Raw genomic sequence first — 71,861 nt, 5'->3', positions numbered from 1 at the left:
GAGAACCGATATATCGGTGATATAGCACCGATATATCGCCGATATTGATAGCTTAGTAATAAACAAAATTATCCTACACACTTAACACAGTAAAGATAATATCTTACATACCTTACATAGTAAGTAACATTATACTACACACTTATAGTTACGTGTTAGTGAAAATGTAATGAACTAATGCATGGTATAATATATGGACCTACACATTACACAATTCGAAATACCACCTACGCATTTTATATATGAACCGACTCAATAAAAAATAATATGTACATAATAAAATTTATGAACTCACACAATAAACTGCTATACAAACATATATTCTGTCACATATAAATTTGAATTCAATAGGTAATTACACTTTCACAAAACCCTCTACACATAAGTGTATGCTTCTAATTTTGTTGTGTAACTGATATATGAACAAATCCTAAAAACAAATATACAACTTACACAACCATAAATTCTATTAAAAAAGGAGTATAAATTTATTAATATGAGAAAAATACAATAGTATTAATTATTTTATGAGCATTAATTATGTATAAGAAAAAGTAACTGTTCAATACATTAATGTATGTTAAATGAGGTCTACACTACAAAAGATATGTCTATCTTTTTTTAATTAAAAACATGTCATAAATATGTGTTTTTAATTAAGAATATGTCATTTATGTTGTAGACCATTGATTAAACACAATCAATGATTAAGATGTATTTATCGCACTTCTCGTTATAATATCATTTCTTGCATGTGTGGGGGGGTGGGGGGGGGGTTGGATCAAATATAAATTAAGTAATTATATATAGAGTGATTACTCTATGATGCAATTACATAATTACTTTACTTGTATATATAATTACTTTACTTGATTCTCATGTTTAGCACGTTAATTTTATTTATGCGTTAATTTTCTCATATATATATATATGATCAGGATCATAAGAGAATTTTTTTTTAGATTGAGAACTATGAGAACCATTTTGAACAACAAAAAACCCAAAAATAAAAAAACACATGAAAATGAAAAAAGTAAAAAAAAACAAAATTCTTATTTTAACATCCTGGTTTCATTAAAAAAAGTCGGTTTAGCAAGTTATATACACACATGTATAATATATACATATATGTACATTTACATAATTCTTTTATACACATGTGTATAATTTTAGATAAATGATACTGTATATATGTGTATATTACGTAACTAGAGATTAAATATTATATACATATGTGTATAATACGACGTTTTTTTATTTTTTTATTTTTTTTAATGAAACCGGAATGAAATATAAGAATTTTTTTTTTTTTACTTTTTAAAAATTTTTGTTATTTTTTTGTTTTATGATTTTTTTAAATATTTTTTTAAAGGTGTTTTTAGTGGTTCAAAATGGTTCTCAAAGTTCTCAATTTGCAAAGAGTTCTCTTAGGATCTTTACCATATATATATATATATATATATATAGGGAGAGGATCATGAGAAAACTTCATTTTATGGAGAGAATTAGAGAACTAATAATGAAGTATTTTTAATTTAATTAAAAAAAATATTTTTAAAATTTTTTTCTTTCATCCTTCTTATATGTTGTTATTCTTCACCACAAATAAAATAAAAATAAAATAAAAAAATTAACGAGTAATGCATATATGCAATACACCGACTTTTTTTATAATGCATATGTGCAATAGTGTGCATTTTGATATTTGATATAGTGTTGAATAGCATATATATAGTTGTTTGTATTGTTTATTTGCAATAGTGTTATATTATATACAAAAATTTATAAAAAAAATCGATATAGTGCATATGTGCATTAGTGTTGTATTACATATATGCGATTATGTGTTTTGCATACAATTATTAGTGTCGTATTTGCATATATTCAATAGTGTGTATTGGATAATGCAATTGTGTTGTATTATATGCAATAAAACACTATTTTATATATACAATAGTCATTAGTGCACATATGCACTACAGTACTACACCGACAAGTTTTTTTTTTTTAGTATCAATGTCATCTTATTAGAATGGGGAAAGAAAAAAAATCACAAAATAAATATTTTTTAAATAGTTAAAAATAATTCTTTACTAGTTCTCTAGTTCTCTCTTTAAGAGTTGTTCTCTCTAGATCTCACCCCTATATATATAGGGTTGGTATCATTTAAGAACTCCAAAAAAGTTAAGAACTGTTAGAAACTTTAAACAACCAAACATTTTTTTAAAATTTTTTATATACTAACAATATTTAAGAGTAGTTTTATCATATTTTATATAAAAAAAATTTATTACATATATAAATAACAAGTTTGCATATGTGTAAAATTTATGTACTAACAAATTTACATAGGTGTAAAACAAAACATAGATATGTATAAAAACTAATTTTCAAAATTGTAATCGTAAATATAGATATAAAAAATGATAAAGCTACACTCAACTAAAGTTAACATACAAAATTTTTTATAAAAAACGTTAGTTTTTAAGGGTTCTTTCAAGTTTTTAAATAATTTAAGGGTTCTGTAATGATACTCATCATATATATATATATATATATATATATAATTTAATAAATTAAAATAATAATGTTTATTAATTTTAGAAATAAAACAACCTTTAATATATATAGAAACTTAAAACAACATATTTATAATAAGATCTATGAAGAAAAGAGTACGTACATATGAGCATGCATCGTATACTAGTAACAATGCAAAGATCTCACACTCCGTGTATACATGATTCATTCACATGCATCACCCCCAAACCATTTCAACACTCACATCTCTAGATCTCTCTTCTTTCTCATATACATACATTATACTAGGCGTAAATCAAACACCCATTAATTAATTACGAGGATGGAGCGATCGTCGTCAAGAAGGGATGCGACCGGGCGCACGTACGACGAGGTGCATAACAACAGCGAGAGCGACAAAGGAAACAAAACGGACACAGGAGAAACGGAAACGGTCGAGCGGATCTTCGAGAGCAAGGAGGTGCCCACGTGGCAGAACCAGCTGACGGTGCGAGCTTTCGTCGTCAGCTTCCTTCTTGGAATCCTCTTCACCTTCATTGTCATGAAGCTCAACCTCACCACCGGAATTATTCCCTCCTTGAACGTCTCCGCGGGGCTCTTAGGCTTCTTTTTCGTCAAGACCTGGACAAAGTTTCTCAATAAGTCCGGTTATTTGAAGCAGCCCTTTACCAGGCAGGAGAATACGGTTATTCAGACGTGCGTCGTCGCCACCTCCGGCATTGCCTTTTCTGGTATGTTCTGTTGTTATGTTGTGATAACTCACCATGACTCTTTCAGTGATATTTTTAAGAATAAAAACCGAGAACGTGCTAGCCCTAGCTAGCTCCCCACGGTACCATACTCAGGGAATGAAGATGACTAGACGGGTAAGTCGCACGTTAGTGATGCAAATAGACGTTCTTTTAAAAAATAAAAATAAAATATAAAACAACCACTTCCGGTTGTAATTAATGAGTCAGATGTTTTTGGCTTAGTTCTCGCAAAGTAAATCACGAGAAACACAAAGACTCATGTTGGTGTAACAAACCAATACGTTTATTTATTAATTAATTATGCACTTAATTAATTAAATTTCTAATTTAAGTTAAATATTTTACAACTTTATTAGGAAACGGTATAATTAAGAAGGTATATATCTCTAGAGATATTGGCCTGACTTGTGTTCATATATATATATAAGTAATAACATATGTTAAATAGAAAGCTTAACCTTTCTTCTTTCTCACAGTTAGACAAGTCATTCTCTAGCTAGCTAGTTGATAAGAAATCGACCATCAAAATTCTCATTTTTTTCTCTTTCAACTATGATTTATAAAACAACATGCATGAGAATTAATGAAACGGACTTTTAATTAATCTGTATAATCAATCAATCAATCAGTCATACTCAGTGTAGTCACACCAACAGCAAAGCTATAAGTTAATTAATCTGTATAAGAAAACAACAAATTAAGGAGATCGTAATCCCCCTCTACTCCTTTATTTAACACACACAAAACATGACTACTAAACCTATTTACATGGCTTGCAACTTTGCAAGGATGACCCGCACCCGCTGCACGTATCATTTGTTCACCTTTTCGAGACTAAGAGAGTGGTATAAATTTATGAGACTGGGTCGATCGAGCTTAGAGTGATATTCCAGAGCGACACATTTTACATTATTTATGTGTATGATAGATAATCATGGTACGATATGTGCAAGTTTATATAGAAATCCTACCTCATGGAGTGATCACAAAACTCATATTTAAGTTTATATATAACATTGCTAATCATATGACTTTGTTCAAAATGCAATATGATGTTAATGATAATCTAGGAAATATTATAAACATTGATCTATAGAAGCTTATAAAGGATGTGTTAATTTTGATGCTAATCATAATACTTGCATAACTTACAGGAGGGTTTGGTAGTTATCTATTTGGCATGAGTGAAGTCATAGCCAAACAGTCAAACAAAGACAACGCGGCCGAGAATATAAAGAACCCTTCTCTGGGTTGGTTGATTGGTTTTCTTTTCGTTGTTAGCTTCCTTGGACTGTTTTCAGTTGTACCACTCCGGAAGGTAAACTAGCGCACAAACGCATTTTTGTTACCAATTGGTTGTACGTCTTAACTAATTATATACATTTTGTAGATAATGATCATCGACTTCAAACTGATTTATCCCAGTGGTACTGCGACTGCCCACCTTATCAACAGTTTCCATACTCCTCAAGTTAGCCAAGTAAGGCTTATGACAATCTAACTAATTAACTCATCGTTGCATCATGCATACAGGTGTTACCTTTCTCAAGAAGTTTGTGAACAACTCAAAATGAGAACCCTTCTCTAATTGTTGAGATTGTGACAAGATAATAAAGTAGAACCAAGTTTTGAATCAAAAAGAATGTATTTTCCATATTGCGAGACCAATAAATGCGTACTTTTTTTAAATACAACTCTGTTTTTAATAAAATTTATATCTAATCGTAAAGAACGACAACGTTTCTCAATAAAGTAGTATAATTCTCACATAATGTCATGGTATATAATTCTTAAAATCGTAATTGTAGGAGACAAGTAAGAACTCTAGGGAAATTCTTCAGCTTCAGCTTCCTATGGGGTTTGTTTCAGTGGTTCTTTACTGCAGGAGAAGGCTGTGGTTTCTCAAGCTTCCCCTCACTTGGTCTTAAGGCATATGAACACAAGTCAGACCAATATCTCTAATATTATCTCACTCAACTTATTAACAAGTTGTTGATATGCATGATTCTTTAACTTATAATGTCAAACACGTACAGGTTTTACTTCGACTTCTCAGCGACTTATGTAGGTGTTGGCATGATCTGCCCGTATCTGATCAATATATCGTTGTTGGTCGGAGCAATTATCTCATGGGGTTTGATGTGGCCGCTCATTGAGCTAAAAAAGGGTGACTGGTACCCTGCAGACCTCGGACCAGGCAGCCTCCATGGCATACAAGGTTACAGGGTAAAGTCCCTTTTAATTTTTTATGGCGCACAACTCTTTTTTGTTTTAGCTTTTTGAAAATGTTAAAATTACAATTGTAGGTGTTCATAGGCATAGCAATGATCCTAGGCGATGGTCTCTACAACTTCTTCAAAGTCCTCGGCCACACATTCTTGGGCTTATACCGCCAAGTCAAAAACAAAGCCGACACCCAAATCCCAGTCACCCGCAACTCCTCACCTCAACTAGCAACATTATCATTCGACGACCAACGCCGCACGCAGCTCTTCCTTAAAGACCAGATCTCCATCTGGATCGCGGTTGCCGGCTACCTCGCCATCGCCACCCTCTCCATCTTCACACTCCCGCGCATCTTCCCGCAACTCAAACAATACCACATTGCCGTTATTTACCTGCTCGCCCCCTCCCTCGCCTTTTGCAACGCCTACGGCTGCGGCCTAACCGACTGGTCCTTAGCCTCCACCTACGGTAAACTCGCCATTTTCGTAATTGGCGCCTGGGCAGGGGGCGACAACGGCGGGGTTCTCGCCGGCCTGGCCGCATGCGGAGTCATGATGAATATTGTCTCCACCGCCTCCGATTTAATGCAGGATTTTAAAACCGGGTATATGACGTTAGCTAGCCCGCAGTCCCTGTTCGTTAGCCAGATGATCGGGACCGCCATGGGGTGCGTCATCTCGCCTTGCGTGTTTTGGCTTTTCTATAACGCGTTCAAAAACTTTGGGGTCCCGGGGTCCACGTACCCCGCGCCCTACGCGCTTATCTACCGCAACATGGCCATTTTGGGAGTGGAGGGGTTCGCGGCCTTCCCGAAACATTGTCTTGCTTTGTGTTACGCGTTTTTCGCGCTGGCAATTGTGATAAACGGGATTCGGGATTTGGTCGGGAAGAACAAGGCGAAGTTTATCCCGATCCCGTTTTACATAGGAGGGTATTTTGCGATCTATATGTGTGTGGGGAGCTTGATTTTGTTTGTTTGGTCGAAGGTGAATAAGCCGAAGGCGACGGCGTTTGGGCCTGCGGTTGCTTCGGGTTTGATATGTGGCGATGGGATATGGACATTGCCGAGTTCGATACTTGCTTTGGTGGGAGTGAGACCGCCGATTTGCATGAAGTTTTTGTCTCGGGTGGTTAACATGAAGGTTGATGAATTTTTAGGGTCATCTTAATTTATAACTTAAGTGGTATGGTAAGGTAATTTTGTGTGTTTTGGTTAGGTTTGGTTTGGTAAGTTTAATGTGTCTGTTTTCTATTCATGGAGTTAAGAAATAGGTAAGTGGAAGTTGGTATTAGCTATAAATAAGTATTATTGTTTTTTTCTGCACAATGTTTTTGATATATATTAATGTTATTGTTCGTAGCAATATTGTTGTCTTAATTGTTTGGTTGAAAATGAGCTATTTAAAACGATAAAGTTTGAGGCTTATACGCCTGTCTTGAATATTGTTATTGTTTGGATCCAAGTCATGTTTGATTTGTAAAAGGCTTAGTTAATTTTCAAGTCCATAATCGGTAACAACTTGAATGGGATAATTACACCCGAAACACTTTTATTAATCAAGCTCCAAAAACTTGATTACACAAAGTAAATCATAACTTGGTAAATGATAAGCTTGCTACTAATCCACCTTAACCATCTTTTCGTGTGCCCCAAGTTTCGGTGTCTCAATTGTAACCAAGGTACATGTGGGCCAAATTCAGTAGTTAGCCAACAAATTTCAATTGTTTTGTATCACAATAACAGAAATTCTTAGAAGGTGTTTTTGAATGCCAACATAGCATATGGTCCACCAAAATATACTCTCTCTTCTATGTTTTCTTTTCTCTCTCTTACATGTACTCTCACAAACATGTTTTCAAAGATTCTTCCACAAGAATCTATCCACACTTTCTCTCATCCACATCATCTTCTCTCTCTTCTAAAAACATTTAAGAATTTCCTATTGGAGATGGGCTAATAAAGAGCATCAACAACTCTATGCAATATCAAAAACGTTATAAACCGTCACTTTTATGTGAAACTATACCAACAATAATTCCTCTTTGAGCATACACGAAAACTAATTGAGAGAATGTAACAATGACAAGGATTTTCCTTCCTTATTTTAAAATGGTTACAAAAAGCGACAAGGAGGGGAATTGAATCCGAGATCCCTTGCTTGAAAACATATGAGCTATCCATTGAAACTAGATCTATTCCATACTCGTATGGGTCCATCTAATAATATATTTATGTGTACACTCCAGATATATTATATATTTTGTCTATTAAAATTTTGAAACTCAGCAATTTTAGTAAACCTCGTAGCAATGTATGTAGATCGCCCCTATACGTACATATACATACATATGAGAGTGCGAGTTACCATGCGAACCCTTTAGAGCCCCTGCTAGTTAAAAACCACTTCATGCTTTTTTCCAAAAAAAAGGAATCTACAATTTGCAATCTAAGTTACAAGTAACTTAAATAGTTTATTATGCTGTTAATAGTCTAGTGATAGACAAATTAAGTCTTTTAAAAACCTAAAAATCCTGATTTTAAATACTGTGAAATACTAAAATTTTGCTATAAAAAAAGAAAAAAAAAATAGTTTGTTCACATAAGACTGAGGGTAGTGGGGGGTGGTGGGTGAGGGTGGGCGCGACCGCCTACGTGGCTCGCAAACACCGCTACACCCCTCCGGTGAGCGAGGGCGCGGCCGGCTGGCGTGGCTGTGGTCGCGGCACAATATAGCCGTTGGAGGTGTGTTGACTGGTCAACATTACCGTTGGCCAGTTTAAATAAATTTTTTTTAACCTATAAATACAAATCCACACTTTCTATAAAAACTCAAACCATACATTCTCTCTATCAAAACTTCTATTTATATATTTATAAATGGCATCGTCGTCATCGTCTTCATCTTCCTATTCTACCGAAGAAGACGAACTCATTTGTCAAGCGGTTCAAACGACGATAAGCCTTTTGAGAGATCAAAATCGCCCCCGAGCCCCATTGTTCCGCCAACCGCGTATTCGTGATCGAAAGACCGCTAACGAAACTTTGATACGTCACTATTTTAGTCCCAATCCCACATATGGTGAGGATAGTTTTAGAACCCGTTTTCGAATGACTAGACGATTATTCATGCGTCTAGCAAATGACTTGTCGGAGCACTTTGAGTATTTTCAACAAAGGGATAACGCTAGAGGTAAGCCCGGGTTCACGGCTACTCAAAAAATTACCGCCGCTCTTCGACAACTAGCGTATGGTGTTGGATCGGACATGTTGGATGAGTATCTACAAATGGCTAAAAAGACCGGACGCGATGCGCTTAACCATTTTTGTAGAGGTATATATTTTTTTACGTTTGTTTATATATTTTTCAAATATTTACATAACTTATATAAGTTTAATAATTATATTTAGGGATCATATCGCTATACAAGCGGAGATACTTACGTAGACCAACAATGTATGATATCCAACGCATATACGAGGTGCACGGTGAAAACCATGGTTTCCCCAGGATGCTCGGTAGCCTTGATTGTATGCATGTTGGTTGGGCTATGTGTCCCACTGCTTGGCGAGGTCAATTCCATCGAGGTGATCGCCCCGGCCCTACTATCATACTTGAGGCGGCGGGCGTCACGGATCTTTGGATTTGGCATGCGTTCTTTGGGGTTGCCGGGTCTAATAATGACCTCAATGTTATCGATCAGTCACCGATAATCGATGACCTTATCGACGGGGTAGAACCTCCTCAAGCTTTTTTGCAAATGGAGAACATTTCAAATACGGGTACTACCTCGTTGATGGTATTTACAACGAATGGGGATACTTTTTCAAGCTTACGCGGCTCCAGTTTCTGACAAACGAAAGTACTTCACGAATAAACAAGAATCGGCAAGGAAAGATATTGAAAGGGCGTTTGGAGTCCTAAAGAAAAGATGGGCAATGTTGGCGAATCCAATAAGATTTTGGACAAGTGAGAAGATAACGGAAGTCGTCATCACGTGTATAATCCTACATAACATGATACTAGAAGACGAGGGTAAAGCTATTTGTCAAAACTACCAAGGTGATATTCCAAGACAAGAATCGACGATCACCAATGAACAACGACTCGCCAACATAAATATCATCAAGAGCCGTGAGTTACATGGCAACGTTCGGCATGAGTTGGTCGAGCATTTGTGGGATAGAAGACCCGATGATCTTGTATTAGACTAGTATCAACGTAATGTTTTATATTATTATTAATGTAATGTTTTATATTATTATTTAATGTATTATTTAAAATAATTAAATAAATAAAAAACTGGATCAAGCCTCTGCTTACATGGACCACTACACCCTCTGGGGCTTGGTTGAGGGGCTTGATCCATGGTCATGTCATCGCCTATGTATTGGATTTTGCTTGGCTCACCTGAAACTCAACCAAGCCCCTTTACCCTTAGTCTAAACACATGAAAAGTTGTAATAGCGTGTATTAATCAGCTTTAGTTAAAAAGTTAGAATAAAGAAGTAAACAAAAAATAAGACAAAAAAACAAGAAAGAAGGATGGATGAATAAATAAAGAAATAAATATCGGGATATGTAGCTTTCCTTTTCGTATGGAGTGAGACTACAACGGCTGGCTGGCTGACTGTATGTATGATGGGATGGTAGTCATGGCAGGCAGGCAGGCATTACTCCTAAGAAACCGTGTCCACCATTTAAAGCCACCTTCCACCATTAACATTAACAAGTAAGAAAAGAAGATGAAAGATCTTGCGGAGCAGGAGCTGAAGCTTCTAGAAGCTCAGCACCCGACCCATTTCCAGTATCTGAAGCTCCAGCTCAAAGAGTTCATACATCTGCTTGATGAAGGAGACCAACAACAACAACCATTATTCAATCACAAGCAGCATTCATCTATTGTCACTCAAGGTTTATATTATTTATTTATTTGTTACATTTTAACATCAATCATGACTCAGAGTCCAGTCAACCTCAGACTCGGTTCGGTTTCAACTTTTCAGTTGAAGGAAATTTAATAAACCCGTTTCAACTTAACACTCACTCAATAGTTCCAAATATATACTATACAATAACTTCTTTTTACGTCCTTATCGCTTATGAAAAGTTAAAAATAAAAAAGAAAAATTGTGTTTGAGATTGCTTACTAGGTGGAAGGATAAGTTTTAGCTATACTAATATATATATATAAGTCATAAGGAGGTAAAAATAAAGAATCCCGAACACCCCCTAAAGTAAAATATTTATAATTCAACTGATTTATTAAAGCAAAACCGAGATGAGCTATCCTTGGCTCGGTTTCGAAACCTTGCTGAAAAGTTGTCGGTGTTTAAAAGGAAATTTAATAAACACGATTAAAGGTTAGTGATAGTGATAAAGTAAATTTAAAGGCAAACCAACCTTGCTCGGTTTCAAACCTGGTTGGAGTGTTAATATAATAATATCCATCAAAATATTAGATTATGAATTTGGTTGATAGAATCATCATCAAGCCGGAAGAGACAGAGGGAGGATGAAGAATGCAAATGCAAACCCAAAACGAAAAGACCAAGGAAAGGAGAAGGGATACGTGATGATGCGATTCACAAGGCGGAAGTCTGTCTTCGTAAGATTCAGACCTTGAAGTCTTTGTTCTTCTCCTCTAATCACTAATTACTGTTATCTAATGATCACACACATGACATGAATGTGGATTTTGGAAACAAAAACTTATTATTATGTATTCAAGGGTGATTATTTAGTTGTCTATTCTGAATTTTGATGGTCATTTCAAGTTTCTTGGTGTTGGAGCATTCTCAGCCTATTTCTTATGTTCGTGTGAGGGGATTTTGTAAATTATATGGTACGGTTATGAGTGGTTCTGAGTAGAGGAGAGATAAAATGTTATATGGAAATGTTAAATTTAGGGTTTCACTGTTCATACCGTATAATATTTTAATATTTTCTAATTTTAAGTGGTTGTGAGTAAAAGAAAGAAAAAAGATAATGATAAATGTATAAAAAATATTATGTAATTAAACTAATGTAATTATATAATATATATTATATAGATATTTGATAGGGAATGGACTAAGAATGCTCTTAAGGATTGAGCCTTATAATTCTAATCCTATATATAACAAATGAATTATTGTAAAAGAGTGTCTCATGTCTCTTTCATTAATTTCAAGTTTGAGTTTCACTTCTGACTTGTGTTTGTTCAACATAATAGTAATAATAGTATGAGTTGTTTTTTAACAGACAACAAATTTTTATTAAAACCGAACCACACAGAAAAAAAATATGGTAAGAAGCTAACCAAGCAGGGTACAATTAAGACCCCCTGTTGGGATTCGCATACCTAGAGATGTTCAACGAAACCGGTTCCTGGAACCGAACCGGACCCGAACCGGTTCCTACCCGTTTTTTGTAAGAACCGGACCCTATCTGATTCAACCCGATGATCCGTGACCGGTTCTTGCATTTCTGAGTGGGGGCGGGTAGGAACCGGAACCGGTTCTGGAACCGAACCATCCGGAACCGGTTCCTAACCGGTTCTAGCCGTTGGATCGAATATAGCCGTTGGAAATCGTTTTTTTTGGCCGTTTTTTTGACCGTTGGGGTCAAAAATAGCCGTTTTTTTGGCTCCCCCAAGCACCCCACTACTAGTATAAATAGGTATTTGGTGTCATGGGTTCATCACAACACTCAAAACGTAAACCCGAACGCAAAAAAATACAAAAAAACGCTATTACAACGTTTTGATGTAAGGCCCCGAACCCGGTAGCCCTACTTTAACGTCGGATTTACTCATAAACACAGTTCTTGCAATCAGAGTTAATTAAAACTTTCGCGGAAACGTTTACTTGAAGCATTAGTTACAAAACATTCAATCTCTTCTCTGATACTATAAAACAAGTCATTATTTTTAAAACATCTTTTCTTCCATCTTAAGATGCCAGCCGTTCAATCCATGCCATGTGCCATCCTCATGCTAGTTCTTTGGTCTGATCACCTGCGTGTATACTAAAAGTCAGCTACGCTGAGTGAGTTCTAGTTAATCAAGCAACTTATCATACAACCACTACATGCATCATATACGTATCCGAAGACACGTAGTCCACTATCTAATCTGCTTACCTTACCACTTAGCCTCTTATATACACCTACCACCTTACCACGTTGCCACTTTTATAACGTATAACGTTATGCCACTTTGCCACTTTGCCACTTTAATAACGTTTAACGTTATGCAACTTTGCCACTTTGCCACTTTAATGACGTAGTCACGTATAGGCTTACCCTACCACGTACTATCGTCATGCCACTATCACTCTTACTACCCCCTTGCCACTTCTAACACGCTCTACCTCTACTTATCTACAAAATGCTTCATATCATTTACATAATAAGCAAGTCACATCATAGCATACATAACACTAATAACCACTTGGCAATCACTGTCCTTGGCGATGCGTGCAATATCCGAAGATCGTTCACGCACCAACAAGTATTATATAATAGCTACCTCGTATAACATCTATAGCATACACTTACCACTTAAGGTAAGTGTATTCACACTTCACATCGAGTATGCACACAGCCCCGAAAACATAACAAGGAAATGGGGCTAGAAACTCACCTGAACTCTGCCTCTTCCTCCGATAGTTGTAAATCCCTTCTTTAACTGAGCTCGGCTGACTGTATAAGTTACACGTATCAATACTCGCCTGATCTAATCTGGCGGCTTAGTATTAGCTTACTTTTACTTATCGCTTATAATTTATTTTCTAATCGAACTCGACTTTAGGCGAAGTTAAACCTTAGGCGAACTTAACTTTAGGCGAAGTTAAACCTTAGGCGAACTTAGCTTTAGGCGAAGTTAACCCTTAGGCGAACTTAGCTTTAGGCGAAGTTAACCCTTAGGCGAACTTAGCTTTTAGGCGAAGTTGTCATCAGGCGAACTTAGCTTTTTAGGCGAAGTTGTCATCAGGCGAACTTAGCTTTTAGGCGAAGTTGTCATCAGGCGAACTTAGCTTGCAGGCGAAGTTCATCAGGCGAACTTAGCTTGCAAACGAAGTTGTCGGCTGCAGCTACTGTTCGTCCTTAATCATCTTCGTTTCTTAACCAAATAATTCAATTTAGGTATCCACGTAATCGTCTGACCAGCGCCTACAAACCCCAACCATCAAATCGGCCTAACATCGATGTTTAAAGGGTGCGATTTAGGCATATAGGTTACGGGTTCTTTTAGGTTAACAATTAACCTATCAAATGCTAATCAATTCCAGTAATATATGTTGTTTTAGGTTCGTTTATAACAAACTAACACAGATCTATGATTTCCCAAATCAAACCGAACCTATACGAACGATTTCTAACTATAAACGTACCTTGAACGAGTCGAACTACGAACCCGATTAAGCCTTGATGTTGTTTTGGTCCGTCACGACGTTCCAGCACCAACAAGCTCGGGTTTTCGCCTTCGGATCTTGGTTCGGGTTATAAGATGGTGTTGTGTGTGTTTTGGTGGTGTATGGAATATGTGAGAATGAGGATTAAATGTGATTAATGGTACTTATATTTAGGGATCATGGGCTTAAGCCCATGGACTCTCCTTCCTTCTTTCATAACCCAAGTCCATAACCCATATCCATTACCCAACACTAGCCCGACCCATACCAACTCCTACTCTATTTATTTATTTCCCGATAACCCGAGTAAACTTTCCCTCTATTATTAAGTAATACAATTAATATTATTTTGGAAATTTCGGGATGTCGTCATACTCTTAAACGTTATTGTTTAAGATTGTGGAAGAAAGCCAAAGAGGTACTAATTGCATATTTTGAAAATATAAATACGGGAATAAACTTAACTAGTGATGTTTGGTCGGCTCCACATGGTCTACCCGAATCTTATCTTTGTGTCACCGCTCATTGGGTAGACCCGTCATCGTGGGAAATGATGAAACGCACCATTGCTTTCGAACTCTTTGAGTATCCACATACGGGAGATAATTTGTTTGAAATTTTAGATTATGTTATAAAAACTTATAAACTAGAAAATAAAATATTTTCAATGGCATTTGATAACGCGTCGAATAATACATCGGCGGTTGATAAATTAAAATTAAAATATACGCCGATTTGCAATGGTGTATTTTTTCACTCAAGGTGGGTTGCACATATCATTAATTTAATCGTGCAAGACGGACTTGCTTCGGATGAGGTTACATCGGTTATAAACGATTTTAAACTAATGATACATGAAGTTTTTAAGAAAAGTAAAAAAAAACAAATGGAATATAGAAAATTTTGTAAAGATACGGGAAGAAAAGCTTTGGGAGCTAACTGGGATGTACCTCATCGATGGAATTCCACTTGCATAATGTTTCAAAGTGCTTTGAAACAAAGAGAAACTTTACAAATGTTTCATTCTAGTCTTGCCGAGAATGATTTGGCAATCCCCTTTTCAAATGAGAAATGGGAAATTATCAATGACTTATCGACTTTTCTTGAAGTTTTTAAAACATCAACTACGAAACTATCGGGAACGTATTATCCGACAATTCCCTTGGTTCTGTCGGAGTTATTTTTAATCATTAACAATCTTAAAGAATTTGAAAATAAAAGTCCAATGTTTTCAAACATCACATTACCAATGAAGTTTAAATTAAAAAAATACTTTCTTGAATTGCCACCGGTTTTTACTTGCGCCGCCGCTTGTAACCCAATGTTAAATGTTACGGGGGTTGAATGTGTGATAGACGAAATTTTTTCAGCCTTAGATATGCATGAAGTTGACCCAAACTTAACAGAGGCAAAAAATGATTTTAACTTGAATTTTAAATTTATGTATGACTTTTATTTAAATAAATATGGGTCAAACATACACATGCCTATGCCGGGGGGGTCTTCATCAAGTTCAAGTGCTACTAGAGTACGAGATCCCATGATTAGCCTTATAAACACCGTTCGCAACGTAACGGCTAAAAAACAAAGGGGTAACACCCCTTCAAGCGAACTAGGAAGGTATAGTGCAAATGATTACTCTACCGGTTTATCCGAAGAGGAATATGGCACTTTTGATGTTTTGGCTTGGTGGAAGGTAAAGGAAACCGAGTTTCCTATTCTTGCCACCATGGCCCGTATTTACTAACCGTCCAAGCTTCTACGGTAGCTTCGGAATCCGCTTTTTCTCTTAGTGGCAGGGTAATATCGGTGAGAAGAACAAGACTAAATTCGGAGTCGGTGGAGATGTGCATTTGCTTAAAGGATCACTTGGACTCAATCGATCGTATTCAACACGTAACCACTCTCGAAGATGAAACACCACTTGATGTTCGAGTGCACGACGAACAAGAAGGCATTTCTACAAGTAATTCCGAGGAAGAAGTCGCCGCTCAATAATTACGACGAACAAGAAGGCTTTTCTAGAAATAATATGTCACAACTTTATATTTATAAGTTTAATGTTTTGTTAGTTTGTTTTTGAAGATTTTAAAACATGTAACCTTTTTTTTTGAACTTCTTAAAGTAAATAAAATGAATTTTATGTTAATTGTTTTGTTTATTTTTCATGCTATACAAATACAAATCGTAGTTTAGAATCCAAATCGCAAACGAAAATCGAAAAAAAAAAACTAAATGCACTTTTATTGCAAATCCAATGAACAAGTTTACATTGTACAATGGTTACATATTTAACTGATGATGTTCCAACTGATGTGTCACTGATTCATATTTTGCATCAGTGACAACAAACTCTGCAACTGATGAATGTTCCCACTGATAAGTATTCCTCATCAGTGGCAACCTTCAGTAGTTGTCATCAGTGGCAGCTTTCCCACTGATTCAACTGATGACTGTTCCCACTGATGAGTATTCCTCATCAGTGGCAGCTTTCCCACTGATGAGTATTCCTCATCAGTGGCAGTCTTCAGTAGTTGTGATCAGTGGCAACCTTCAGTAGTTGTCATCAGTGGCAACCTTCAGTAGTTATCATCAGTGGCAACCTTCAGTAGTTGTCAACTTGTTATCAGTGGCAACCTTCAGTAGTTGTCTTCAGTAGCAACCTTCAGTAGTTGTCTTCAGTGGCAACCTTCAGTAGTTGTCTTCAGTGGCAAACATCTTCAGTAGTTGTCTTTTCTTCATCAGTTAATTGTTTATTTTTATGTTAATTGTTTTTTTTATTTTTCATGTTATACAAATACGAATCGTAGTTTAGAATCCAAATCGCAAACGAAAAACGAAAAACAAAAAAAATTTTTACACTGTAACCGGTTGGAACCGGTTACGGTACAGGAACCGGATTAGGAACCGGTAAGAACCGATTAGATAGGTTAGGGGTCCGAGGGTGGGAGAACCGGTTCGGTTCCCTAATCGGTTCGAGCCTGGAACCGGTTTAAAAGGGGGTTTTGAATATAGGAACCGGTTCCGGTTCCTAGTCCCAAACCGTTTTGAACATGCCTATGCATACCTAGTCCAAATTGAAAGACCTTCAAGTCTCCAATATTAACGATTTTATCTTTTATGTATTGGGGATCTAAAGAAAATCCACAAATTTTATTTCTTCAATCACGCTACTTCAGTTAACCAGTTTACTATTAAAAACCATCTCATTTACTGCCCTCCATAAAACCCAGATAGTGATTGCCTTCCGGGATGAAAACAATGAGATTTTGAACATGCGTAGTAGAACATGTGTACTAAAAGCAAAAAAATACGATACCTTGCACCATTGAGAGATGATTTACCAAATGGGTTGTGCAAAACCACAACACAAGACAAAAAGATGCTTTACCAATTCCACCATATCACCACAAATTTTTTGTGAACACAACGCCGAACCAACGTACACATTCCGTTGTCAAGAACTATAACCTTATTAAAATATTATTTATTTAAAACGTGGCAATGTGGCATACTTGTTAAGATATTAAATTATTTTGGAAACAAAATTATTTAATTATTTACTGAAGAAACACTAACCGGACCCCGGACAGATTACTGGTAACCTGGGGGTTGGATAGCTGTTTCCCACGAGGGGTTAGACCCTTGGAAGATGGTTCTTCTGATAACCTGCAAAACAGACACCGTGAGCTCGTCACTGAGAAGGGGGGGGGTTCCTCCTTGTGACCACCCTCCGGCGTGAGAATCAGACTAGATTGCTCTTTAAATATAAAAGTATATTAAGAGATTGCTAGAGCAGATATCAGGTATATTATGATGATATAAGATAATGTAATGTGTTTAGATGATCATACCATTTGGGGTATTTATAGCCGAAGGTAGGTTTCCAAGGAGGTATGGCCAGCTGCAACAGTGTTCCTGTTCATCAACAGTAGCCTACGCACGTGCCTTGCTGGTAGTTGGTGAGTAGGCAGCGGCTGATAGTGACCAGGCCTGCTGTATACTATTCCCTTTCCACCAACTGCCGGCTACGCACGTGGTATGACAGTAGTTGGTGAGTAGGCAGCGGCTAATAGTGATACAGTACAGGAGCATGCTGCTCGCCATACTGTATCAGTGAGCTGTCGTATCTCTGATCAGATCTTTCGCCCATACCTCGTCAGGTACAGTAAAAGATCCTTCAGTATACAGACTGGCTTATTTGGGCGGGAGTATTCCCCCTCCCGCCTCTGTGCGGGATTGCTCCCGGCTTTGCTCATTCCTTCAGGTGACACTGTGATCGAGAGCTAAGTGCCTTGTGCGTGTAGCCATGCTGCGCGGGTGGCCTTCCCTAATGGCTTGTATCCGAGGCTGCGGGGACAGGCGGAGTCCTTCACCATTGGGAGGCTTTTCCTGCGGGACCAGCTTGCGTACTGCGCGTAAGGACGTCACGTCTCTGAGCATGGTTGGTCCTGCAGATCCAGTTGGTCTCTGCGCAGACGTCCCTGTTTAAGGTGAGTCTTGCGGGTCCAACTGGGCTCTGCTGGGACCTACCTCTTCAAGTCCCCCCAGTCCAATGTTCTTCTCATGCGTGTTTAATAAAGTGAGGTGAACTTTTGGACTTAAGCAAAGGGTTTTGAAAAGGGTTTTGTAAGGTTTTCCATGGGGATTCTTTCCGCGGAAGTCCTTGTCACTTGCAGAAATGCCCGAGTTTCTTGCTTGGTCTTTGGGTATGATGCGGGTAGGTCTGTAACCTCCTCGCAAGTCAGGAGCATTGAGTCCCAGTTGTATGTATTTTCCATGAGGTTTTGGTAGTTTTGAACATAGTGATCAATTATGTTAAAACCACCAATTCCATTCTGGAGCTTTAAACAACGTAGTTCTCGACGTTCCTGCTATGCGGGGATGTTATTTCCGTTTCCGCAAGCATTGCCCAGAAGATCCTTCCTGGTTTCAATTCCCAGCGGAGCGCTAGGTATGTGAAGGGTTTTGCCTTAACACTGTACCAGCGCTCGTCTTACGGTTACTTTACTTCCAAGGTATTCCTGGCGTCAATTCCCTGCGGGTGCTAGGTATGTGAAGGGTTTTGCCTTAACACTGTACCCGCATCCGTCTTTCGGTTACTTGTTCACCAAGGTTTACTTGGCGTCAATTCCCTGCGGGTGCTAGGTATGTGAAGGGTTTTGCCTTTACACTGTACCCGCATCCGTCTTACGGTTACTTGTTTGCCAAGGGGTAAGGGGTATTTTCCCGCTTAATATTTTCGAATTTTGAATTTTGAAATTCGAAGAGTTGGTGAAAAGATAAGAACAGTCCAAACCTCTGAAACGTCGTGCGACGGTTTCTTCTGACTGTCAGGACGTGCAGGAAGTTATGGTGACGTGACAGAAATGGTCATTCCAGTCGCTTTTTCTGGCGCGTGGGCACGATTTTTCGGGCGCGTGGCCGCGAAATTACTGGCACGCGTCCTGTCAACAGCTGTTGCCAGCTTGCTTTTTGCCACGTGTCATAGTTTCATTGCACCTTCGATTTCTCTCTCCTCCGCATTAAATTCACCGCATTAATTGCGATTACTATATAAAGGGGGAGAGGGTTATTTGTAATCCATACTTTTCACTCTTCTCTTCATCTTTAAGGCGATTTCCGGCGAATACTCCTTTATTCAATCGAGCATTCTCTCGAAATCGTTCTTTTCTTCCTCTGCAAGATGTCTTCTCGTGATGCTGAAGCTATAGCTGACGACAGGGGTACTGCTGGCGAGTGCCAGTGTGCTCTGCCCGGCGATCAGTACCGGTATGTTGTCAGGAAGTTCATGCTCGATCATCTCGAGCCTGAGTTTCCTGAATCCCACCAGACCGTGTACGATGCCCCCAGAGGCAAGATCGGGGTTTATGCTGCATTTTTTGTCTATGGGAATCTTAGATTCCCATTGACAAAATTTGTTTACCGTGTCCTTGAGAGGCACGGTGTTCATTTGACCGAGCTGCACCCCATGGCGATCGCCAAGATTCGCCATTTTGAGTGGGTGTGCCGGATTTTGGGCATCGAGCCCCATGTGGACCGCCTGATGACCTTCTATACCTGGAGGTGCATCCAGGGGTGGTACACCTTGACGACCCGTATTAAGGGTCTGAAGATTTGCGACACCGAGCGCAGTCTTCGCGCGTGGAAGCAGGAATTCTTCTACATTTCTGCCCGCGCCATCCCCCTTGCCATGAAGTTTAAAAATGGCCAAGCGATACCGAGCCTTCACGCCCCCAACTACCAGGAGGCGGAATGGTTTTCGAAGATATCCCGGATCCAATCTCCGGTTTACCGGTTTGCGGAGTCCGGGATGGTCATGTTAGGGATGAGCCGGGGGTGGAAGGATGCGTCTCAGGTTCCCATCCTTCTCGAATACGGTTTGAACTCTATTCCCTATGGTATGTCTTGTCTTTCTTTTTTATACGCGTTTGTCTTCTAACTGTTTATTCTTTCAGAGGGAAATGATTTGGAGTCGCTTCTGTACCCGCGGGAAACCGACGGTCCTGCGCGGATGGGTACTCGTGCTCTGGACGAGGGCGAGTTGCCCATCCTGGAGCAAACGGCGGATCGGTTTGTGGAGGTCTATCCGCTGGGCCACGAGATCCTGAGCCACCGGCGGCCAGGTAAGGCGATATTCTTTCCTCAATCCCTCAATGATGTACCCGCTGCTGGAATTCCTGACCCGTCTTCTTCTGAGGAATCCTCAGATGCTCCTCCGTTGGTGCGGAAGAAGAAGGCTGCTGCCGGCGTGAAGGGGAAGGAGAAGGCCTCCACAGCTGATCCAGTGGTTCTATCTGACTCGGAGTCAGATAGTGAAGAAGTGGCGGGGAAGCCCGGTGGTGAGAAGACCACTGCTCCGGAGGCTACGACCGTTACCTCCGGAGAACCAACGAAGACGACGGTGACCGGTACCAAGAGGCCGGCTCCATCGGGTTCTTCCCCGCCCGTCCGTACGTTCAGGGTCAAGAAAACCCGTAAGTACAATCATAATGTCTGTAGATTTATCACTTCATAAATTTATCCAACACTCTCCTCTTTGTGCAGGCGTGGATGTTGACGCATTTCGGGGTGAAGCGCAGAGGAGTACCCTTCCGCCAATGACGGTAGGCTTGGTCAGCCTACCTGAGGCGTCGACCCAGGTGACCGCGCCTGCTTCCGCTGGTTCAGTTGCTCCTGAGCAGACTGTTCCAGCTGAGATGACGTCCCCGCCGGCCGTGAGTGCGATTTTTACAGCATCCTTCACAGAGCCGGCGGTTACTGCTGCTGCTGACTACGAGGCGGCGACCACGGAGGCGACCACAACGGCGACCACGGCGGCTGCCACCATGCCCGCGCCACCGGCACCGATGGCCGGATCATCAGGTACGCGCGGGGCTTCCCGCCGATCTTTGCCACCTTCCCGTCTGCCTGACCTGTTGGATGGATTTCCTTTAGGTTCAGGTGATGGGTTTGGCGGCTATCGGCCTGTCATTGACCCTACAGGTGCGTGGGGTTCCTTTCTTTTTCCCTTATGTTTTTTTATTATCTTTTCCTTACTGCTTTTGTTTCTTTTGCAGTGTCGGATTCCAATGAAGTGTATGTTCCACGATGGAACATCCGCCGAGGAACAACCCTTCGCACACCTGTGGAGTGCGTGGACTGGGCTCGCCACGCTGCTCCCCCGGGTGCGTTGGGGGAAGCCATGGTTAGCTACCAGGAGGGTAGGCTAACCAATGAGCTTCGGGTTCTCCAGGCCCGGATGCAGCCGCGCGTCGAGCTGCTTTGTCGTGAAAACGACAAGTTGAAAGCAGCTCGCGCCAAGGACGTATCTGAGGCGCGTGCTCTTCGGGAGGAGAACCAACAGCTGGCGGCAGCTGCCGCCGACAAGGAGAAGGCCTTCAAGGCCCTCGAGGTTGAAGTTCAGGCGCGACTCGAGGCCCGTTCCAAGGCTGCCCAAGCTGTGAATGAACAGCTTCGGCTGGCCAGGGAGACTGCGCGAAACGCAACTGAGAGGGCTGCCAAGGCTGAAGCCGTTGCTGAGCCTTTGCGTGTGGAGAATGAGGAGCTCAAGGCCAAATTAGAGGCTCTCCAACGCGCTCATGATGCCTTGGCAATGGAAGATGCCAAGAAACTCCAGGAAATCCTGGACCAGAGGGGGGTGCTTGACCACACCGAGCGGAAACTTAAGGGCGTCGAAGAGGCTGCCGCAAAGGAAGTTTTACTTGCCAACCTTAACAAGAGCGAAGCCGAACGCGCCCATAACGAAGCTCAAGCTGCCCTCCAATGGCTTCTTCGAGAAGCGTTGCCTCAGGTATGTTTAGTTTTATCTTCACGCTTTTCTTTTGTAAGAAAAGGTTCTAATACTTGTGTTTTCTTTGTAGGTTGTGCGTCGGGTCTTTTCAGAGACCTCTTACGATGATGCTATGACCGCAGCCCTCAACGCTTCTCATGAGGATGGGGAAAAGGCCGGCTTCCTGATTGGTCTAGGGTTTGTTGAGAAAGGCGTCCCGCCTTCCAACTTCCCTTTGTTCGATGTGGATACCGAAGCCATTTATGACCAAGCATTGAACCAATACGCCGCCTTCCCGCATCCAGTGGTGGAAAAGGTGGACGAAGTAGCTGCTGCTGATGATGGGTTAGCTGTCCTCAAAGCGTTCCTCGAACCACCCCGTTCTTCTGACGGAGCGGGTCCAAGTGGAAGCGGCCCTGAAGCTTGATCCTGAAGATCCCTTCCCATTGCTAAGATAGACTTGTATAGTTTTATTCTTTTAGGCGGGTAGTTACCCGGCCATTCTTGTAATATATTCTTGAAATATTAATCTTTTTGCGTATAAGATTGTTATTTCCTTCTTTGGGTTCCTTGCTTTATAAACTTATGACTTGCATACTTAGTTTAAATTAGCAATTTTCCAAGTGTTTAGAATAAGAACCTTTGAACGTGGTTGATAATGGGTTAAAGTTCCGCTCCCTCCTTCGTGATTGTGCGGGTAGAACCGTCACTTGCACTTGGTAGGATGGCTAAACTTTAACCTTCATCTGACCTGCGTGTAGGTTTTCCTTTTCGAAATTTCTAAGGCATTAAGATAAGTTAACCTTTGAACGTGGTTGATAATGGATTAAAGTTTTCGCTTCCTCTTTCGTGATTGTGCGGGTAAAACCGTCACTTGCACTTAGTAGGATGGCAAAACTTTACCCTTATCTGACCTGCGTGTAGGTTTTCTTCACCTTTTGAGGATAAGTTAACCTTTGAACGTGGTTGATAATGGATTAAAGTTTTCGCTTCCTCTTTCGTGATTGTGCGGGTAAAACCGTCACTTGCACTTAGTAGGATGGCAAAACTTTACCCTTATCTGACCTGCGTGTAGGTTTTCTTCACCTTTTGAGGATAAGTTAACCTTTGAACGTGGTTGATAACAGGAAGTCTTGCTTCCTCTTTCGTGATTGTGCGGGTAGAACCGTCACTTGCACTTAGTAGGATGGCAAAACTTTACCCTTATCTGACCTGCGTGTAGGTTTTCCTTATCCTTTTTAAGAATTTTGTTTTGAACCGTTCGACGCGCGGTTGTCGATAGGTTAGTGTTCGGTTTCCTTTCATGATTCATGCGTATAGACCGGCACTTTCATTTAATGGGATAATTGAACTCTTCCCCTTCAACTGACCTGCGTGAAGGTTTGTCAAGTTATTGGGTTCGTGCGGGTAGGACCGCCTTCCCACGCAACGACTTCACGTAATGTGAACGTCGTCACCAGTGTTGCATAGTTTAACCGTTCGACGCGCGGTTGTTGATAGGTTATTATTCAGTTTCCTTTAATGATTCATGCGGATAGACCGGCACTTTCATTTTTGGGTGCTGAACTTTTTCCCAAACTGACATGCGTGAAGGTTTGTCACGTTATTGGGTTCGTGCGGGTAGGACCGCCTTCCCATGCAATGACTTCACGTAATTATGCGGTGAAAACCGGCATATTAGTGTTCAGAAAAGTATAAATGTAAAATCATCAGCTTCGATGTTCTTAAAGAGAATCATTTCCATTAGAAGTGGCTCTTGGCCTTTTCTTTACAAATTGGAATTGATTTACATGCAGACTGTGTAAATGAGCTCCCTTCCATGTTGGGATGGGAGTGCCATCGAGCCGATACGCACCTGGTTCGGGATCTCGTTCTTTACGCAGCATGTAGTCTCGATTTTGAAGCTGGAATTGATTCGTGTTTTCCCCAGCTGAGGTTCTATACGCACCCGCCTGCTCAGCCTTTATTGTGCCACGAGGTGCGCGAGCGTCCCATCTCTGACAAATGCTTCGACCATGTCCTTTACGTCTATGCATTCTTCAGTGTTGTGGCCTTTTGTCTTGTGGAAGTCACAGTATTTGCTCCGATCAGCATCGTGACGATGTCGGATTATTGGAGGCTTTGGCCATGGGAGCTCTTCAGTGGCGAATATCTCAGTGACGCTTTTGGTGAGTGGCGTCCATCTGGAGTTCCGGTGCGACTGTACATTATCCCTTCCGCCCACTCGATGTTGCAAGCCGGATGAGGTGTCAAAGTTTACCCTTGACTGCCAAATGCCTAGCTTCCGTTTTTTATTTAGTCTGGCGGTGAGGACGTTGTCTTCTCTCGTCTTCTGAGTGTAGAGGTTTGTGCTCTGTGGGAGATCTCTACCCAGTTGCTTCTCTGTTTCCGCATAGCGTTTTGCTGCTGTCATGATGCCATCCCATGTGGATGGCATGCCATCTTTACCCGTTAGGGTGCGGATGAGCTCTGGGTCATGTGCGCCCTGGATGAAGGCAGCGCGAACAAGATCTTCGCTGATATTGCCCAAACTTAGCTTCTTTGAGTTGAAGCGAGTGATGAAGTTTGGCAGAGATTCATCTTCCTCTCGTATGCATTTGAGGATTGTCCATTGCTCCTCGGTATACTTCCGTTGCTGGCTGAAGTGTTGGCTAAACTTCTGTTGGAAGTCTGCCCAGTCGTAGATGTGGTTGACCGGTAGACGATCAAACCAAGCTCTAGTAGCCCCAACAAGCGTCATTTGGAACATGTAGCACCACGTGGGTTCCGTCCAATTGCTGACGGTTGCCCCCGCTATGAACCTGTTCAAATGATCGTCTGGATCAGATAAACCGTCATATGTGCCTATGTTAGGCATTTGTTTGGCACTCTTTGGGGCGATTGCTTCCGCAATGTCCCTTGCAAACTTGGACATTCCTGCATTTGCAACGTTTGGTCTGAACGTTTTGGAGAAGTCTCGTGGACTTCCACCTGTGCTTTTTGGTTTGAAGGCTTGTCCAAAATGCCTTTTCGGTTGGGATTCCGTTTCCTTACGCTTCCCTTTTGCCCTATGGCGAGGGTTCGCGTCGGAGTCGGATTCCTCCGAGTCATCCTCCCAGTACTCGAATTCGTCGGCCTGTTGCACGGAACGCAAGCGTTCGTCCAACTCAGCCTGGAATTCCTTTTGTCGTGCCTCCGCCCATGCCTTAACTTCATCGAGAGTCTGGCGGGGGAGTCTTCGTTTCTCAAACTGGGTATCGGTGGATCCCAGTAGGCGATCATTTACTGCACTTGCCCCAGCTTTGGTAAGTGGGGTAGTGTTCGTAAAATTTACTTCACTTGCCCCGGCTTCGGTAGCCGGGGTAGTGTTCGTAAAAACTGTGTTGCCGGTATTCCCCTTAGTAGCTGGGGTTGTGGTTACCGGAATTTCTCTAACCATCTTTGTAGAAGTTTGAAAAAACTGGAGAAAATTGTAGTTCTAGCTTTATGCACGGATGGCGCCAATGAAGAAACACTAACCGGACCCCGGACAGATTACTGGTAACCTGGGGGTTGGATAGCTGTTTCCCACGAGGGGTTAGACCCTTGGAAGATGGTTCTTCTGATAACCTGCAAAACAGACACCGTGAGCTCGTCACTGAGAAGGGGGGGGGTTCCTCCTTGTGACCACCCTCCGGCGTGAGAATCAGACTAGATTGCTCTTTAAATATAAAAGTATATTAAGAGATTGCTAGAGCAGATATCAGGTATATTATGATGATATAAGATAATGTAATGTGTTTAGATGATCATACCATTTGGGGTATTTATAGCCGAAGGTAGGTTTCCAAGGAGGTATGGCCAGCTGCAACAGTGTTCCTGTTCATCAACAGTAGCCTACGCACGTGCCTTGCTGGTAGTTGATGAGTAGGCAGCGGCTGATAGTGACCAGGCCTGCTGTATACTATTCCCTTTCCACCAACAGCCGGCTACGCACGTGGTATGACAGTAGTTGGTGAGTAGGCAGCGGCTAATAGTGATACAGTACAGGAGCATGCTGCTCGTCATACTGTATCAGTGAGCTGTCGTATCTCTGATCAGATCTTTCGCCCATACCTCGTCAGGTACAGTAAAAGATCCTTCAGTATACAGACTGGCTTATTTGGGCGGGAGTATTCCCCCTCCCGCCTCTGTGCGGGATTGCTCCCGGCTTTGCTCATTCCTTCAGGTGACACTGTGATCGAGAGCTAAGTGCCTTGTGCGTGTAGCCATGCTGCGCGGGTGGCCTTCCCTAATGGCTTGTATCCGAGGCTGCGGGGACAGGCGGAGTCCTTCACCATTGGGAGGCTTTTCCTGCGGGACCAGCTTGCGTACTGCGCGTAAGGACGTCACGTCTCTGAGCATGGTTGGTCCTGCGGATCCAGTTGGTCTCTGCGCAGACGTCCCTGTTTAAGGTGAGTCTTGCGGGTCCAACTGGGCTCTGCTGGGACCTACCTCTTCATTTACCAAAGACATTTATATTCACTATTCATGTAAATTTTCCTTTGGCAAATTGAAGATTTTCCCAACTAAACTTGATAAAGACATTACCTAAGACCTACAATGTCACAAATAATATTAAACAATTTAGCTATTTTGTCAATTGAAAAATATGTCAAAAAAATTGATTACGAATATTTTATTAAATAATTTACATCTAATAAGTTAAGAAAATAATAAATTTAATCTAAACATATTTATACACACATAAAGTATAACTAAAATTTTAGTAACCTCTTCGACACTAAGAAGTCACTGTAACAAAAAAAAAATAATAAAAAAATAAAATAACTATTCTAGGGCTCCCCCCTCCTAACTGAGACAAGTTTCCATGTATTTCCCTTTTTAATTTATGTTACTTTCAGCACATAATTTTGAGTGTTGGTATCTCTATTAGTTACGAAATTAACGGTCTCGCCAGAATTTCGTTTTGTTACCTGACGTACAGAATCTGAATTCGCGTACCTAATTCGCCGGTTCATCGATCCAATCTAACAAATTTGGTATTCCAATTGAACTTTAGGCATCTTATAGATTAGCCCTTGAACTTTAGGCATCTTACAGATTATCCCTTGAACTTTTTGAAGTTGACAGTTTAGCCCCTAAACTTTCAATTAAAGATAGTTTAGCCCCTAAACTTTCATACATCTATTTGTGTTTCAAGAAGCAATTACTTTATCTATCATTTGGTCCTTATAAGACTTATTACAATAACTATAGTTTTAAAATGCTTCATTTGATATAATGTCAGAAGTAGTGAAGCATTGATCCCGGATTCAGTTGTAAACACATCGTAATAAGTTTGGATGACATTTTAATCAAAACAAAACATAATGGAAATGGAAGACTTGGACTAAACATCTGTGAAAACCAGATCAGAGATCTACTGAGAATTCGTCTCAATTAGGCGCTTGTAGACTAGGAGGGCAAAGCTAAAATGTCAGTTAAAAGTTGAAAGATCAAATGCTAAACTATCAACACCTGAATGTTCAAACGCTCAACTGTTACACTTTGAAAGCTTAGGGGCTAAACTGTCAATAACTGTAAATTGTGTCAATAGATAAAAGTTCAAGGGCAAAACTGTCAACAACAGAAAAGACAAAGGCTAAATTGTCAAAAAGTAAAAATTGACAGGCTAAACTGTCAATAGCAAAGTTAAACAGCTAAACTATCAGTGTTAGAAAGTTTAACGACAAAAATGTCAATAACCAAAAGCTCAAGAGCTAAACTGTCAACATCCTAAAGATCAAGAGCTAAAATGTCTAAAGTCAAAAGTTTAAGGGCTAAACAGCCAATAAGGGAAAGCTCAAGGACCAACTGTCAATGATCGAATGTTCAAGGGCTAAAGTGTCAGTATCAAAAAGTTCAAGGTCTAGCTCTTGGTTTTTTGTATAACGACAGCGTAGCCCTTTTAACTTTTAAAAATTGGCATTTTAGCCCTTGAACTTTAATGTATGGACAATTTAGCCCTTTAATCGAAGAGCTAAATGTTGGTGGGAGATAGTATATTATCTCTGACGAGGGGTTCAAAAAAAAGAATAATATTCGGGAAGGATGAATCGCTCCCAAAAAGGAATCTATTGACTCCAACGGTTAAAATCCAAATTTAAAACACTTATACAGTTATTAATTGCAAAACTTTAACACAAATCCGCAGCTTCAAACTAAATCATAAAATGTTGTCCGCTGTGGCTCAATATTCGGTGCCTTTTCTCTTTTGATTCGATGCCGAGATGCTTGTTTGGGGTTGACCAAAAACTGACCTGCATCCCAATACACACAAGCCAATAATAAACATACATGCATACATCAGCCACAAACTAATAGTAATATGGATGAGAATACATATGCAAAAACTCACCCACAAGTTGAACATTTCTTGTGATGCTTGCAGAAAATAGACAGACAAACAGAGCAAATGTATCCCATGTCGATTGTGTTTTTGTGACAAAAACACCTGTCATATAATTATAATTATTATATGGTCAAATACGAGCTCAAAATATTGATGTTGTAAATTATATATGAAAAGCCACTTACGAAGCACGGAAATCAACACCTACGGGCTTAGGCAGTTGCAAGAAGCTGCGTGAATGTAAATCTGTTGCAAATACCGTCTGCATGAAAAGAAAAACTGGTTGTTTTGAAAAAAAAAAGTATCAAGTTGGTTCAGGTCAAAAATTGTTCTAACCAAAATAGGCTTCGGTTGTAAATTGTAAAGGGTCATTTTAGAAGAAGTAACAACTTGGTTCGGGTCAAAACTTGTTCTGACCAAGATGGGTTCGGGTTCAAACGGGTCATTTTTTAAAAGGCACCAACTTGGTTCGATTCAAAATGTGTTCTAACCAAAATTTGCTCGGGTTGAAATGGGTCGTTTTTTATAAGTATCAACTTCGTTCAGGTCAAACTTGTTCCGGCCAAAATAGGCTCGGGTTGAAACGGGTCATTTTGAAAAGTACCAATTTTGTTCGGTCATAACTTGTTCTGACCAAAATGGGCTTGGGTTGAAACACGTTTTGAAAAAGGTTCAGGTCAAAACTTGTTCGAACCAAAATGGGCTTGTGTTGAAACAGGTCGTTTTGAAAAAGTATCAACTTGGTTCAGGTCAAAAGGTGTTCTGACCAAAATGAGCTCGGGTTGAAACGGATCGTTTCAGAAAAAGTATCAACTTGGTTCGGGCCAAAACTTGATGTGACCCAAACGGGCCCGGTATGAAACGGGGCATTTTGAAAAAGTGTCAACTTAAATCGGGTCAAAACTCGTTGCTGACCGAGACGTGATCGGTTGGAAACTAGTCGCTTTAAAAAAGTATCAACTTAGTTCAAGTCAAACCTTGTTCTGGCCAAAAATGGGCTCAGGTTTAAACGGGTCGTTTTGAAAACATATCAACTTGGTTCAGGTCAAAGCTTGTTCTGACCAAAACGGGATCTATTGAAATGGGTCGTTTTGAAAAAGTATCCACTTGGTTCAGATCAAAACTTGAAAACTTGTTTAACGGTCTCGGGTCAGGTTCTGACCAAAACATGTCGAAATGAAAGTATCAACTTGGTTTGGGTCAAAACATGTTCTGACAGCACGGGATCAGGTGAAACAAGTCATTTTAGAAAACAGTATCAACTTGGTTCAGGTGAAAACTTGTTATGACCAAAACGGGCTCAGATTGAAATGAGTCATACCGTTAGATACTGAAACAATCCATCAAGCTGTTGTGGCTTCAGATACACACCTCCGGTTATATAAGAAGCCTGCAAATACACGTATTATAAACAATAATATATACACTAGAAACATGTCAACATTAAACTATGAACGCATGCGGTACCTGTTGTAAAAATGCCGAATGATGTGACCCGATAACACAAGAATCTATAGGTACCTATTAATAAACGCCGGTTCACAAGTGTCCGTTAATATCACTTACAAAATATATAAATACAATATATATATACCATTGATCTCTGAGCAGAAAAAATTGAATTCATGATAGCAACATATTGTCCCGGTCCATCTTGTGATCCATGCATACACAAAATCTGCAATCACTCATAAAAATTTAATAAAATACAAATGAAAATTAAATTCTTGATGGCAACAATTTAGATTTTGTAAATGCACAAACGATTACCCGAGGTTGTGGATGAAGTGACCCGGAACGAAATACTCTTTGTATGTCTGATAATATTAATGTTATTATAAACAATTTAATCACACAGTAAACCATAAATATAAAATATAATAAGTGTAAATAAATGAAAGGATACAACAGAGTGCCATTGAAAGAGATCCAGAAAGCAAGGAAGACCCGATCCCATCAAATGAGTCATTATTACTAAGTTCTTCGTCTTTCAGCACAAACTCCTCCAGTTTCTGCAACAGGGTCTCGACTCTGTGGTTTGTTGGGCCCGATGAAGAATCGTATATGTAAGCACACGAGTTTAAGCCAGTAGCTATCACCATAACTTGATTGGGTTGGTTTAGAAGAAGAATTGAATTTAAGAATGAAATGACCTAGAATTAACCATTAAATATTTAGCAACGCGTTAAATAATTGATATAGATAGTGTATGTGAAATAAACTATATTTACTTGAGATAGGAAGTTGGAGAACGATAAAGGGGCAGCGGTTGAGCTCCAGAATAATGGGTTTGTGTCAATTAATACCATTAGCAGGCTGACATCATCTGTGATTGAGTTTAAAAATCAAAATTAAAATAAAAAAGATAGATTGATGAATGGAGATGATGATAAAAATTATAATAATAATGCTTTTGAATATATAAATGGATAAATTTACCTGTGTATTGCTTTGATGAAACCGGTGTCATACTTGGTTTATTTTCTGGTTGATCTAACTGAAAACCAGTTAACAAGAATCACAAAGAGAAGATGGAATTTGGGTGTGTGCAAAATCCGATGATTTCTTTAACCGGTTTTATTGAAGTGATAGACAAGACCCAAAAGGTTGTGTTGGTTAACTGATGAAACATTTTCTTTACCCAATAATTTCATAATTTTGTGATGGTAACGTGTATTCATAAAATACATGTGCTTCTGCACATACATGCTGTTAGCAAAAATATTGGCTGTTCGAAGCTCACTGTTAATAAATTAGACATGTACCTACGCAACTCACTGTCATGGCCATTGTTCCCTTGAACCAAATGTACAAATATTAAATTATTAGAGAGCATAGCCTCTGTGAGCTGTACTCATGCTTTAAATACAGTTGGAGTTGTACTCATACTTTAAAACGATGTATCCACAGGTGGAGTGCATACAACAAATTTGGTTATGGAGGTTAATCGTAAGCAAGAACATTCGTTGAAATGTTGCACTAGGAAAACAATGGTTTTACTTTTCAGGTATTTTACTTTGACACTCGGAAACTTAGTACATTGTTGACAATATGATTTGGGTGGTTTCGGTTGGACCTAATTGTGAGGTATAGAACCGAAGCAATTGGGATTATAGAATAGAAGTGTATAACCATAGTTTGAAGGAAACTAAATATCTTGAGATGGGAACATCATGTGGGCGGGGTTTAGTGTTGTTAACCTAAACATCATGTATTGTTTGTGAAATGGTTGAAGAAAGCAAAAGCCACTACAGTAATCAAAATGATATGACAGACAATACACACGAGTACGCAGGTAATAAACATACCTTAAATGACCAATTTGCCAACCACCCGGAAGCAAAACCTAACTAATCAAAAGGACCTTGGAATTAATCACCAGAAAACAAAAATAATAATAAAGCAGACAGACAGACAGACATGACATTGTTTGTTTCCGCTTACCGGATTCAACTACGATGATTGTGGGCTGTGGTGGTGCTGGTGGTGGGTGCTTCACACATCAAGAAGATGAAGACGGTTATAATAACAAATCAAAACAAAAAAAAACACCGGTCGACTAATAGTTAATTTTTTAATTTATACTAGGTAAGAATTTTATTTTTTTTTTCTTAAAATATATTTTCATTTAACTAAAAAAAATCATGTTATAACAGAGAGACAGGTAAGCGAGCAACAAGCTGCGTCGCCGCCTCCTTTTGAATGGCAAAACCGATCCTACGGAAAACAAAGTTATCGTTCTTCGGCGTCGTTGAGTTACTGTGTACGACCCGCTGAACTCTTTTTAAAAACGTAACAGCATCGGGGGCGAGAGACTCAAATGTATCAAAAGTAAAAGGGATAAAGGCATGTTGATTCTCAACACATGCCTTCTCTTGCTTAGTAATTTTTCATGCTTCTGTCTTTACTCTTTAGCACTGTCTGCCCAGCAACAATCCCGGTGTCTCTAAGTCCGACAAGAGTGGACACCCCAGTAAGGTCCACACAAGCATGGCAAGAATAACCATATGGTAAGAAATCGCATATTAATGGCAAGAATAACCATTTAATTGTCGATGAAGAAGAAGCTTACCGATTAAAATGACCGACAACAGATGGATATTGAGCGACCAAGAGGGACTGCTATAAAAACCCATAGAACATCACATGTTAAATTCATTTTTTTTAATATTTGTTATTAAATTTTAGGGGCATTTTAGTTTACACATGAAATGACCATTTTGCCTATCACATGGCCCATTTTACCATTTAACTAGGTGACGTTAGTCAAAATAACGAAAATCAAATAAAAATGCTCTGTAAAGAATACTGTCCGAAAGCAAACTTTTTAAAGGTTTGATTTGTAAATCAGCTATGTTTAAAGAACAAAATTTGTAATTCTGCCTATACAAAATTATATTTGAAAAATTATACCAAAATAGTTATAAATACATAAAAATTAATTAATAAATTATAAATAAACGAGCCGAACTTGAGCTTAAAAAAGTATACATGAGCCAAATTCGAGCTCTGTGTAAATTAAACTAGGCGAGCTTGTTCGCGCTTAGGGCTGACATATCGTGTATACCCGTACACGATAAGACATGAACACGAAACATGTATACATGTACATGACATGAAAACTTATCGTGTACATGTATCCCAAACCTGAACACGAACATGTTAATACCATGTATACACGATAAGACACGAACTTGCCAAAGAAGATGAGAAGGGTTCGGGCGTTCGGTGACCGGTGGCGCCGCTGCAACGACGATGAGACCGAACTGTTAGAGAGGTAGACCAGAGAAGCGAAGGGTTGCAACTACCGGATATGTGGAGGGAAACCACTAGTCTACCGGGGATCCGAAAATGGAGAATCAGAGAAGGGTTTGTGCGTTTATACTTGATGTTGGACTGGAATGATGTGCGTCATGTTCAATTGTTTGATATTAAAATTTAGGGTTAACTTTTTTTTTTCTTTTTTTTTTAACTTTGAATTAGATAAGGCTAATTTCATGTAAACTATTTAAGGTATATATTATATTACGTTATTATATATTTTATTTATTAAAAAATATAATTAGGTATTAACAGATGCATGTTAAACACGAAAATTAATAAGTAAGGGGTGGTTGGAATTCCTTATTTTACCTCCTTATATTTAAGGCATAAGGTATAAGTTACAATGTTGTAACTTATACATACACTCACAAAACCAAACTTTCCCAAACACATTATAACTTATAACCCATAAGTTACTAGCTAAGTGCCCGCGCAATGCATCGGGGTGTGCACGCAACTCGACATTGAACGTATAGTATGTGCCAGTACATACGTCATTTGATGACAGTGTGCACGTAGCCCGAAATTTGACATGTAACTCGTGAAAAGCCAGTTGCGTGTAATCGAAGATTGAACACGCGTAACCGGCCCGGAATGCACATTACTGACATTAAAACATGCTTAACCAACACCACAGGTGTAATTCATAACGATTAATGGTGTAGGGCGCTATGTTGAGCGCAACACGCGTTTATCGGCCCCGGTACATGTAAACAACGACATTTGCGTAACCGGTGACGAAAATCAAGAAGCAAACCCGAAATATACAGTAATTTCAAATAAATCACTTTTGTAAACCAACCCGTTTTGGCCCTAAACCCGTTCTGACTCGACATTGGTCTGACCTGCCCCTATCTACTCGAACCCGAACCAAATTAACCATTTTTTTGTATCGAATTGTTATGACCCTAATCCACTTTTACAAATGACCCAAGCTCATCCGACTCGACCTATTACCAGTTCTACACGGTAATCGCGTAACATGTTAAATTTTTAAAACTAAAAAATTATAGCAATATCACACTCAAATTAAAGAGAACAAAATACTCGTTTTTATGATGTAGTTATTTTAAGAAAAATATTAACGTGTGGAAAGATATGGCCGTTAAAAAGTCGAGGGGTAGTTGGTTTTGAATTAGGGGGCATATGTGTAACTATTATATAATTTACAAAAAAAGTAGTTAAGTTGAGGGACCAAAATTATAAGTATATTTTTTAGGAATGAAATTAATTACCTTTAATTTTTATATTTTTAATGCATTGTGTGTTGTACATAAAGCATTGAGTTTAGTATCTCTTAAAATTTGTAAGAGCTCCCTATATATAATATAGATAAGTTATAAGGAGCAAAAATAAGGAATCCCAAACCGCCCCTAAATTTATTTGTATCATTTTATATAGACGAAATTTGTAAGAGCATTCTCAGCCTATTCCCTATATTTGTGTGAGGGGGTTTTGTAAATTATGTGGTATGGTTATGAGTGGTTGTGAGTAGAGGAGAGAGAAAATGTTATATGGGAAAGTTAAATTTGGGGTTTCATCGTTCATATTGTATAATATTTTAATATTTTTTAAAAGTGGTTGTGAGTGAAAGAGAGAGAAAAAATAATGATAAATGTATAAAAAATATTATTTAATTAAACAGGAGAAGATTTTTAGTGTAATAATAATTAGTTCTTCGTCTTCTTCTTCTTCTTCTCCCAAAAGCAGCGTGCAGAAACAATCAATCTTAGAATCTGGTTTCCGGCGGAATAAGAATAAGAAGAAGATGGTGTGGGGCCTGTATCCGGTCGACCCTCTTCCAGGTTAATCTTTCTTTCGTCCAACAAACAACAACTTAGCAGTGATATGATAGACCTAATTATGTGGGGGTTACATTCTTTTGCATTTGCAGGCGAAGACACCTATTATTTCTTTACCAAAGGAACTTATAAGGTTGGAAGAAAAGGTAATCTATTCTAATCTCAATCCTTTCCTATATATGTATGTAAAACCATTATCACAATTCACAAACACACAAGTCCTTACAATTATTCTTTCTTCTATGTATAATATACAGGATGTGATGTCATTGTTAATAAAGACAAAGGAGTCTCTCGGGTTCATGCACAAATACTCATTCATCAAATGATTTCAAACCAGAAGAACATTTCATCTCATATTACCATCAAAGACTGCTCAAAATACGGAACCTTTATTCAAAAGCCAACCGGGGGCTCAAAACAAAAAGTTCATGAATTCCCGGATAAACAGACGGTATTGGAGGATGAAGATCTTGTTTCATTTGGAACCGGTAACGCTACTTACAGGTATACAATGTGTCATTATATATTTCCCACTATTTCTATGTTTTCTTATGTTTTTGTCATACCCACAGGTTTAGTTATGCCCCTCTCGTGTTTTTTATTTGTGGGTTAGAGCCTGCCCGGTCAAAAGAGATTAAAGAGAAGATATCATCCATAGGTAGTAGGGTTGTGCAATATTATTATTATCATTGTCATTATTTTTTGTTAATTTACTTATTATTATTATTGTTGTTGTTGTTGTTTGTTATTTGGTGGTTGCTCAAAATAAGCTCGCTTGAAACTGGCTCGTTTCTAAGCGAGCCAATCCAAGTCGGCTTGGTTTGTATACGAGCCGAGCCTGAGCCAAGATAAGCTCATCTTGTTAGGCTCGTGTAGTTGGAATGCTGGCCCGCTTGTTAGGCTTGTTGGCTCGCTTGTTAGGCTTGTTTAGTTGGCCTGTTGGCTCGGTCTTGGCTTGTTTGACGTTTGAGTCAAATCCCAAATTTTAAACGAGCCTAACAAAAGTATAAAAAAATTTAATGCACAAGAATAATAAGATTAGTAGTTTTACAATTATGCATTATGCGTACATTAAAAATATATATATATATATATTTTTCTTTTTATACGTGTGTGTGCGTATCAGTATGTGTAAAAATATAAAAGTTATTATTTTTTAAATAAACGAGCTGGCTCAACAAGCGACGACCCGGCTCGGCTCGGTTTGTAAATGATCTCCAGCGCAACCTGGCTAGGCTCGATTACAACTGTAGGCAGTGGAGGGGGTGTTTTCGGGTATTATGTTTGATACGAAACCTCCTAAATGAAAAAAGTATATTTGATGAGCAATACTACAAAATGGTGTGTAGGTGCCTCTATGAATAATAAATGGAGCTCAAAGTGCACACATGTTGTTGTTGATGATACTGCATCATTGAACGCTGATATAGTTGATGCTGTAATGTCCAAAACACATTTTGTTAGTTATAAATGGATAGAGGTAGTAACTTACAATACTTAATTTTTATGTTAATTATAAGTATGTAGTTGCTTGTATACTGTTTTTAACCCTTTTCCATGGTTTTTAGTTACTTGCAGATAAACGTATTGGCACTAACATCCCGAATTGCAATTCGTAAGTACAACTTATATTGACTTTTGAAAGTCGGTCAAAGTCTATTTTTGATCAAAATAACCTCCTAAGTTGTTTTATTCAAAGATCTTCATTATTATAGTAATAATAGTGTTTTTTCAATCATGAGTAATGCGATAACGCTTTACTTATTTATAAAAATAAAATTCAAAATTAAAAAAATGTTTTTGAGTTAACCCAACCCAACCCAACCCAACTAAATGACCCGTTTCAGCCTGAACCCATTTTGACTCGTTAGCAAATGTGCAGCTATGCGCCTACCTTGAAGTTGCAAGGGGTCTCTGTTAAAGTTGCTGAGCCTGAGTCTCGAGAAAATTGTTTAAGCGGATACACTTTTCTTCTGGAGTCATCAGACAAGGTAAGCTTTTTAAAATACACACACAATACATATACATATGCGTATACATATACCTATACATATAGACATACATTTTCTTTTCAAAACTTCCAAATATTTAAGAGCTTCTAAAACTTTTAACAAAGATTCATTTGGTTTATTTACTGTATATATTTAATATCATTTGAGGTAGTTTTTTCATTTATTATATGTAACTTTATGATTGCATACATGTAAATTTATAATTGTAAATACATGTAGTTTGGTTATTACATATATGTAACTTGTGATTGCATATATGTAATCACAAAATTGCATTAATAAATGACAAAACTACTCTCAAGTAATATTAAATATACAAAATAAACAAGTAAAATGATTGTTTGTTAGGAGCTCTTGAAGTTGAATCTTTTGGGCTTCTGAAGAGATCCGAACTCTATGTATATATAACACATACGCACACATACACAATATATATGAGTTCTTTACTATGTTTTACAGTATAAAGTTAAGAAAAAGTTGCAGTCATTAATTGAAGCCTTTGGCGCAAAAGTTATTCCTGTTGGAGAATTCGTTCTACAGAGTCAGGTTCCATCTCTTCATTTTAATCTCTTTAATTATATATATATTATATAAGTGCTTTATTGCATGTTAGATTAATTTATAATTATTTTTAGGGTGTGGAAGATGATGAAAATAATCGCTTTGTACATGTCATCTCTGAAGATGATTCTGTTTGCTATCATGATCTTAGTTCTTTACCTAAAGTGAGTGAAATTAACTTAATATGTTCTGTTCTATCGGGTCATCTGGATGTGGCTGTTCTTGTATCGCCACCTGGTAAGATTTTGTATTTACTTATTTAAAGAGAGAGTTGTTTACACGAATGGTCTTTATGGTTTACTCATATTGAAAGTTTAGTCTCTGACACTGGAAAACGACATGTATGGTCCCTACTGGTCGCTCAAACGTAACATAAATGATCCCTGGAGTGGATGGATGTTAATTTTCTGTTAATTTTTTTACAAAAGGGCATTTTGGTCATTGATTAAAAACTTAACAGAAAACTTAGCGTTCATCCACTTCAAGATCCATCTGTGTTACGTCTAAGTGAACAGTAGTAGGCTTCTAAATTAACAAACAATCGGGCACGGACAGCTAAACAAACAATGGTTTTCTTGTTTGTGTTCGTCTACTAACAGTATAACCAGGGGCGGATCTACGTATTCGATTGCGGGCTTACGGGAACCCACTGAGTTTCGGATTTTATATAGAATGCCTATATAAAATATAAAAGTGAACCCATATGTAAATTGTGAGTGAACCCATAGACAAAGTGGTACTATGGTGTAGTGGTAAACCCCTTACATTCTTAGTTAATATGACTACCTGGGTTCGTTCCCTCCTACAGCAGGTTGGGTTATTTTTGTTCTTTTTTCTATAAGCAGTTAATTAGATGCAACTCTCTCTCTCTCTCTATATATATATATATATATTTTTTTTCTTTTTTCTACAAACTGGTTACTTAATTAGATGCAGCCCTTTATATATTCTACTTTGAAGAACTTAGTCTATGCATATGATTTTTCTGAATGCAACTTAAATCATTGAATTCCATATTATAATTGAAGTCAATATAATTTCATCATAAGCTGTATATACCCTGCTAAAGTAAATTATGATCCTTTACACTTTTTAATTAATAATTGGTGCGCTGCAAAGCCAAGTAGTTATGAATACTAAGAGATATTATGTGTTTTTTTTTAATTTGTAATAAGGATGTTTGCTTTTTGTTATTGTGTATTTTTGTTATGTGGTAACCCTTAACCGACCCAACCCGAATTGTCGAACCGATCCGAACCGTCGAACTAACCCAAACAGGGAACCCACTGGAAAAAAATTCCTAGATCCGCCATCGAGTATAATGAATGGTTCCGACCGTAAACAAACGGACATAAGTCAACATAGATGAACAAACATAACTGAGCTAAAACCAATTAAAAGAAAATTTGAACAATGTGTTGGGCCTAAAAAGTTATTAAACCTAGACTAAAATGTAATGGGCCTAAAAGTTTAATTATATTAATAAGCGTAAACGAACAAACTTAAACAAACGTTAAATTACGAGCGTAAACGAATTTAAATGAACAAATGTAAACGCACGCTCACGAACATAAATGAATAAAAACTTTTGTTTATGTTCGTTTGTTTATTAAATAAACGAACTTCCCACCAAACGGTTCAGTTAGGGTATGTTTGGTTGGAAGTAATGGAATAAAGAGGGAATGGAATGAGAGAAGGAATGGAATAAACAAGGGAATGAAATGGATCATTACCATTCCTTTGTCTTGTTTGGTTAACCTATTGGAATGAAATGAATAATTACTTTATGTTGTTTGGTATTCAAAATAAATTGTAGGAATGAAATAGAAAGAATAAAAATATTCCTATTCCAAAATATATTATTTTTACTAAAAAAAAAAACTGAAATGACGACGGTGGTGGTGGTAGCTCCGGCGACAAAAATGGTGGTGGTGGTGATCAGGCGGGGTGGTTTTGGTGGTGGGGGTGGCGGTGGTAGCATTGGTAGTGATGGCGATGGTAGGGCGGTGGCGGCGCAGGTGGTTCTCAGGCAGCGACAGTGGTGGTGGTGGCGATGGTGACGGTGGCGGTCAGGTGGTGGTGGTGGTGATGGTAGTGGTGGTGGTTGTTTTTAGGTGGTGGTGGTGTTGAGAAAGTAGGGTGAGGGAGGAATGGAATGAAAAAAAAAGAAGGGGGGTGGGAAGGAATGGTTTTGATGGAATGGGATTCCATGTGTAATGGATGATTCCATTCCATTGAACAACCAAACACCACTTTCTTCATTCCCATGTAATGAATCATTCCATTCCCCCTGTTATTACTGCATACCAAACGCTACCTTAATGTTCACTTCATCTACAGGCCTAAAAAGTAGGGATCACCAATGTAATTTCTCAGGGGCAGGGGCTAAACTTGCAATGTAGCTAAACCACAGGGACCATTTAACTCTAAAAAATTAACTTATTTGTTTATATTAAATGGTTTTATCAATTTATCACATGTAATTTAATATCAAGTTGCAGTGGTTGTCAATTCTACATGCTCAACAGATGAAACAATTGTAGCAGATTCCGAACCAGAAGTTGAAATCACATCCGTTTATACAAAAGTTGATATCGACAAAATAGAATCTGTTGAAGATGTAAAGGAAATAATATCTATTCGTAGTGCAGAATCTATTAATGAAGTGGAGGCAGAGTCAGCAAAAGTCAATGTTGACCAAAGAACAATCACAGATGATATTAGTGCAAAGTCGAAAGATGATCAACAAAACGATGATGGAATGTTGACCCGAGAACATAAGATTGATGATCATGAAGATAGTGAAATGGGAACTTCAGATGTGATTTTCAGCCAAGATTTGATCATCCGAAATGCAAAATTGACAGATAATCAAGTTTTGAACTATAAACGATTCAAGAAGGTAAGTTATAAATAAATAATGTGTTAATTATGATCATAAAAGTTATATTATTACAATAATAGTCTAAATATTTGAGTAGAAGCGATTTAAGAGGTTGTATGCATTTAAAAGACTCTTTGACCTTCAGCATAAAAAGTCAACCCAAGTCAAACTGTTAAACAGTAAAGGGGGTTGAAATTGTCAACCCTAATTGTCCTTGTACAAAAATTGCAGATGGCAGACAAATCAGGAAACGGTTTCCATAATCTTGTACCTTTCTCAAAGCATCCTTACAAGTATGATGACATCTCTAATCCTGCTTTTATTTGTTATATTATTATCTTTATTAATTGTTATTACTATTTGATTTTGTTGCAGAGGGTCTGAATATGAGGATGATGGAGTTGCAGAATCTTTGATGGAAGAAAAGAAACGTAAACAGCGAGAGGCTGTTGCAGAAGATCTATTTAATAATGCAAGGGTATGATTATATTTGTGTCAATCCATATTTTAATTTTATAGCTAAGTAATTAACAAATGTTAATAGATGCATTTGTGATTTCTGAATAATGTTTTAGGCTAAGCAACGAGGAGCAGCGGGTTTCGTATCGGGGCTTTTTAAAGGAAGATGATGCAATTGTATTACAAATTTATGCTTTATTATGTGTAATTAGCATCTTGAATTGCAAACTTAAACCAATTTAGGCAATATAATGATCCTTGTTTGTGGAAATGGTTATTTTATTTTTTTTGAATATTCACATATATTAATTTCATATCATTTCTTTATCAATCTCTCCAAACAGCAATTTCATACCTCAATCTTTCGTCCAACGAGCACAGGCGTTAAAAAAACCAACGTTTAAAGCTGCGACAATGAGTCAAGTTCGCAAGAATTTCTATAATTTGATCCATTTCAGGCACTATTTAGCCAACGTTTTGTCAGTATCATTTTCATTCACAATTTGATCCATTTCATCCGTCTTTTACTTTTAGAAGTTATAGAATGTTGAAGAGAACTATTTCCATGGTTTTACTTTTAGAAGTTATAGAATGTTGAAGAGAACTATTTCCATGGTTTAGTGATGAAATAATAAATCTAAAGTGATAATGATATGGAAGACAGAGTGAGAGAGAGTTGGAATGTTAGATAGTTTGGCACGTAGGAATAGAAGACATAATGAAACAAATTAACAAACCATTACAAAGGAATAAAAAAATGTGTTTGGTTGATCAATTTTCATGAAATCCTCATTAACATATCTAGTTCATTCCCCCCCCCCCCTAAAACACATAAATTCATTTTATCCATCACCGTTGTTTTTTTTTTCTTTTTTCTTTTTTTTTTCATTTCATCCCTTTTTCACACTATATCATCTCCAACACCCCACCACCACCACCACCACCACCACCACCCACACACCACCATCTACCAACGCCGCCCACCACCGTTCCCGACCATCACCACCACTGCCCGTCGCCCACCACCACCCGTCATCGCCCACCACCACCACCCGCCACCTGCCACCACCGCTTGCCATTACCACCCATCGCCACCAACCATCACTCCTAGCTCCCGCCCATCGCCACTGCTGCTCGCCACCAACATTATTGCTAGCAGCCCACCACAGCCACCCACCGCCACTCACCACCATTTTATTTTATATTTTTTCTTACCTACCATTTTATTTTTATATTTGTTCTTACCTACCAAACAACAGAAAGTAATTATTCATTTTCCACATGGTAACTAAACATCTTAATGAAATGAGAATGATGCATTCAAGTACCTCATCCATTCTATTTCGTCACCCATTTCATTACCTCATACCAAACAGACCCTTAGCCCTTAGGGATGAATGATAGGAAAAACTACACGCACCACCCTTACCAAGTATTCACAAAGATAGATGACCACATATTATTAAGTGTTCCTGAGATGTACCAACAAAAACACATAACACTTCTTCTAGGTAATCTTTTGATCTTAATCTTAATCTTGATAATGAAAGATTGAAAAAGGCTCTAAAGATCACTTTGAGAGGAAATAAAGTTTCAAATGTTTATATGAGAATATGTTAGCTTTAGTGTTGAAAAATATTTAGTTAGAATGAAAAATCAACTTTTAAAAAATGACAAGATGTTTCACGCCATATCTTATGGCAACACTTAACAAGACTTTCAAAATTTCAGTCATTTCTTGACATTTTTTCAAACCGATTGAGAATTGTTTTCTTAGAAAACATGAAAAGTTGGTTACTTTTTTTTATAAGTGATGATGTTTTTAAGATGAAAACTATGGTTGTGTCTTTGGCCTAAATGTATATTTTAAGCTTTTAAACCTTTAAAAAAAAGAATCGTAAAGGAAAGATTATTCCAAACCAATTTTTTTTTATATAATATTCTCTCACACAATTATAAAAACTCAGAAACCTTTATACACTTGATATATGTTTTATGAAACTTATTTGATTTCACAGTTTTATAAAAACTTACCTGATTTCATAAAGCGTGTTAGGAATTCTTATAGCTATCATCACATTCCAAGTTTTTCAGCTTATATACTAATCATTGTGTTGACAAATATTATCCATGTATGCTTTTTTTTAACAAGCAACACTTTTAATCATATAGGACAAAATTTCAACTTTCAGGACTTGAACTCGTAACTTCCATAACAAAAAAAATTATTTAATAATTACTAAATATCTACAATACCTCTCAATAATAACCCCCCCCCCCCCCCCCCCCAAAAAAAAAAAAAAAAAAGAGCTCCTAAACCAAAACTAATGTCAAGTACTTATTTAAAATGACGCAAAATAGGATTCAAAAGTTTAAATCCATCGAATGAAGTAATGTGTAACTTAAATATATATATATATATATATATAAAAAGCTATTCAAATTAATAAAGACAAAATGGCAAAACACGTCCTTTATGTTTGAACGTTTTTTCAATGGTAGTCCTTTAGCAAACTTAATGTCAGAGAACATACTTGATGTTTCAAATCCCTATCACGTTACGTCCTTTGACACTAACTCCGTTAACTTTTCTCGTTACATCTGATAATATGTATTAAGGATAAGGCTAATTTTGTAAATTCACATATATATATTTAATAATTGAATAAAACAAATATCATATTTACAATAAATACTCTCTCTCTCTCTCTCTCCTCTCTCTCACATCTTCACACATCCGATCATCATCCTCATTAATCTGTTTACACCCACCATCATCTCCATCTCTATCCATCATCATCTTTGTCTACACCCACCATCTACAACCACACACCACTCTGAAACACCACAGTCACCGCCTTAGTGAGTTTTTGAAATCCTCAATATTGCTTAGATCTGGTGGCGCTGTCGTCAACAACCGCCGCCACCAACGCCGCCGACAACCACCACTGTTCATCGCCACATGTTATCTCTTTTCACCGGAGTCAACACGACTGCCCACAATGACCACCAACTCTACAATACCCGATTAATATAAGCCGGAGCTTACCACTCCACCTGCAACTTCCGATTAAAACCTTATAAATTATTATCAAATTCGCTTCAAAATTATACTCCATACGATAGGGCTTTTCTTCATAATGCAAAGCCGAGTAGATTTATGTTTTACTTACATTAAATTGGTGTCCGATTGATACTAGAGGAGCTTCAATCGGACTTCGTTAAACTATTTTTTCCGGTGGGTTCAGCGGCCCAACGTTGGTGGTGGTAGTTTGGTGATCGTAGTGGTAGTTGCGGTTTCGGAGATTGTTAGGTTGTTTAGTGGTGGTGGTGGGTGGTGGTGATGAATTGCAGAAAAGTAAGGGAGTGAGAGAGAGAAAAGAGAATAAATAAATATCTTAAGTCGGAGAAGTTTGGGTATGGGGATAAAAGGTGGGTGATGTTAACGGCGACGGTGGTGGCGGCGTGAGACTGTGAGAGTGATGGGGTGTGAATGCTTTGTTGAAAGCATATACATAATGGTGGTGGCCGGAGTTGGCGGTAGTGGTCGGAGTGGATGAGATGGTGGTGGCCGGAGTGATGGGTGGTGGTTGGTGTTTGGTGTTTGGTTATGGTGTAGATGGTGGGTTATGATTATTTGGGGAAGAAGATGATGGTTAAAAAGAAAAAAACTTTTCTTTATTTAAAGACCAAGACTTTTAGTCAATTACACAAGTAACCCCTGAGGGTGTAAAAAGACTAAATTGCCCTCACATGAGGTGCACATGACTTGATTTAACGATAAAAACTAACCCTCGTTAGTGAAAAGGACGAACTGTGCAACGTTTTTTTAACATAAAGGATGTTTTCTGCTATTACGTTTGCTAAATGACGTCTATTGAAAAACCGTGCAAACATAAAGGACCTGTTTTGCCATTTTGTCATTAATAAAAGTATGCGTAATTTTTTAAGACTAAGTCAATAAATCCCGACACGTCAATCTGAAATTAAAAGTGTAAAAGAGGCACCGGTCTTCAAAAGGTAGATAACCCAAAAATACATCTATAATATATCCTTCACGGGTTGTACCTAAAACCCTTGACACATTACCATGTTGTATATTTGTGGATTGCACTTGTACCCGATGCAGTGTTTACATGGCATAAAATATCAGGCAACAGAGGAAGTTTAAATGTAAACACTATGCCAAACGGTGTATAAAAATATATGCCAAGAAAGTGATTGTTCAACCAATTCATATACAAAGTCAAATAAGGAAGCTTTAACTCCTTACACTTTCACTAACTACAAAACTCATCCATATATTATGCATTTCGACGTGTTTAGACAGATAGATTTCGCGTTTGCGTATAAAATGATTCATCAAAATAGTTTCTACCATTCTTATAAAACATTTGTTGTTACAAAAGGTTTTAATTCTCATTTGACTAAAAATACAAGTAATAAGTTAAAAACTAGAATTTAAACATAAATAAATCACGTTCTGATTTCATTTTAACTCACTTTGTTAAGTCTAGGGGACACGAGCGCTATGATGCGTATAAGTTATTAGGTCTTGTTATCAAACATACCATGTATAACTTTGGTAGACTTAATTTTTCTATTGAAACATGCCTCAAGTTAATTTTCACATGCTCTAGACAATCGTTTTGTGATAAGAAAACAAAACGGTTTTGTCAAAAAAAAAAAAAAAAAAAAATTGTTCTAAGTAAGATTTGTACAAAATCCAAAGTAGAAGGACTGTTTTGCAACTTTTAGTTCCATATGACTTTATCTAGTCTTTTATTTTTCCTAGTCTTATATAACACAACAACTTCCTTCATTAAAGAAGAAAAAAAGTGTTATACTTTACTACTTGCTTCTTCAGCCAAAGCACCAAAACATATAAAACCACACAGTGTCCGTTCATCACAACCATCATTTCATTCAAATGGCAGACCACCAGAGAATCCACCCGGTCACACCCGACCTCGAGTCACAAAACAAACCCACTGCGCCATTGGTCCCCCGAGGCTCTTCCCGGTCCGAAAACGGTCACCCGACCGAACCACACCCGCCTTTCCAACTCACCATCCCGGTCCAATACTCCAAACCACCCAAAAGGAAAAACTGGTGCGGTCGGTGCCTATGTTGCACCTTTTGTACAATAATCATACTTGTGCTTATTATAGGCGTGTTAGCAGCAGTAGTGTACTTCGGGTTTGACCCGAAATTACCAAAATACTCGGTCGACGGGATGACGATCACCCGGTTTGATCTCAACACTGACAACTCAATATCTGCTCAATTCAATGTCAATATTACCGCGAGAAACCCGAACACGAAGATTGGAATATCATACGAAGGCGGGTCAAAGTTGACCGTGATCTACATGGGTACAATTCTTTGTGAAGGATCATGGCCCAAATTCTATCAGGGTCATAGAAACACGACTGTGTTAGATATCCCGCTAACGGGCCAGACCCAAGATGCTAGTGGGCTTTTGAGCTCGTTACAGGCCCAACAACAGACCGGAACTGTTCCTTTGGTTCTCAGAGCAAAGGTCCCGGTGAGGATTAAGCTCGGTGAGTTGAAGTTACCGAAGTTTAAGCCCGTGGTGAGGTGTCGGGTGAATGTGAACACTTTATCGGCTGATAATGTTATCAGGATTAGGGATAGTAGTTGTAGTTTTAGGTTTAAGTTATGATCTTTTGGAATTATTTTGGTGTTTGGGAGGGCTGTGTTATCATTATTATGTTGTTATGTTTGTTTTGGTTATTTGTTGATTCGATATTGAAGAGAAAGAGGAGGATCGTAGATCGGTTTTTCCTCCCTTCTCTATATTGTTTATGATATATGTTTTGAGATAATAAAGATGCTTATTTGTTTAAGCGGTCGACATTGACTCGTTTTATAGAAGTAGTAGATCTGATTTTGTCAATCAAGACCGAACCGCTTAAAAGTATACTGTTGTAATCTGAGCATATTAAATTCATGCTTTATACATACCAAACTAATTAACTATTAACATAATCTATCACTTTTTGCAGTAGTCTTGGACGAGTTGTCAAAGTCGATTCAGGGGACTCTCCCGTGGTGCATGATGTTCGCAGACGATATTGTGTTACTTGCTGAGAAAAAACAAGATCTAAACATGAGGCTTGAGGAGTGGCGAACAACCTTAGAGACAAAAGGTTTAAAGATTAGCCGATCTAAGACGGAGTACCTCCACTGTGATTTTGGTGGGATAAACGACAATGAAGACGCACAGATCACAATTGAAGGGCAGGTGGTCCCGCAGGTAACGAAGTTCAAGTATTTAGGATCATTTGTACAGAGCGATGGGGAATTAGACAGTGATGTGACCCACCGAGTTCAGGTAGGATGGTGTAGATGGAAAGCAGCCACAGGTATATTGTGCGACAAGAGTTTCCCGACTAAACTAAAGGGAAAATTCTATAGGGTGGCAGTTAGACCTGCAATGCTATATGGAACAGATTGTTGGGCCATCAAGAAGGCATAAGTGCGGAAGATGGAGGTAGCAGAAATGAGAATGCTACGTTGGATGTGTGGGCACACAAGGCTAGACCGAATAAGAAACGTTGTGTTTCGCGAGAGATTAGGGGTGGCGAACATAGCAGACAAGATAAGAGAGTGGAGATTGAGATGGTTTGGACATGTAAAGAGAAGACAGACGACGAATCCTGTTAGATCCGTAGAAAACATTACTATAGAGGGGAGGAGGGGTAGAGGACGACCGAAATTGACTTGGGATGAGAGGATTAGGCATGATTTGATAGACCTAAACCTCTCCGAGGACATGGTTGAGGATAGGAATTCGTGGAGAGGTAGAATTAAAGTTAAGGATTTTTAGAGAGAATTGAATACATTAGGGCTTAGATTTAACTTATTTATGTCACATACCTTGGGTTCTACCAATAACTAAAAAGTGTAGCATGCCTGAATCTAACTGGGGTTCGCGGTATTTCCCTTACATATATTATTATTATTATAATTATTATTAGCTTTTATATAGCTGTTAAACTGTGATCTTATTATTAATATTATTATAATTAGTAGTAGTTTTTATATAACTGTTAAACTTTGATTTCCTTTATTTTGCTTTATACACATGTACTTAGAGCCAATGGTCTCTCTGAAAACCACCTCTTTATTCCTTTGGATAGAGGTACGGTGTGCCTACATCCCACCCTCCCCAGACCCTACTTATAGCTTTGCTGTCGGTGGGATTTTACTGGGCATGATTGATTGATTGATATCACTTTGCAGACTAATTCAATTTGTAGCATCAGCAATGGCAGGTTCAATGTATCCAATATGTAAAGGGATTGGTAACTATAGTTTACAGGATTAGTTGAATAACTACTGCACACATAACACATTCAATTACGCATGCACGTAATTTTATTTTAAACTATACCATAAAATTGATGTTTTTAAAGGTTTAGTTCACCGAATTGAATTTGTGACTACAACAGCGCGCCCAATACCTGCATATAACTACAGTGCATGTCACCGAAGTACCTCGGTTTTAAAAAAGTGCAAGGTCCTAGGAGTTGCTCAATGTACAAACTCTGCTTTAAAGTACACGTTCTTACACTAGTTATGATTGTCTTCTTAGAATAACCGTTAAATCTAAGGGGGTGTTTGGGTGAGCTTTTAAAACTTGCTCATTTGCTTGTTAAAAAGCAAAATGTGTTTGGCAAAGCTACTCCAAAAGCGTCAAAAGAAATTTTACAAGCTCCCCAAACCCCCCCTAAACCAGTCATACATACCGAATATATCAACTATTACGATTATCTATAACTTTGTGATTAAGTAAAGTTTCGATAACTATAGTTGATAGGATTAGTTGAGCAACTACTACTACACAGCTATATGCATGTCTATATATGTGTGTACATATAGTTTATGTATACACCTTCTCTGTTCCTAAGAATGTAAAACCAACAAGATAAGATAGTAAGACAAAAAGATCATCACATGAATGCTTAAACATTCTTGGAACATCAATAGTTCTAGAAGATAAGGTCCACTTTCAACCAAAAGCTAAATGAATCCACCTCAAGGCATATAGCAAAAACATAAGAATTCAAGCCCATGAATCTAACACTGGTTTCTTAATCAAATCATTTACTCTCTTTGACAAAACATAATTGCACTTAAGCAGCATACCATATTTATAACTCCTTAGTGAATAACAGGCTTCAGAGGTTGAGCTCTCACTTCTGACAAATCCAGACCCGCATCAAGTTCCTCATCGAGTTCCCCAATAATGCATCTGAAGATAATAATATAATTGATTAGTCTGTCACAAAACTAGAAATTCTAATATAAATGAACAAATGTTAACCCATTTAAAGAAACATACATGTTATCACCCCTAATGATGTAAAGACCCAACACATGTTGTTGAACTCCTTCCTGCAAACAAAATGTGACCAATATTAGTCAGATTATAAAACAAATACAAAAAATTTTCAATTGGGCATTAAAGATTAAGCTAAAAATAATCAGGGCTGTCTTTGAGGCATGGCAGGGTAGTCGACGGCCACAGGCCCGACACCCCGCTAGGCCCGAAAATTTTTTTTTTCAAAAAAAAAATATATGTATTTTTATCAAAAACATGTGTATAATTAATGTTTCAACACAATTACATAACCACTAGCTTGGTCTAATGGTAAAGGGGTATGACATCTAACCAAAAGGTTGTGATTTCTAGTCTTATTTGAGACAATTTTAATTTTATTTTTATACAAAAGTTTTTTACACAACTTAAATCATAATCAAATAAGCCAATTTATAATTAAATTGTTTAAACCCAACAAAATGTTTCTTTTATTTAAGGCCCAAAAAAAAAGTTCGCCTTTGGTCCAAAATTTTTTTCGTCTTTTCAGAGCCAGCCCTGAAAATAATATCAGTTTAAAAAGAAAAAATGATGTGTGAACGAACCTTGGTGGAATAAACTCTTTCATGAGATTCATCCAGAATTATATTTGTTGCCTGATCAAAACCTTTTAGAATTCCCTGAATACAAAAATTGAAATTTAATCAAGATTCAAGAAATTAAGGTACATTATTGATTAAAGAATAATAATAAACTCACAACTATGTTTCGTCCGTCATTTGTGATGACTGAAATGAGTTCTGCAGGGAAATGAATCATTAGCATTAGAAGAAACAATTCACATGAAAGGAATAATGTTAAAACATTGTACTTACGATCAACAACGGATTCAAGACCCGGGCCACCTAGCATTTCTGCAACACCACAAAAAATAACTGGTGATGAAAACAAAAGAAAAACAAATATCATACTGGTAGTTTCATCAAACTAATTAATAAATCATATTAAAACGACTACTGAGGAGCCAAAGTGAAGGTAGAAAGGAGTGGAGGTTGTAAGACAAAACAAGCAGGTTAAAGAAAGGGATGGCGGTCAGCCCTAAACACAATCCAATGTTAAAGAAACCAGGGCTTAGATAATAAAGGCTAAACACAAACAAAGTCATTTCATTGGGGACTTTCATCAAACAGGTGGTGTGCATAAGGGGATAATTTCACACCAAAGCATCAATATCTTTTATTTTAAATGAATTACCTCCTTTAATTTGTGGAAGAAAACCCAGAAAGAAAGAAGCCTTCGTATTTGGTACTATGGACAACTACAGCATTTGTCGAATGAATGAATGAATATTTATTATTAGTAAAAATTGCTTAGGGTCTGGTCTGTGAATGAATGATATAGGAAACAATGTTTTTGTTTTCACTAATTGGCCCCTAATCTTTTGGTTAATTATAAAAAACGGAAAAAAAAAGTCCATACTTGTTTAACTCATTTAATTAAACAAATTAACTTGTCAATCGGTTTAAAGATAACAAAACACATATACTTTACAAGAGATTGATCGATCAACCCCGTTACAACCCTAAGTTCTTCAACTGAATTATTATATTAATTATGAAAAATACTGTCCATAACAATGTTACTATTGTGTTCTTTTAAATTTAAAGTTTAATTCATTTTTATTACATACGTATCACATTTCATTACGCTACTTTTCTTCCCTTCGACTATTGGTAAGTTCCTTTTCTCCTTTAGAGTATTAGTAGTAGTAACTAGGTTAGTACTTGTGTAATACACGGGATTATAATAAAATAGACAGAATTACAAATTTTGTCATTTAAACACATGCGATTTATGGATCAGGTCATTTAAAAAGTTTACTTACAGGTGGTGTCATTTACATAACATGTTTGTTTGATTTTCGTCCTTTTAACTAACTGTCATCCAAAAACTCAGTTAGATATTATCATGGGCCAAACATGTGAGGGCATAATTGTAATTACACATTTATTTAATTTACTTTTTTAGAAAAAAAAAACTATTAAATTGATGTGGGTCCCACCATTTAACTCAACATCATAGATCTTCATCTTCATTTCTTCTTCCAACTTTCAACCACCACAGCCACCGTCCCCGCCGCCCCTCCGTCACCACCATCTCAGAAAACCGTTAGCTCAGGCCTCTCCGAGTGATGAGTGGTAATCCCTCTATTAATCTATCTAAATCCACACTCTTCCTTTGCTCCGAAGAGGGTGGTCTTTTTTCAGTTGTGGAATGGTTCTACGGTAATACCATCTATCTCTACCACCACTGTGGGTTTCTCCTATCAACTAGGACCTGCAAATCATTTGAGTCTTGTCTCTAATAGTTCAGATCTACAAGTCTTCAACAAATAACACCTACTGTTACTTGTCATCCTTTCCATCATCCTATCTGTTCACTTTCCCCTCCAAAAGCCTAACTCCGTCGGAATATTCCGAATCGGTTTATCCGGTTTAGGGTTTAGGGCCTGCAAATCATTTGAGTCTTGTCTCTAATAGTTCAGATCTACAAGTCTTCAACAAATAACACCTACTGTTACTTGTCATCCTTTTCATCATCCTATCTGTTCACTTTCCCCTCCAAAAGCCTAACTCCGTCGGAATATTCCGAATCGGTTTATCCGGTGAGTTCTTCCACGAGAATGACTCCTTCAAGCGACGACGTAGTTTTCCATCCGTTCTCCGACGAGGCTTTGTTCGTTTTAACCTCGCCGTCGGCGTGGATCTGAACCAGTAACGGTGTTTGTGTGAGGTTTTTGACGATATCCGTTACGGATTTATGCATCCACTCGGTGATTTGGATTAGTTGTGACATAGTGGCGATGGAGGTGATGGTTGTGTCGTGGGTGAGTCTTGGTGGTAGTGAATGTCCAGAGGAGACATGATGGGGATGAAAGTGTGAGACCCACATTAATTTTATTGTAACTATATTATTAATCTTTTTATATTACATTTATATATTAATTATAAAAACAGGTGAAAATTACAATTATGCTCTCACATGTTTGGCACATGATAATATTTAACTGAGTTTTCGGATGACGGTTAATCAAAAGGACGAAAATCAAACAAACATGTTATGTAAAGGACACCACCTGTAAGTAAACTTTTTAAATGACCTGATCCATAAATCGTATATGTTTAAAGGACAAAATTTGTAATTCTGTCAATAAAATAAAATAACAAAAAAGAATAGTATATATAATTACAAAATGTGAAACATGAAAAAAAATAAAAATACTATCACAAGTCACTTAACTTATTTTTTCTTCTTATTTGTTGCAATTGAAATTTTAGATGCATTTTAACCTTTGATTTAACCATTCTAAACTGAGACAAAGAGTTTTATCATCAAAATTTGGAAAAAAACTCAACTTGTTTTTCTTCTTTTTTGTTGCAATTTAAATTTTGAATACATTTTAACAATTGATTTAACCATTCTAAATTGAGACATAGACTCTTTTATCATCCAAATTAGGAAAGTTGTTTGTTAATAACTTGCCTAATTCTAAATTTTGACTCTTAACAAATTAACCTTGTGTCTTAATAAACTTCAACATTAGTATTAATTTTATAAAATTAAATATTAGTATTTTGTAGTAATTAACAAACATTTTTACAAATTTTTTTAATCTAAAAACACCAACAAAATCTTGTAAAAAAGACCCAGTTCAACAAAATCATATAATAAAAAACTGAAATTAATAAAAGATCATATTTTAAGTTAATTGCCAAAATGCACACATTCTAAAGAATTGTCTAAATGCTAATTGTCAATTGAAATAGTTAGAAAAAAATATTTAACAACTATATAACAATTGTTGTAGTGATCAAAATTGCATAAAACTCATAAATAGTACTCTTTGTTAATGAAAGACATGATTATCAGCTTATATTTAGCATTCAAACATCTAGAAATCTAAAAAAGCATGAACAAAGAATTATGAAAAGAGAAGCAAGCATACTACCACTTTACACCTCAATATAATTAAGCAAAACAAAGGTCATAGCTCATATCACCACTCATGCTGCAACCAAAATTAATAAGGTACAACCAAAATACAATGCACATACCAAATTATAACTCATCGTCTATCATAAAGATGACAGAATATGTATAAGTTTTTACATTTTCTGTTGCCCTTGCAACAATCCAAGAAGCATGTCTGCACACAATAAACAACAAAAAATAATGACAACGGAATATACAATACGTATGCAAGAAAGCTTAAATCTTTAATTTATGTAGCTATAAATTCATATTCAAATATAATTGAAAGGATTTTAAAAGGGGGAACCGAATTTTAAATCCTTACATGCTGTGACTATGTTATAGTAATGTTACATTAAATAAATATTAGAGCGACTTAATTTTTGAAATATCGGTAATATGGATATAATCAATACACATGACATTAGTTATGTTCGAATATATAAGACACCATAAAGCTCGATATGTTACATAAATCGGGGAATTATGTACGTTATGTTATGTTTAGTGTTACGTTATTATAATACCACGATAAAAAAATATTAAGGATATTCCCATTCACAACCAAACCTATCTCTCTCCTCCACCTACACAACCCAACAAAAACAATTTTTCACTCTCATTCACAATTCAACCAATCTAACTTTAAATTCAATAAAATATATACTGTGATAAGTTTTATTGTATTGAAAATATAATGGAAAATTAAAAAAAAAATATTGTGTACTCTTTTCTATAAAAGCTAATAAAAGGATTATAATTAATTGTTTTATTTAAAAACTAATACTTATTTGAAGACGGACCATTCTAAGTGTTCATATATCTTCATTATTTATTTCAAATATACTAAAAACGTTATTAATAAAAATTGATAATGAATATCAAGCTACGTAAATATTATATGCTCTTTTTTATTTGGAAAAACTTATGAATTAAAATATTACAATAAAATAGCTATTTTTTTTAAAGTTTGAATAAGATATTTTGAAAATTTTAATTTCATAAGTATTATTTAAAAAAATATACAATGAACCTAATATAGTGCTTTGTGACAAAACAACTAAAGAAATAATAAAAAAATGGCCAATCAAGGTTGGTGGAACGACTTAGATTGGCTTTGGTTGGTTAGGCTATTGAATTTCATTTTTTTTTTCAGAAAAGAGCCGACCGACTCCTCATCAAAAGCCACCGATGGAAGTGGTTTAATAATCATCTTTAAGTTCCCAAAACAATCTTTTGTTTTGTAAACAAAACTTAATTACTCAAAATACTCTTTAAGTTTTTCTAAGCATGCGTGTTGAAGAGAATAGATGTTTTTGATAAGAATATGATTTTTTAAAATAATAATGAAAAAAAAGTTAGATAATGTCATGTGGCAATTTGAAGAATTTTGGTGAAAACTAAATGGATGATTTTGTAGAAACTCCACTATTTTATTATATAGGTAGATAATACAATATAACCTTATGATTCATTTTAGAGTTTAATAAACCATATACTTTATAAGTCCCTTAATTTATCAATTATTATTATTATTATTTATTTTTTTTTTGAGAAAATATTGATCCTTTTATATATAACACAAACCGAACTACATCTGGATAATGGGTAAGCGAGCAACAAGCTGCGCCGCTATCCCCTTTTGAATCGCAAAGCTTATTCTACTAAATATAAATCCTTGGTTCCTCGGGCTCTGCGAGTCACTGTGGACCACCTTCTGCACCCGCTCTAAGAAGCGAACCGCCTCGGGAGCTAGGGATCCAAAAGTGTCGAAGGCAAATGGAATGAAGCCACTGTCTCTCAGCCCCACCAACGATGTCTCATGCTTAGCAACCTTCCTAGACTCCGTTCTCAAAACCGCCTGTCCCGGTACGAAGCCACTGTCTCTCAGCCCCACCAACGGGGACACCCCAGTGAGGTCAACACACGCATGCTTACCCCCTGCCCAGCCAAACACAAGAACATCCGCAGGACGCAGGGTAGATCTTCCCTCACGCGGATCAGTCAAAAAGTTAACAGGTGCCTCTTTTTTGGCTGAGATCCCGGCACGTCTAAGCACATCCCATAACACATCTCTAACCCAGTCATGACGATAAAGCTATTGCTATGTATTTAATTAGAACATAAGACATGTATTTAATTAGGAAACCTGGGAACAAAGCTATTGCTAGGATTAGTTAATCATGGGATTATATACATAAGACGTAGGGATCAAATATGAGAACATTTGGTAAACCAAATCACAAGTTGAAAACCATAGGCACCGCAAGCCAAATTCGGCAGGCACCTCTGGCCTCTCCCCTTTGTGTGACGCAGGGAGATGCCGAGACCAATAGGTGTCCAAGCAACAAACCAAAGTGGTTTGGTTTGGGCGTTTTGGCGTGTGGACTAGCATCCTTCAATCGTTGAATCGTTGTGGACTAAATCTCTAGTTCGTCATATTCCATCACCAATAACTTGATTTGCTATGAACTGGTTTTGAGATAAGATTATTGCAACTGGAGTACTGGACTCATAATGGGCATTTTTGAAATATTCGATTGTCTTTTCTGCCGTTTAATTATTTTATAACTGATGCTTGAAACCCAACAATATATTCTACATACTACATCAATCTAAATAAATATTCCTAGTTCAACTGCAGACTCTAGCGAAAATATTAACGAAAAATGACACAGACCTTGACCATTAACAGCTAATTTGTAACTAAAAGTCGATTTATATGTTTTCATTTACATTATCTTGATAATAAATATTTGTTTCAAATCAGTTTAATTTCTTTTAAACATGATTCTTATTTCACAAAGGCAAGACTATCTTAAAGGCAAGTTATTTTTTATTAAAATTCCTTGCGTATCTAAATGATGCTGAAACACAAGAAAAAAAAACTGAAAACTAAGACATCAAGAAACTATGCAGAATTAAAATCTTGGACATTTATTTTTTTATAATGTTTAATATTAGTTACTCTGCTTCTCTGTTTGTGCAAGCAGCTTTGCTTCATCCACTTCAAAAACTTTCCTGGCATGTATTAGTTCTTCTTGCTTTGCCAACAATTCCCTACACTGGTTTACCTTTGGCAAGTCCTATCTGTTAAACTGGAAGCACACAACTCAGAAGGTTTGATCAGATGATCAACTCTTTTGTTTTATTAAATGCAAAACAAGATACGATTACAATTAAAATAAACTAAACATAATGAGCTTTTATACTACTCAGCAAGCTAATCCTACTAAAACTCAAATAAGAAAACATAATTATCTAAACATTAAAAAGATAATCATAAACGAACTTGGCCTCCAAGTTTTTGAACTAAACCTTCGACTTTATTAATCTCCTCCAACCACCCCTTTAGAGATTACCGAACCACCCTCGTTTATTTCCCAACCACCCTCATTTATTTCCGTACTAACCGTTTTGGCCCGTTAAGGTGGTATTGTCATAATCTTCACACTCCCTCTCAATACCAACCTTCTTTATTCCCATACGAACAAAACTTCAACATTTTGACTTTACACAAACTCTTAGTCAACATATCGGCTACTTGTTCTTTTGTATCCACGTACGTTAAATCGATTTCACCGTTTAACACCTTCTCACGTATATAGTGATAATGCACTTCTATGTGCTTGGTACGTGCATGAAACATAGGATTCTCGGCCAATTGGATTGCGACTTATTATCACAAAACATCTTTACTTTTTAATCAACTTTCTACCCAAGTTCACCAAGTAGTCGAACCAACCAAACTAAATCTTGAGCTGCCATTGCCGAGGCTCTATACTTCGCCTCGGTAGTCGACAACGACACCGTTGGTTGTCTCTTACTACACCAAGACACCATGCTTTTACCGATAAAAAACATAAACCCGGTTGTCGACCTTCTAGTGTTCAGGTCACCTGCATAATCCGCATCACAAAACCCGTTTAACTCGGTACTCGACTCCCTCTTAAACTCAACTCCAAGCCCGATCGAATTCTTCGAATACCTTAGAACTCGATGAGCCGCATACAGGTGTGGACGACGAGGTTGTTGCATGAACCGACTTAAAACGCCTACCACGAACGCTATGTCCGGTCTCGTTAAAGTTAGGTAGATTAAACTACCTACAATATGTCGGTATTCGATTGGATTTTCCAACTCCTTTCCTTTGTCTTGATACAACCGAAAATTTTCATCCATAAGTGTTGTTGCTAATTTTGAGTTTATCATTCCAAATTCAAACCTTTGTAACAACTCACATGTATACTTTCTTTGATGTAGTACCAGGCCCGTTTGGGATATTCAATCTCCAAACCCAAAAAATGACTTAACTTCCCCAGATCTTTGATCTTGAACAGTGTGGACAGATTACTTCGAAGCTGGTCCGTTTCTTCCTTCCGATTACCTGAAATTATGAGGTCATCTACATAGACCAGAACCACCTCCACATTTGACCCGCTTTTCTTAACAAACAAACTAGCACCGCAACCGTACTTCTATACCCACAATGCTCAAGAAACTCCCCGATTTTACCGTACCATGCACGCGGAGATTGCTTGAACCTGTATAACGCCTTTTTTAATTTACAAACATAACCTAACTTTACTTTTTCTTTGAACTTGATAGGCTGTTCCATATAAATTGTATGGCTTAAATCTCCATATAAGAATGCGTTATTTACGTCCATTTGTTCTAGACTCCACCCGAGACTTGTCGCGAGCGCTAGCAGGATCCGAACCGTGGTTGGTTTAGCAACTGGGCTAAACGTCTCGTCATAATCAAGCCCGTATTCTTGGGAAAAACCCCGGGCTACTAGACGAGCTTTGTACCGATCAATTGTTCCATCCACCTTCTTTTTAAGCTTGTAGACCCACTTGCTTGTAACCGGTGTTACTTCATCTAGTTTTGGAACCAACTCCCAAGTGTCATTGCCCTTGAGAGCCTCAATCTCATATTTCATCGCGTCTATCCACTCCGGTTTCTTGATAGCTTAAGAGTAATCTTTTGGTCCGATTATTTCCTCTTCAACGGTTACTACGTTTGTGTACCTTGTATTTGTTCTACGGTCTCAGTTTGATCGCCTTGGTGGTTGTTCATCGGTCACTTCCGTTCTCGGTTCTTCCGTTGGACTTTGTAATTTTTAAAGTTTTAAATTATGTTTCAAAATGCATATTTTGGATAAGCAATGTAAAGTTACAAACAAGACAACAAATATGGTTTATAAGAAAATATTTAGCAGCTTATGAATTTGTAATTTTTAAAGTTTTAAATTATGTTTCAAAACAATGTACTATAAATCTTTTGTTTTAGTAAGTTTATGTTTTTAAGTACTTTGTTGACATAGGAATACGAATTGAAAATATATCAAATAATTCTCCACATAAACATATGAAACAAACTTTTATCATCTTAAATATGTCTTTTGTTGACGATTTCTATTTCCACCCGTGTACGTCCACCCGTTTCGTACACGGGTCAATAACCTAGCTAAATATAAAAGGTACAAACATACATTCCGATTAAATAATATATGTATTTTTTAGTAATGCATTTATCACAAAACATGCAAAATAGTAAATGATCGAACACAAAATAAATGTTTTTAAAAAAATTAAGTGTGAATAATAAATACAATACATCATAATCAACCCAAGTCTAGAATATTGAATTAGTTGATCTTCTAAAATGGAACCATACTTCGACCCTTAAAAGCTGGTGCAATTTTTAGATCTGTTTGCCAATGAAAGATTTTCTGGGCATTCTTCACATGCTTGGGTTTTGCGTTGTTGTTAGGTAGTGCGGGCTATAAAGTAGCATGAATTCTCTTGTAGATGTTTTTCAAACTTAGGAAAGTAAGGTTTGAACACACTTACTTGGATCTTCATTCCCTGAAAGTTTAACGTAGTTGTGATAGATGAATATTAAATAAATAAAAAAAATATGTTAAATATTTACAGGGCCGTCTCAACGTGCTCAGAGGCCTAAACCGAGACAAAAATTTGAGGCCCTTTTGAATAACGATTTTTTATTTCCATTTGACGATTTTTAACCCAAAAACCATATCATACGTATAAATCTAACCGCATGCCATAAATGTTAACTAATAAAACTAAATTGTTTAAATCACAAGATGAAGGGATTGTTGTGGCCAAATGAGTATTCTTTACTATTTTTATTTTCTTTTATAATATTAAATCCTTAAACTTATGGTGGCCCTTGGAATGTGAAGGCCCAAGGCAATTGCCTTACTTGGCTAACCCTAGAGCCGACATTGAATATTTAGCTCTTCATCATTAAAATCATTTCAGTTTATCAAATTTAGTTAGCACATTTGTTGTTTGGTTTTATTTGTTCTCCCTCAATTTAATCAAAATTTTTTTTTGCTCCATTACGTATTAGAGACATTGATAGAATAATTAATTACATAATTTATTATGTATGGTAATTAATAAAATATTACAAAATATGATGATCAATGCAGGAAAACAAAAAAAAAAAAAACATACTTGGATGGTAAAAACGTTTTACCAAAAAATGCAGAAGAGTTAATCTTATAGGTTTTTGTCATCACGTTATGGTGTTTATTACATTATAGAATTATGCATTATTTAATGAGTTAATCGGTAATTTGGAAACTGAAAAACTATTTTGAGTATGTCACACCCTCAAAATCCACTAACGGAGTTTTACCGTCAGAGGGTGTGAACTAACAGGATCGGAATCATCAGTTATAATCAAACCATAAAAACGTTTAAATGAAAATAAGTGCGGAAGCGTAAAACCATAGAAACAATGTACGTCACGCAGGACGATTTAAAACCAAGGATAACAGTTAAAAGTAAGTTTGCATAGTTAAAAGTTTATCAAGCAATGCATGTTCCTAAACCGCGCGCCCGCCTCGGCTACCTGAGAATAACATACTAAAAGTGTCAACACAAGGTTGGTGAGTTCACAAGTTATATAAAAATAAATCGTTTAGCGTTTGCGTTCAGCGTTTTGCGTTACAACGTTACAGCGTTACAACGTTTTGCGTTACAGCGTTACAGCGTTTTGCGTTACCAGATAGTGTTATGTCAATTATATATCGATAGGTAGCTAGTCTATACAACAAGTATTACTAAGTGTTCGATACCGAAGCTGACTCGTTTATTAAGTGCCTTGTCACCAGGTCCTCCAGACCATGGTACGTGTTAGCCAAAATTACACCCGCTTGACCTCCAGTCGAGTTTAGCGTTGGGTGGGGTTTGTCAAACCCAGTAGTACTACTCAACAGTGACTCGCTATTCAAAATATTAACCGGTTCGATGTGTAGGACTTCAAATGTTTCGTTTGCCACTTAGCCTTTACAAGTGATATATAATTTATAACAAAATCTTAAATGCGTTGTGGAGTATGTTATCTCCCCCAAGTGAAAAGCGTTTGAAAACAGTTTAAAGAGGGGAAAGTGAAACTCACTGTTTGCGAAGAATTTCCCAAATTAAATCACCAAGATGCGCGTCACCGAAAAACTCTCTCTAGCGTTCTAAAACAATAAAGAGATTTTTCTAAGTGTCGAAATATTATCGAGTCTCTAGACCCGGCACATAATATCTATACACATAACATGTTTCGTGTTTCGTTTGTGAATCGTGTGTGACTTTAACAAGTGTATTTGGGGCACATTACATGTGTAAGCAATCATATACGTGTCATGTATTCATAAAGTACATCACTATCAATTATTCCCCGTAAGGGCATTTTGGTCAACAAATAACAATTAACTAGCCATTATTCCCCATGGGGGCAATTTGGTCAAATCATGGCAATCAATTAGCAATTATTCCCCGCAAGGGTATTTTGGTCAAAACATAACAATTATATAGCAAGTATCATGTTTCATGCATTTTTACACAACTCAGCAGCTAGTTTCACGGAGACAGAAATCCTACTAGAAAGATTGTACTATTTCACCGATCATAGCATCTCAATTAATTTATCAAAAATCATCACAGAAGCACATATGTCTTAGGTTTCCAGAAAATATTTAATTATATTTTTATTCCACATAGTTTTCTCACAATCATCAAATCATTACAGCAAACTCATAACAGTCAAATTCATGCGCAACAGAATGTTATTTGCAATTTCCGTTAAACGAAAAATCCAATAAATGCAAGACCACTTGGGTTAGGTTCCTAACTCAATAAGTCAACTTCCAGAAGTGGAACCAACCCAATTGGTATCGTAGTTCATGAGATATGACATTTACAAAACAACCTAACAGCAGGTCTAACAGCTCAGCTTTGCACAACGTTTTTGTAAAATCATAAAAGTTAACCTTTACTTGTCCAAAAATTACAAATTTATACTCTATAGAAACTAGACTCAACCTAGTTTACTATAGTACCAATAATTTCAACCAATTTTTAGGTTTACACTTCGTTACAGTCACTTAAACATCAAATACACATTCTGTCCAGAAACTGTTTGCATCCAAACTCAATATATTAACAACCTATGAACTATCATGCATTCATATAACACTCTAGACTCCATAAACACCATCCATGCACATCAATTACCCATTACATACATGATTAGGGTTTTTGTTTGATCTCAAACCATAGATACAACAATTAACATGCAACAACATTCAATCTAGTTATCAAATCATTATCCAATCAACAACAAATCATATTAACTATACATACATGAAATCGGTCAAGCTAGGGTTTTCAATTAACCCATTAAACATCAAAATCAAGTAACAAGGATGTAAAGGATGATCAATTATACCTTCCTAGCACCTAGTTCTTCAATCAAAAGCTTGAATTTAGGGTTGTAGGTGTGTGTATAGTGGACGGCAGCCAAGGAGCAAGGGAGGGAGGGGCCGATCGGACTTGTGGGGTTAATAATAATGAGTTAGGGTTGATTGTTAAGGATATATTTATAAACATACAAGCCACACTCAAGTCCCTCTACTTTCAATTGTTGTTTTTCTAACTTAACTAACTAGTTTACATCTTGAGTTAATGTTCATAACCATGTTATCACGTAACACATAAGTCTAACACATAATTATCACATAATTACTATTTTGACGTTTTTCATTTATTCATCAATCGTTTGCGTCAACTCGTTTGCGTTTCGGTGCAAATCCCGAAAGACTACACATGTAGTAAGTGTTAAGCGTCATTTAAACCCTAGTTTAAATGTAATGAAGTGTGTGTTATAGATTCAGTGATCTTAAGTTTGAATTGACGGAATTGAGTTAACGGAGTTAACCTGAAATTGACGATTGTCACATCATTCCCATGTTAAAGAATTTTCGTCCCGAAAATTTGAGTCAAGTCGTGATGAGTGTCTGAAAGAGTAAAAAGAAAAATTTTCAGTTTGTCATATCATCCCCTAGTAGAAAGAAATTTCGTCCCGAAATTTAATTCATACCTCCGGTGATGTCTGACGGTTTGCCGGGTTTCGCGGTTTTCTGTGTTTGGTTAGCCCTTCAAAAAGGTGATGATACTTTTTCATCATTTGATCCTCGCGTTCCCACGTGAACTCCGGTCCACGTCTCGAGTTCCAACGAACTTTAACGATTGGAATTTTGCTGTGCTTGAGCGTTTTGGTTTCCCAATCCAAAACCTCGACTGGTTCCTCAATGAAACGTAACTGTTCATCAACTTTCAGTTCCTCCAAAGGGACTACTTGGGTTTCATCAGATAGGCATTTCTTCAAATTGGACACGTGGAATACATTGTGTACGCCACCGAGTTCCATTGGTAGGTCCAGTCGGTACGCCACCGGACCAATGCGCTCAGTTATCCGGTAAGGACCAACATATCGTGGGTTGAGTTTGTTTCGCTTACCAAAGCGAACCACACCTTTCCAAGGTGAGACTTTGAGTAACACTCGATCGTTCACTTGAAATTCGAGAGGTTTTCGGCGCTTGTCGGCGTAACTCTTTTGGCGATCTCGTGCTGCTGCCATGCGATTTCGGATTTGAACTATCTTTTCCGAGGTTTTGAGTACCAGTTCTGGACCAGTGATTTGGCTGTCACCCACCTCTGCCCAGCAGAGTGGTGATCGACACTTCCGTCCGTACAGCTCTTCAAACGGCGCTGCCTTAATATTTGCGTGGTAGCTGTTATTATACGAAAACTCTACCAAAGGTAAGTGAGGTTCCCAACTTTTTCCGAAATCCAATACGCATGCACGCAACATATCCTCCAGGGTCTGAATAGTTCGTTCACTTTGCCCATCCGTCTGAGGATGGTATGCTGTGCTCATATCAAGACGGGTGCCTAGCGCGCTTTGCAGCGACTTCCAAAAGTGCGAAGTGAAACGAGAATCTCAATCGGAAATGACCGAGACAGGCACTCCGTGTCTAGACACCACTTCTTTCATGTAAACACGAGTTAGTCTTTCCATTTTGTCCGATTCCTTAATCGCTAAGAAGTGTGCAGACTTAGTCAACCGGTCAACGATCACCCAAATGGTATCGCATCCCGTCGGTGTCTTAGGTAAACCCGTAATAAAATCCATTGAGATGTGTTCCCATTTCCACATTGGGAGTTCCGGTTGTTGCAGTAGGCCAGATGGTTTCTGGTATTCTATCTTGACTCTGGCACAAGTCAAGCATCCGCTCACGTAGGTGGCAATGTCGGCTTTCATGTTCGGCCACCAGTAAAGTGCCTTTAAATCATGATACATTTTATCTGAGCCAGGGTGGATAGAATATCGGGACTTGTGAGCTTCGTCCATCACTAGAGTTCTCAACTCTCCGTACCGTGGAACCCAAATCCGGTTCTCAAAATATCGGACCCCGTCCGATCTGGTTTCAAGTTGCTTGTTCAAGCCCCGCATGAGTTCCGATGGAAGATTGTCATCTTTCAAAGCTTCAAGTTACGCATCGCGAATCTGATCGGGTAAGCTGGCATGAATCGTGAGTTGCAATGCTCTCACCCGTCTGGGTTTATCTGTTTCTTTTCTGCTGAGGGCGTCGGCCACCACATTGGCCTTGCCAGGGTGGTACTTGATGGCACAATCATAATCTTTAAGCAGCTCGACCCAACGACGCTGTCGCATGTTCAGCTCCTTCTGATCGTAGATATGTTGGAGACTCTTGTGGTCGGTGTAAATGGTAAACTTGGTACCGTACAAGTAATGCCTCCATATCTTAAGAGCAAACACCACAGCTCCAAGTTCCAAATCGTGGGTCGTGTAGTTCTTTTCGTGAACCCGTAGTTGTCGAGAGGCGTAAGCTATAACCTTCTCGAGTTGCATCAGCACACAACTGAGACCTTGTATAGATGCGTCACAGTGTACCTCGAAATTTTCCGTTCCCTCGGGGAGGGCTAGAATAGGGGCGCTGCAGAGTTTGGTTTTCAATAGTTGAAAAGCGGATTCTTGCGCATCACCTCAATTGTACTTGGTACCTTTGTGAGTCAAAGCGGTGAGGGGTTGAGCAATCTTTGAAAATCCCTCGATGAAACGCCGGTAGTAGCCGGCCAGTCCTAGGAATTGTGGCACCTCAGTCGGAGTCTTAGGTGCTTTCCAGTTTTTGATGGCCTCTACCTTACCGGGATCGACATGGATACCATTCTCGTTGATCACATGCCCTAAAAAGTGAACCTCGCGAAGCCAAAATTCACACTTCGAGAGTTTAGCATACAGTTGTTCCTTCTTCAATAATTCCAGAATTACCCTTAAGTGCTCTTCGTGGTCAGCTTCGTTCTTGGAGTAGACGAGAATATCATCAATGAAAACAATCACAAACTTGTCGAGGTACGCCTTGCATACTCGGTTCATGAGATCCATAAATACGGCTGGTGCGTTGGTTAAGCCAAAAGGCATAACCGAAAACTCGTAGTGACCATACCGTGTTCTGAAGGCCGTCTTTGAAATATCTTCTTCGCGCACTCTCAGTTGGTGGTAACCGGATCGCAGATCGATCTTCGAGTAGTAACTCGATCCTTGAAGCTGGTCAAACAAATCATCGATTCGGGGTAAAGGATAACGGTTCTTGACCGTCACCTTGTTCAACTCCCGGTAGTCGATACACATGCGGAAAGTCCCGTCTTTCTTTCGGACAAACAAGACAGGGGCTCCCCATGGCGATGAGCTAGGTTGGATAAAACCCTTATCCAACAAATCTTGCAACTGAGTGGACAGTTCCTGAAGCTCCGCCGGTGCGAGCCGATACGGGGCTCGTGCTATGGGTGCTGCACCGGGTGTCAACTCGATTTGGAATTCGACTTGACGAATAGGAGGGAGTCCGGGCAAATCCTCCGGGAAAACTTCTGGAAAATCTCGCACAACCGGTATATCTTCAATTCGTTTCTTCTCCGCGGGTTTCTCAAAAATCTGCGCCAAAATTGCCGGATGACCCTTTCGCAGGTACTTCTGCGCCTTCATAAGGGTAATGACGCTGGTGGTCATGCCGCTCCTCTCACCTCGGACCGAAATGATCTCGCCGGGAGGGGTAGAAATGTGAACTATCTTGTCGTGACATATAATCTCCGCTCGATTCTCGGATAACCAGTCCATGCCGACAACGACATCGAAACTACTAAGCGTAAAAGGAATAAGGTCGATATCAAAAATATGAGTTGACAGTTTTAACTTACATCCCGCAAGTACATGAGTCGTTACTATAGTCTTACCGTCAGCTAATTCAACAGGAAACTTAGCATCTAACGGAGTTGGAGTTAAGTCTAAGAGTTGACTAAAGGCTTTCAACACAAAACTCCTATCAGCTCCAGTGTCAAACAATACAGAAGCAAAACAATCGTTTACAGGGAACTTACCAGTCACCACGTGCGGATCATTGCGGGCTTGACCCGACCCAATCACAAAAGCTCTTCCCTTGCCATTGCTTCCACCATTACTGCCACTTCCATTACCCCCATTGTTGTCGTTCTGTTTCAGCTTGGGACAATCCTTCCTGAAATGACCTTCCTGCCCACATTCGTAACATCCCTCCGTCGTCATAGGTGGTTTAGGAGCACCCGTTGCCGCAAGGTCTCCTCTAAACTCCTTTGCCTGGTGACCCATCTTTCCGCATCTCTGACACTTGACACGGTTACACGGGCCAACATGATGATATTGCACCTATTGCACTTCGGATATTTCCTAGCATATCCGCTCGAACCCTGCCCGCTACCGTTGTTATTGTTGTTGTGACTTTGATTGTTAAAGCTCCGAGTGAATTCGGGCTTACGGTAGTGTTGTTGCGGTGGGAGGTTCGAGGACGAGGATCTGGTGTTGTCAAACTTCCTCTTTCCGCTGCTCGGGTTGCTGTTGCTGTTGTTGTCATTACTCGGGTTGTCACGGGCCTTAGTGGTTGAACCCCTAGGTGGTAACGCACCTTGGGTCACAGCCTAATCCGTCAGTTTGTGAGCTAAACGGATCGCTTGTTGAATCGTGGCTGGTCTGGAAGACGTCACCATGCCCTGAATCTGCAGTGCTAACCCATCATTGTACATTTCGATCCTCTTGCTCGGCGGATCCACCATCCGCGGACACATCACAGCCAACTCGTGAGAACGAGTAGCGTAGGTTTCAATTTCCGAGCCCACCATCTTCAGTGACCAGAACTCTGACGCTAACTTCGAAATCTCTTCTCTCGGACAGTACTCCTCTCGCCTCATGTTTTTGAACTCCTCCCAGTTCATAGCATTAGCCCGTTCCAATCCAAGGATCTGCACGTTCGAATTCCACCAAGTGAGGGCAGAATCCTCAAGTGTTCCAGCAGCAAATTTGACCCTACTGGCAGGGGGACAATTACACATCTCAAATGCCGACTCAGCCTTCTCAGCCCAACGCAGGAAGCCTATAGCTCCCTCAGTGCCCTTAAACGTACTGGGCTTGCAGTCAAGGTAGTTCTTGAAGGTACACGTTCCACTTGGACCTCCAGCTTGATTCTGAACGTGTGCGGCTAAAGCGGCCACTGCATGGTCGTTCAGCAGGGTTTGGAGTTCAGCTGCAGTCAAGTTGATGTTACCACGACCGTGTCTAGATGTCATCGTCTGTGGACACCTCTGAGTGTGCCTCCTCCTCAGCCAGTTCTTCCTCAGGTTCTTCTTCAGGCTCTGCCTCAGGCTCGGCCTCAGGTTCTGCCTCAGGTTCGGCTACGTTCTGAGCAAGTTGCATTTGTAAGACATCGCAACGCTCTAGAGCTATCTCGGTTCGGGTCCTTGCTACCTAGAGTTGCTCTTGCAAGTCTATCATCTCAGCTTGCATCTTCATCATAATTTTCATCTGTTGATCACTAGCCTCTTGCATTTCCTTCATTGCCGCTGCCATGCGGGCAATCTCCTCCTTAGTCTCGGTTCCGTCTTTTAACAGTCCGGAAACGTTCGCTCTCGTATAGCGCATGTAACCCACATCACGCTCCAAACATGAAACAACAGCTGCGAGAACTCGCTCTACAGGTTCGGTTATGGGTGGTAGGGTGTTGGGATAAGCAGGATGGTTCAGGTGAGGTAACGGGGGAACTTGCTCGCGATAGACCATACGCCTGATCATGTTAGGGTACCAATCCCAGCTAACGACGTTTTCGTATATGCCTCCGGATAGGCGGTACCTCTTCGGTGCGGGAGCTTCGAGTTCCGGGACTACTCGGGGTGGCGATGCGGTGGGTAACTGCGGTTCCTTCCCGTGAGCATGCGTCATCGAATCGGATGATGATGAGGGCGGCGTCGACATTCCTACAGGTAAGTCGTGTATGCGCGCGCGTATGAGTGAAAGAGGTAAAGAGATAAGATTACAAGACTACACAAACCTATGCAGTGCGTATCATTATAACTAATGGGTCGTCGCGGTTATAGTCTAGTATGCATGCAGCTTCTAGTTCGCTATAACCAATGGATCTGATACCAATCTGTCACACCCTCAAAATCCACTAACAGAGTTTTACCGTCAGAGGGTGTGAACTAACAGGATCGGAATCATCAGTTATAATCAAACCATAAAAACGTTTAAATGAAAATAAGTGCGGAAGCGTAAAACCATAGAAACAATGTTACGTCACGCAGGACGATTTAAAACCAAGGATAACAGTTAAAAGTAAGTTTGCATAGTTAAAAGTTTATCAAGCAATGCATGTTCCTAAACCGCGCGCCCGCCTCAGCTACCTGAGAATAACATACTAAAAGTGTCAACACAAGGTTGGTGAGTTCACAAGTTATATAAAAATAAATCGTTTAGCGTTTGCGTTCAGCGTTTTGCGTTACAACGTTACAGCGTTACAACGTTTTGCGTTACAGCGTTTTGCGTTACAGCGTTACAGCGTTTTGCGTTACCAGATAGTGTTATGTCAATTATATATCGATAGGTAGCTAGTCTATACAACAAGTATTACTAAGTGTTCGACACCGAAGCTGACTCGTTTATTAAGTGCCTTGTCACCAGGTCCTCCAGACCATGGTACGTGTTAGCCAAAATTACACCCGCTCGACCTCCAGTCGAGTTTAGCGTTGGGTGGGGTTTGTCAAACCCAGTAGTACTACTCAACAGTGACTCGCTATTCAAAATATTAACCGGTTCGATATGTAGGACTTCAAATGTTTCGTTTGCCACTTAGCCTTTACAAGTGATATATAATTTATAACAAAATCTTAAATGCGTTGTGGAGTATGTTATCTCCCCCAAGTGAAAAGCGTTTGAAAACAGTTTAAAGAGGGGAAAGTGAAACTCACTGTTTGCGAAGAATTTCCCAAATTAAATCACCAAGATGCGCGTCACCGAAAAACTCTCTCTAGCGTTCTAAAACAATAAAGAGATTTTTCTAAGTGTCGAAATATTATCGAGTCTCTAGACCCGGCACATAATACCTATGCACATAACGTGTTTCGTTTGTGAATCGTGTGTGACTTTAACAAGTGTATTTGTGACACATTACATGTGTAAGCAATCATATACGTGTCATGTATTCATAAAGTACATCACTATCAATTATTCCCCGTAAGGGCATTTTGGTCAACAAATAACAATTAACTAGCCATTATTCCCCATGAGGGCAATTTGGTCAAATCATGACAATCAATTAGCAATTATTCCCCGCAAGGGTATTTTGGTCAAAACATAACAATTATATAGCAAGTATCATGTTTCATGCATTTTTACACAACTCAGCAGCTAGTTTCACCGAGACAGAAATCCTACTAGAAAGATTGTACTATTTCACCGATCATAGCATCTCAATTAATTTACCAAAAATCATCACAGAAGCACATATGTCTTAGGTTTCCAGAACATATTTAATTATATTTTTATTCCACATAGTTTTCTTATAATCATCAAATCATTACAGCAAACTCATAACAGTCAAATTCATGCGCAACAGAATGTTATTTGCAATTTCCGTTAAACGAAAAATCCAATAAATGCAAGACCACTTGGGTTAGGTTCCTAACTCAATAAGTCAACTTCCAGAAGTGGAACCAACCCAATTGGTCTCGTAGTTCATGAGATATAACATTTACAAAACAACCTAACAGCAGGTCTAACAGTTCAGCTTTACACAATGTTTTTGTAAAATCATAAAAGTTAACCTTTACTTGTCCAAAAATTACAAATTTATACTCTATAGAAACTAGACTCAACCTAGTTTACAGTAGTACCAATAATCTCAACCAATTTTCACGTTTACACTTCGTTACAGTCACTTAAACATCAAATACACATTCTGTCCAGAAACTGTTTGCATCCAAACTCAATATATTAACAACCTATGAACTATCATGCATTCATATAACACTCTAGACTCCATAAACACCATCCATGCACATCAATTACCCATTACATACATGATTAGGGTTTTTGTTTGAACTCAAACCATAGACACAACAATTAACATGCAACAACATTCAATCTAGTTATCAAATCATTATCCAATCAACAACAAATCATATTAACTATACATACATGAAATCGGTCAAGCTAGGGTTTTCAATTAACCCATTAAACATCAAAATCAAGTAACAAGGATGTAAAGGATGATCAATTATACCTTCCTAGCACCTAGTTCTTCAATCAAAAGCTTGAATTTAGGGTTGTAGGTGTGTGTATAGTGGACGGCAGCCAAGGAGCAAGGGAGGGAGGGGCCGATCGGACTTGTGGGGTTAATAATAATGAGTTAGGGTTGATTGTTAAGGATATATTTATAAACATACAAGTTACACTCAAGTCCCTCTACTTTCAATTGTTGTTTTTCTAACTTAACTAACTAGTTTACATCTTGAGTTAATGTTCATAACCATGTTATCACGTAACACATAAGTCTAACACATAATTATCACATAATTACTGTTTTGACGTTTTTCGTTTATTCATCAATCGTTTGCGTCAACTCGTTTGCGTTTCGGTGCAAATCCCGAAAGACTACACATGTAGTAAGTGTTAAGCGTCATTTAAACCCTAGTTTAAATGTAATGAAGTGTGTGTTATAGATTCAGTGATCTTAAGTTTGAATTGACGGAATTGAGTTAACGGAGTTAACCTGAAATTGACGATTGTCACAGAGTATGATCAATCAATTTGTTTTAAAGGATTACATGTAATTATAAAAAATATCCTTAATTTGATTAAAATGTCAGAAATATGCATAAATACTTGAAATTTAAAATTCAAACATAATATGAAGTGTAATTAGCAATATTTAAATCTTTGTTGAATCTTTTTAATTTAGAGAAGTATAATTATGGTTTAAATTACGGAAATAACATAATTAGGGGATTATGTTTAAGTAAGTAAGATATCTTGTATGTTTAAATTAGTTGACTCTAATTAATGAGTAGAATGACAAAATACTAAATTATAATAGCTATTTATATATGGTATGTATATATATATATATTCTGTTAATTGGGTCGTGTATAGATATAAATCGAGTTTGTAAAATGAGTGTGGTGGGAGGCAGGAAATTAAGAGAAATAGTGGGCTAGATAGAGGATATGTGGCTTAATGAAACCTTTATTTATTAATTATTATAGATTTATTATTAATATTTAATGGACACATTTGTATCATATTTTTTTTATTAATATTTATGATAATAATTTTTATTGGCATATCAATTGAAAAAAAATATATTATATTTTGATATTTATTGTTAAAAACACGTTGATATATGCTAATAAATTGAGTGGAAAGAAATTATTTTTTTAATATAAATAGTTAGTATTATATGAATAAATTGTATTTTTATTGGATAAAATGAAGAGGTGTAAATAAAAAATAATACTAAATTAGTGTTTTTATTTTTTTAGTTATTATAGTTAAATTAGTTAGATATATTAATTAGAGAGAGATTTTTTATGGTTATACTAGTTGTATTAGTTATATATATATATATATATATATATATAGAGAGAGAGAGAGAGAGAGAGAGTGAGAGTGCAATTATTGTTGCATTTACATGTTTTTTTTATTTATTCT

The 71,861-nt window shown here is 38.0% G+C and overlaps 5 protein-coding genes across 6 annotated transcripts; 3 read left to right on the top strand and 2 right to left on the bottom strand.

Moving 5' to 3' along the window:
- Positions 1-2,863: 2,863 nt before the first annotated feature.
- On the top strand, positions 2,864-6,688 carry LOC143629631 (putative metal-nicotianamine transporter YSL7). Its single transcript, XM_077098860.1, has 6 exons — positions 2,864-3,272; positions 4,448-4,611; positions 4,684-4,778; positions 5,102-5,236; positions 5,330-5,519; positions 5,600-6,688. Exons 1-6 carry the CDS (start codon positions 2,864-2,866, stop codon positions 6,686-6,688), a joined length of 2,082 nt encoding a protein of 693 aa, XP_076954975.1.
- A 21,530-nt stretch (positions 6,689-28,218) lies between these two features.
- LOC143629630 (general transcription and DNA repair factor IIH subunit TFB4-like) lies at positions 28,219-31,886 on the bottom strand. Of its 2 annotated transcripts, XM_077098859.1 has the most exons (11): positions 31,843-31,886; positions 30,978-31,035; positions 30,770-30,864; positions 30,445-30,691; positions 30,309-30,355; positions 30,133-30,216; positions 30,006-30,059; positions 29,860-29,928; positions 28,724-28,800; positions 28,545-28,640; positions 28,219-28,446 (listed from the first exon to the last, which is right to left on the bottom strand). In XM_077098859.1, exons 2-11 carry the CDS (start codon positions 31,006-31,008, stop codon positions 28,377-28,379), a joined length of 870 nt encoding a protein of 289 aa, XP_076954974.1. In that variant the 5' UTR covers positions 31,009-31,035; positions 31,843-31,886; the 3' UTR covers positions 28,219-28,376. The 2 variants fall into 2 exon arrangements, with proteins under 2 accessions (XP_076954974.1, XP_076954973.1); XM_077098858.1 differs by lacking the exon at positions 31,843-31,886 and having other exon boundaries at positions 28,747-28,800; positions 30,978-31,055.
- A 3,223-nt stretch (positions 31,887-35,109) lies between these two features.
- Positions 35,110-41,345, top strand: LOC143629629 (nibrin homolog). The gene is made up of 13 exons (XM_077098857.1): positions 35,110-35,167; positions 35,257-35,310; positions 35,422-35,671; positions 35,740-35,825; positions 36,517-36,647; positions 36,736-36,782; positions 37,050-37,158; positions 37,639-37,725; positions 37,815-37,977; positions 40,242-40,642; positions 40,856-40,917; positions 41,000-41,102; positions 41,200-41,345. The coding sequence occupies exons 1-13, from the start codon at positions 35,131-35,133 to the stop codon at positions 41,251-41,253; spliced, it is 1,584 nt and encodes a 527-aa protein (XP_076954972.1). The 5' UTR covers positions 35,110-35,130; the 3' UTR covers positions 41,254-41,345.
- A 4,668-nt stretch (positions 41,346-46,013) lies between these two features.
- Positions 46,014-46,887, top strand: LOC143629628 (NDR1/HIN1-like protein 6). Its single transcript, XM_077098856.1, has one exon. The coding sequence runs from the start codon at positions 46,014-46,016 to the stop codon at positions 46,767-46,769; it is 756 nt and encodes a 251-aa protein (XP_076954971.1). The 3' UTR covers positions 46,770-46,887.
- Positions 46,888-49,094: 2,207 nt separating this feature from the next.
- LOC143629627 (sm-like protein LSM8) lies at positions 49,095-50,366 on the bottom strand. The gene is made up of 5 exons (XM_077098855.1): positions 50,306-50,366; positions 50,190-50,230; positions 50,036-50,110; positions 49,455-49,507; positions 49,095-49,364 (listed from the first exon to the last, which is right to left on the bottom strand). Exons 1-5 carry the CDS (start codon positions 50,340-50,342, stop codon positions 49,274-49,276), a joined length of 297 nt encoding a protein of 98 aa, XP_076954970.1. The 5' UTR covers positions 50,343-50,366; the 3' UTR covers positions 49,095-49,273.
- Between the last annotated feature and the right edge of the window lie 21,495 nt (positions 50,367-71,861).

The sequence above is a fragment of the Bidens hawaiensis genome, unplaced genomic scaffold (genome assembly GCF_021521415.1).
Source record: "Bidens hawaiensis isolate Kalapana, Puna unplaced genomic scaffold, B.hawaiensis_p1.1 tig00005359_1, whole genome shotgun sequence".
Classification (NCBI taxonomy): domain Eukaryota; kingdom Viridiplantae; phylum Streptophyta; class Magnoliopsida; order Asterales; family Asteraceae; genus Bidens; species Bidens hawaiensis.
The sequence above is the reverse complement of the archived record's forward strand: the minus strand, read 5'-3'. Positions and strand labels throughout refer to the sequence as shown.

What these genes read in the sequence shown, in the direction of transcription:
- LOC143629631 (XM_077098860.1), top strand. Translation starts at nt 2,864, where the DNA reads ATGGAGCGATCGTCGTCAAGAAGGGATGCGACCGGGCGCACGTACGAC. An exon ending in CTCCGGCATTGCCTTTTCTG is followed by an intron (nt 3,273 to 4,447) that starts GTATGTTCTGTT and finishes CATAACTTACAG; the next exon opens with GAGGGTTTGGTAGTTATCTA. An exon ending in CCTCAAGTTAGCCAAGTAAG is followed by an intron (nt 4,779 to 5,101) that starts GCTTATGACAAT and finishes TCGTAATTGTAG; the next exon opens with GAGACAAGTAAGAACTCTAG.
- LOC143629630 (XM_077098858.1), bottom strand. Translation starts at nt 31,008, where the DNA reads ATGACACCGGTTTCATCAAAGCAATACACAG. An exon ending in TCTTTCAATGGCACTCTGTT is followed by an intron (nt 30,356 to 30,444) that starts GTATCCTTTCAT and finishes TAATATTATCAG; the next exon opens with ACATACAAAGAGTATTTCGT. An exon ending in GATTGTTTCAGTATCTAACG is followed by an intron (nt 28,801 to 29,859) that starts GTATGACTCATT and finishes CTTTTCATGCAG; the next exon opens with ACGGTATTTGCAACAGATTT.
- LOC143629629 (XM_077098857.1), top strand. Translation starts at nt 35,131, where the DNA reads ATGGTGTGGGGCCTGTATCCGGTCGACCCTCTTCCAG. An exon ending in TTATAAGGTTGGAAGAAAAG is followed by an intron (nt 35,311 to 35,421) that starts GTAATCTATTCT and finishes TATAATATACAG; the next exon opens with GATGTGATGTCATTGTTAAT. An exon ending in AATTCGTTCTACAGAGTCAG is followed by an intron (nt 37,726 to 37,814) that starts GTTCCATCTCTT and finishes AATTATTTTTAG; the next exon opens with GGTGTGGAAGATGATGAAAA.
- LOC143629628 (XM_077098856.1), top strand. Translation starts at nt 46,014, where the DNA reads ATGGCAGACCACCAGAGAATCCACCCGGTCACACCCGACCTCGAGTCA.
- LOC143629627 (XM_077098855.1), bottom strand. Translation starts at nt 50,342, where the DNA reads ATGCTAGGTGGCCCGGGTCTTGAATCCGTTGTTGATC. An exon ending in TCTTGAATCCGTTGTTGATC is followed by an intron (nt 50,231 to 50,305) that starts GTAAGTACAATG and finishes ATTTCCCTGCAG; the next exon opens with AACTCATTTCAGTCATCACA. An exon ending in ATCATTAGGGGTGATAACAT is followed by an intron (nt 49,365 to 49,454) that starts GTATGTTTCTTT and finishes TATTATCTTCAG; the next exon opens with ATGCATTATTGGGGAACTCG.